This window comes from Podarcis cretensis, assembly GCF_951804945.1.
Source record: "Podarcis cretensis genome assembly, chromosome: 8".
NCBI lineage: Eukaryota > Metazoa > Chordata > Lepidosauria > Squamata > Lacertidae > Podarcis > Podarcis cretensis.
The window spans coordinates 25,816,039-25,887,872 of record NC_137177.1 but is presented as its reverse complement, the minus strand read 5'-3'; the positions used below and the strand labels follow the sequence as shown (position 1 = coordinate 25,887,872).

At 47.1% G+C, this 71,834-nt stretch overlaps 1 protein-coding gene across 11 annotated transcripts; it reads right to left on the bottom strand.

Annotated features, from left to right (window-relative positions):
• Positions 1-15,407: 15,407 nt before the first annotated feature.
• LOC307221609 (mitochondrial peptide methionine sulfoxide reductase-like) lies at positions 15,408-70,092 on the bottom strand. Of its 11 annotated transcripts, none has more exons than XM_079986279.1 (7): positions 70,049-70,092; positions 51,620-51,897; positions 41,435-41,503; positions 40,674-40,793; positions 33,522-33,626; positions 26,439-26,545; positions 15,408-16,152 (listed from the first exon to the last, which is right to left on the bottom strand). In XM_079986279.1, the coding sequence occupies exons 1-7, from the start codon at positions 70,075-70,077 to the stop codon at positions 15,994-15,996; spliced, it is 867 nt and encodes a 288-aa protein (XP_079842405.1). In that variant the 5' UTR covers positions 70,078-70,092; the 3' UTR covers positions 15,408-15,993. The 11 variants fall into 11 exon arrangements, with proteins under 11 accessions (XP_079842405.1, XP_079842408.1, XP_079842409.1 ...); XM_079986282.1 differs by lacking the exon at positions 70,049-70,092 and adding an exon at positions 64,461-64,498; XM_079986283.1 differs by lacking the exon at positions 70,049-70,092 and adding an exon at positions 58,928-59,040.
• Between the last annotated feature and the right edge of the window lie 1,742 nt (positions 70,093-71,834).

The window sequence follows — 71,834 nt, the reverse complement described above, 5'->3', positions numbered from 1 at the left end:
AACCCGAGGTACCACTGTACAGATAATTTATTGAAAGGGGGGGGTGGACTAGATGACATCTAAGATACCTTTTAAAAAATTGCATTGGTAGCCCATTTTGCGTCTGGGATGCTCAATTTGTCTCTGTCATGCAAGACAATACATTTGCAAACATGGATATACTCGCCAATAGATCCCACCACTTGTTGAATGGGCACTGATGCTGTTCGTTTCCCCACAAACACACACACACAAGATGCTCCAAAATGTACAGGAAGACAGTGTTGATCATGTATGTTCAGTGTAGCCGACTTGACAAGAGAAAGATGAATGGCTTGTGCTTGCTTTTCCTCCAGTGTTGAAAGGATAGCTGAAGCCCTGGCTACACATGATGCAAAATGCATCGCTTAAATCTGCATAGATCTCCCTGTAAAAGAAGCGACAACCTCTAAACGCAATGGTATGTAGGGAGGAGGATCAGGATCAGGACCACAGCATGTGGGTAATAGAGGTTTGCCCACTTCCTCTTCCACCACAGGCCTGCCAAGGCTACTGCTTGCCCTGAGAAAGCAAGCCACACATTGGCACCAGCAGGACCTTCTCTAATAGCAGCTTCAATGTGAAGATTAGTGCTGGCCCTGTCATTAGGCAGAGTGAGGAAGCAGGTGCTGAGTTATTTTTATTATTGTTTATATCCCACTTTTCTGCCAAGGAGCTCAAGGTGGTGAACACGAGTCTCTTCTCTTGCCCGTTCATGGGGATTTGAATCCTGACCTCCCAGGTCCAACCCTCTAATTATTACACCACACTAACTTTCATCTTAAGCGCAATTGGGAATTCCCCTCTGTGGAAGGGCAGAGCTGGCTGGGCTGGATGACATGTCTTGCCCATCCTGAAACCACAGTGGAGGAGGCTACCTTGTCAACAATACTAAAGTAAGTTTAAAATGTCAAACCAGTTGACCTCTGAACCTAGAATGGGGGAGGGCGTCATCTCTTTCTTTGCCTCAGGCAGCAAAATGTATTGCACACTGCCCCAGAGAGGGAATTTTGGTTGTGAGACCATTATGTGGGAGGAAAAGTTTTTTTGGGTTTTGTTTTCTTTTATGCAAACCTGAGGGATGGAGGAGAAAGTTTTGTTTACATTTTAATGAGAAAGTGCTTAATTCGCCCTTCTCAAATCAACTCACAAAGTGAAACACAGCTATCCTAAAAAATCTGTACTTCTCAGAATTTTGTGGTGTAGCTCTCCGGCCAATGATGTAGTACAAATATTAGTATAAAATACTTGTGAAATTACATACAAAAAGCTGGGGGAAATGAATAATTTACCCTCAAATGCTAATGAATAATTTACCCTCAAATGCTAATGAATTTCCATCAGGATTTTTTTTTAATGCACACCATTTTTTTCAGAAAAGTAGAGAACTGAATTTAAGATAGGGAAAATGAGAAATGTAGAGAATGAAAAACAGCAGTCTCCTCTGTCTCGTATTTAGAGGTTGTTAAAAGATTCAGGGCAGATCTACCCCATATATTTATAGCACATCCATTGCACATTAAGATCACATGACTTCCTTCAAAGAATCCTGGGAGGTGTAGTGCAGTGTTTGATTGGGTATATCGGGGCGACACAATCTTTCAGGTATCCTGGTCCCAAGCTGCATAGGGGTTTGTAAGGGCTGTAGCTCAGTGGTAGAGAAGCTGGCATCTCCAGGTAGGGCTGGGAAATATGGCTGCTTGAAACCTTGGAGAGCTGCTGCCAGTGAGTGTAAACGATAATGAGCTATATGGACCAATGGTCTGACTCAATACAAGGCAGCTTCCTATGTTTCCTAAAAACAGCACCTTGAACTTAGCCTAGTGGCTAATAGGCAGCCAAAAGAGGGTGGGTATAATCTAACCTAGGGACGCGGGTGGCGCTGTGGGTAAAACCTCAGTGCCTAGGGCTTGCCGATCGCATGGTCGGCGGTTCGAATCCCCGCGGCGGGGTGAGCTCCCGTCTTTTGGTCCCAGCTCCTGCCCACCTAGCAGTTCGAAAGCACCCTTAAATGCAAGTAGATAAATAGGTACCGCTTTATAGCGGGAATGTAAACAGCGTTTCAGTGTGCTGCGCTAGTGCTGGCTCACCAGAGCAGCTTCGTCACGCTGGCCACGTGACCTGGAAGTGTCCTCGGACAGCGCTGCCCCACGGCCTCTTAAGTGAGATGGGTGTACAACCCTAGAGTCGGACACGACTGGCGCGTACGGGCAGGGGTACCTTTACCTTTTTATAATCTAACCTAGGGACGTGGGTGGCGCTGTGGGTTAAACCACAGAGCCTGGGACTTGCCAATCTGAAGGTCGGCAGTTCGAATCCCCGCAATGGGGTGAGCTCCCGTTGCTCGGTCCCTGCTCCTGCCAACCTAGCAGTTCAAAAGCATGTCAAAGTGCAAGTAGATAAATAGGTACCACTGCGGCAGGAAGGTAAACAGCGTTTCTATGCACTGCTCTGGTTCGCCAAAAGCGGCTTAGTCATGCTGGCCACATGACCCAGAAGCTGTCTGCGGACAAACGCCGGCTCCCTGGGCCAATAAAGTGATATGAGCGCCGCAACCCCAGAGTCGGCCATGACTGGACCTAATGGTCAGGGGTCCCTTTACCTTTACCTATATATTTTTTTTATATATAAATTTTTATTGAAGATTTTTTTTAAAACAAAAACAAAACAGAAAGAAAAACAAAAAAGACAATTAACATCTTGTAATAACCATATTTTCTTCACTTTTTGGACTTCCTCACATCTCTCGCTCCTGCGTTCCAAAGTTATACAATTTTAATCAGCAATTTATCACCTTGTTTCCATTCTTATTCTATAGATTACCAATGTTATGTCCCTAACTTTAAATACCTTTAGCTAAATCTTAATTACCCAATTTAAACATAGTAATTGTTCAAAATTTATTTTTCTCTTTAAGTTCACTTATTCTCATATTCTTTTCAACTAACTTAATGGAGCCATGTTATTTTCAATCTCGCATCCTTCTTAGCACTCATGTAATTTACAATGTTTTTGTAGATAGTCCTTAAATTTCTTCCAATCCTCTTCCACTGCTTCCTCTCCCAGGTCTCGGAATCTGCCAGTCATTTCTGCTAACTCCATATAGTCCATCAGTTGCATCTGCCATTCTTCCAGCGTGGGCAAATCTTGAGTTTTCCAATATTTGGCAACAAGTATCCTTGCTGCTGTTGTAGCATACATGAAAAATATTCGGTCCTTCTTTAACACCCTCTGGCCAACAATGCCCAAAAGGAAGGCCTCTGGTTTCTTAGGAAAGGTATACTTAAATACCTTTTTCAGCTCATTATATATCATTTCCCAGAATGCCTTAACCCTAGGGCAAGTCCACCAGAGGTGAAAGAATGTTCCTTCAGTTTCCTTACATTTCCAACACTTATTATCAGACAGATGGTATATTTTTGCAAGCTTGACTGGGGTCATGTACCACCTATATATCATTTTCATAATATTTTCTTTCAAGGCATTACATGCCGTAAATTGCATACCGGTGGTCCATAACTTTTCCCAGTCAGCAAACATAATATTATACCCAGTGTCCTGTGCCCATTTTATCATAGCTGATTTAACCGTTTCGTCCTGTGTATTCCATTTTAACAGCAAGTTATACATTCTAGAAAGTACCTTAGTCTTAGGTTCTAACAATTCTGTTTCCAACTTCGATTTTTCCACCTGGAAACCTAGCTTTTTGTCCAATTTAAAAACCTCTTTAATCTGGGCATAATGTAGCCAGTCTCGCACTTTTTCTTTTAGTTTCTCAAAACTCTGTACCCTCCAATTGTCTCCATCTTTTTCTAGTATCTCCCAATATCTCGGCCATTTGACCTCCATATTGGGTCTTTTCAGAGCCTTGGCTTCCATAGGTGACAGCCACGTTGGGGTCTAATTTTCCAATAAGTCTTTGTATTTTATCCAGACATTAAACACTGCTTTCCTAACAATATGGTTCCCTTTACCTTTACCTATAATCTAACCTCTGCGCAACTTTTGCACCAGCAAATTGGGATGCATTCTCAATAAATGGGTCGCTTTGAAGAAGCAGGATGCAAAAATAGGTGCACCGATTACTTGGAAAGCTCTGAAAGCAGAAACTGTTCCCCTGGAATGCATGGTCACAGAGGCATGGTGGTGTTTCAGCAAAACAAGCCTCACTTGAACCCAGCCCAGAAGCACGATCCTCACTTTTAAGATGTGCAGCTGGGGACTTGTGCTTCAGACAGGACGTGAGTAGGTGGCAGAGACGACAACATACCTAGCCGCTCTCGGTCCCGGAGCTGGGTCGGCGGCTTGTTAACAGCGAGCAACAAAGCTTCTGGAGGAACGTGGGTGGAGAGGAGAGGAAGGGCGGCCCGGGTGTGGGTGTCGAGATCAGGGTGAGCTGCAGGCTGGTCCGGCACCAGGTGAACCGGGATGGGGTAACGTGGCTTGCAGCAGGAGTGGCAAACAGGACACCGCAGAGATCAGATTACTCACCTCCAGCTGCGAGGCACAGCACAGCAGCTAATAAAAGACCCGAAATGCTTCCTGTTGTTTCCTCATTAACACCCGCCCACCTGACCAAGCATGTCCCAGTTGCAGCAGGGAGGGCAGAAAGCACACAAGCCAATGATGATAAGACGACAAGAGAGATGAGGCAGTGGGGGAAGGAAACAGCTTTGCTACCAGATGCTTCTCCTTCTCTCGACTCAGGTGGTCCAGGCAGGGCTCAAAGAACCCTGTGTGAACATTCGAAGAGCCTGGCTGTTGGGTCGTGTCAATGGCCCATCTAGTCCAGCCTCCTCCTCTCACAGTGGCCAACCAGATGCCCAGAGGAAGCCCACAGGCAGAGGGCAACTCTCCTCACTTGTGGCTCCCAGCAACTGGGTTTCTGAGGCCTGTGGCCTCCAACAGTGGTGGCAGAACATGGCCACTGTGACAGGCCCCTCCTGTCCTGTTGGAAGATTCAGGACACATAAAAGGATGTCCCTCTCCACATAGAACAAAGTTAAACTATTGAACTCGCTCCCACAGGAGACCGGGAGAGCCACCAACTTGGGTGGGTTCAAAGAGGATCAGACAAATTCATGGAGGAGAATGGTTGCTAGCCATGTGGAAGTTATGCTCTACTTCCATTGTCAGAGACATTATGCCTCTGAAAACCAGATGCTGGGATGTACAGCTGGGCAAAGTGGTCCTGTGCTCATAACCTGCCTGTGGGCTCCTTGCGATTCAGGAGTTCTATTCTTACATTTTTTTCTAAACTTGTGTGTGCCTGAGAAGGCCTGGCACTGTTACCTTTTGGGAGGGCTCTCTTAGCTACTGTTTTTAGGCGGCTAATTGGAGGGCAGGATTTCAGCTAAAACGATTAGAGGAAGTCAAGGGCCTTGTGGATTTTATCACATGTTAGACATATGCTCACATTAAGGCTGGGGGAGAAATGTAATTCGGTTAGCATTTGAAGGTGAACTACCTTATCTGCACTTTCTGAAGCAATATGTGAGCTGAAACACAGCCATCCTTCAAAGTCCGCACCTCTCCAAAATTTGCAAGGGAGGTTCTTTGGTCAAGTAATGTGCGCAAAAAATGCACGTGCTTCAGCAAAATGCACATAGAAGTGCATATCGTATGAAAATAACATAGGAAGCACATCATATTAGGTGAAACTGCTCTGCAAAAAAATGTGTATAGTAGCCAAAATTCCATACAAAAATTTGTGTTAGGAAAAACCCACACAAAAATGCTGGCAAATTTCCATTTCTTGTTTAAAGGAAAACCCCTTTCCTACCAGATGCTTCTCTTCTCCCCCTCCTCATAAAAAACAGGATCCTTGCTTCTGAGTAGTGGTGTAAAGCAGGGATGGGAAACCTTTGGTCCTCCAGATGATGCAGGACTACAACTCCCACCACCCCTGACCATTGGGTGATACTGGCTGGGGCTGATGGGAAATGGAGTCTTCTGGAGAGCCACAGCTTCCCTGTTCCTGATTTACAGGACTGCAGGGCTGTAATCCCAAATTTGTTTTTGTTTGTTAATAATGCTTCTAGGCGACCCTTTCTCTTTATAGAGATAGATGCAACAAATAACCTCAATGTAACACAATGTAAAGGTGAAGTATACAAGGGAGTAACACACACAGAGCACGGTTCATTTGACTGTCCATCTGTCCATTTCAGTTTCACTCCGTTTCTCATTTTCCAGTTTTCGGTCCTCCACATTTTCTCATCAGTTTGTGATTTTTAAAAACAAAGCCTCATATAAACCTTTTTAATTTCTCCTCACATATACCTTTTTGTATGCAATTTTGCCTTAATAAATGCATCTTTGCAAAGCATTTCCTCCCAGTACATAGCTGTCAACTTTCAAATTTGAAAATAAGGGATCAGCAGCCTCGAAAATAAGGGATCAGCAGCCTCTCCTGTCCTGGGGACAGTCTACGGGATATCTAACAATCTGGGATAGCAGCGGGAAGCAGCAGGAAACGGTGCTGGAATAAGGGAATTTCCCACAAAAAAAGGAAAGGTTGACAGCTATGTCCCAGTATAATGCATTTTTGTATGTTACTTTCACTAACGTGCATTTCTATGCACACCATACCTGTTTTTGCATTTTTGTATCCATTCCTTGGCTGGAGAAAAGTATCACAACATTCGGAGAAGTGAGACTTTTGATGAATGGCTGCATTTCAGTTCACATATTGTGTCAGAAAGTGCAGATTAAATAGGTTTGCCTTTAAGCGAGAACCAAATGGAATTTCTCCCCCATTCCGTCTTCTGTGGGCTTGCAAAGAGCTCCGCTTTGACTCAGCATTTCAGCTCTTGCGAAGCTTATCTTTCCCCTCTTAAAACGCGGGTAAGTCGTTTGTCCAGGAAATCCCAATCATGAAAAGCACGTGAGATAAAGTCGAACAGAAGGGAAGGAAACTATGCAAGAGCAGATTCAACAGCAAAACACGGGGAGGGTAATAGCAGCTGCTGGCTCCCCAGTGAGGTAAGAACATAAGAAGAGCCTGCTGGATCAGGCCAATGGCCCATCTGGTCCAGCATCCGGCCCTCATTGTGGCCAACCAGATGCCTGAGAGAAAGCCACAAGCTGGATTCAAGCACAAGAAAACTCTCCTCTCCTGTGGATTCCAGTAACTGGTATTCAGAAGCATTTCTGCCTCCAACCATGGAGGCAGAGCATAGCCATCATGGCTAGAAGCTATCAGTTGCCTTCCCCTTCACAAATTCATCTAATCCTCTTTTAAAGCCATCTAAATTAGTGGGCATCACTGCCTCCTGTAGGAGCGAGTTCCATAGTTTGACTTAAGGACTTAAGACTTCCCAATGTGGTAAGCCAGCCCTGCTGTGTTTTTAAGGCCCATATATATATATTATTTTTTACCAACCACCAAAACACAAACAGTGAAACCCCCAGGCAGCTGATACATTGGGTATACAATATTCAATAATATAAAGGTAAAGGGACCCCTGACCATTAGGTCCATTTGCAGACGACTGTGGGGTTGTGGCGCTCATCTCGCATTATGGGCCGAGGGAGCCAGCGTTCAGCTTCTGGGACATGTGGCCAGCATGACCAAGCCGCTTCTGGCGAACCAGAGCAGCGCACAGAAATGCCATTGACCTTCCCACTGGAGCGGTTCCTATTTATCTACTTGCACTTTGACGTGCTTTCAAACTGCTAGGTTGGCAGGAGCAGGGACCAAAGCAACAGGAGCTCACCCCGTCGCAGGCATTCGAACCGCCAACCTTCTGATCGGCAAGCCCTAGGCTCTGTGGTTTAACCCACAGCGCCACCCACGTTCCATTCAATAATATACATATTCAATAATATACATATTCAATAATATTCGCTAATAACATATTTAAATCAACCATATGTACACTTCTATATACCTTAACACTCCTCTCTTCATAAGGTTTATTTAACTTTTAACACTTGAATTGCCCCAAATTGTTCAAACCTACCCAAATAATTCAATATCTTCTCAAACCAATCCTCCTCTTTCTCACTGACCTTAAGCCCTTTCATTCTATGTATCTTCACAGTTAGGTATTCTAAAATTATAATATTATTCGGTTTATTTAAGGCCCTTTATTATTCTGCAAAGCAGGGCCCTCGACCTCTGCCCCAGGCCTTGCTTTGATGGTACCACTGGACCAAGAAGGGACCTTAAGAGACAGCTGGAAGCAGGCATTTCCCTCCCTCCCTGCCTGACTCACACAGTTCCTGTGTGTCCTGAGCCACCCTCTTGCACCTGTTTCTAAAATAACTTCCCGCAGTGAATCACCTGCAGGTTCAAGGCAGGCAGATTGCTCACTCCACTGAACTTTGAAATAAAGGAGTTCACCAGAGATCTTATCAAACGGTGGCTGGAGCCCATGGCGCTCTGGGAATGCGGACTGTGGATCTGGAGACTCCTGATGTGTCCTTCCACACACTGCAGCAGACGTGGGGATGATGATTCATCACAGCAAATGGTTCAACAGCATCAGCAACCAAGAAGTATGTCCACTGACTTCTAAAACTGGCACTGAGTTGAAGTAACTTAGGGTCACAACCAATGCGATTTTTACTCAGATAAATTCGCTCAGATTTGAAAAGAGGTAAACTCTACCGTGGGAGCAGGGCCAGGGCGGGAGAGTGCTAGAGTCCTGTCTGGTCAAGTTGCATGGGATCAATTCCAATCTGTTATCTCCGAGGATGTGGACAGGCTGCTTGGACACTGAGGTCCAGCTCCGAGGGCCTTCTGGCAGTTCCCTCACTGCGAGAAGTGAGGTTACAGGGAACCAGGCAGAGGGCCTTCTCGGTAGTGGCACCCGCCCTGTGGAACACCCTCCCATCAGATGTCAAGGAAATAAACAACTATCTGACTTTTAGAAGACATCTGAAGGCAACCCTGTTTAGGGAAGTTTTTAATGTTTGGTGTTTTATCGTGTTTTTAATATTCTGTTGGGAACTGTCCAGAGTGGCTGGGGAAACCCAGCCAGATGGGTGGGGTATAAATTATTATTATTATTATTATTATTATTATTATTATTATTATTATTATTATTTCCTGCTCTCTCCAGCTCACAACAGTCCCAGACAGCATGGACATGATGAACATTGGTCCAATAATTCAGTGGGTCTACTCATGAGAAGAACATGAAAGCTCATACCAATAACAAACTTAGTTGGTCTCTAAGGTGCTACTGGAAGGAATTTTTGTTTTGTTTTTGTTTTGACTATGGCAAACCAACACGGCTACCTACCTGTGAGGAGAACTTAGTTAGCTACCTCTTAGTTCTTCACAAATATTCTCAGGAGCGGGGGGGGGGGGAATCCTATTACAGTGGTACCTCGGGTTACATACGCTTCAGGTTACAGACTCCACTAACCCAGAAATATTACCCCGGGTTAAGAACTTTGCTTCAGGATGAGAACAGAAATTGTGCGGCGGCGGTGCGGCGGCAGCGGGAGGCCCCATTAGCTAAAGTGGTGCTTCAGGTTAAGAACAGTTTCAGGTTAAGAACGGACCTCCGGAACGAATAAAGTACTTAACCCGAGGTACCACTGTATTATTATTATCACTGGCTATCCAGTGATACACTACCAGGCCAGTATCAAAGTTAATTCTGTTAAATTACAAGGCCTTAACAAATTGGGTCCATGATACTTCATGCCAGTCACTTATATCCCTGTCCATTCATTGAGAGCTTTGGGTGAGTCACTGTTAGTGGTCCCCCATGACTTGGATAGATGGTTTGTACTCTCCAGGAGCTGTGCGTTCAGCCAATTTTATGGAACTCCTTTCCAATCAAGGTCAAGAAAAGGCCCCTCCCTGTTGAACCGCTGTTACCTACTGAATACTTTTTAAAATTCCAGAAGGCATCTTAACTAAATTCTGTTTTTTACAGTTTTAACTTACTTTGACTTTCATTATTTTGGTGTAACTTGCAGGGCTGGCCTTAGATGTATTACTATGAGAGGTTAAAAAAAAAAAAGGCACGTGCGCCCCCCCACCCGCCGCTCCTCCTCTGCTGTGCACCCAGGTTCACTCACTGTCAAAAGCCTGTGGGTGCACCTCAAGGCAACATACAATTAAAAAGCAATAAACCTTCCAATGCACTGTAAATAGCAATCAAAAACAGAAACACAACATCGCTAACCACTTAATACAAACAATAACAACCCAGAGACACACAAACCATGTAATCACCACCGCCGCTAAAATTAATCAGCCAGACTAAGCAATACCAACAGCACTAACAAATGAAAGATTTAAAAATTATTCAAAAGGCTGAGAGGAAAGAAAGGTGGTTAAGTTGCCCTATTTGGGGGGAAAACACAACATTAGCTTATTCATTTGCAGTGCCCTGCTCACCGTCACACAGGCAAATCCGATTGCTTATGGATAGTTGTTCTGTTCATTGTTGTGAGATCTCTGATTGGCTGGAACGGCCCCCTTTGCCTATACCGGTACAGCAGAGGTGGGGAAACATTTGTGACCCTTCAGATGTTATGTTGAACTCCATCTCCCATTGGCCCCAGTCAGCATGGCCAATGGTCAGGGATGATGGGACCTGGAGTCCAGCAACATTTCCACACCACTACCATAAAGTGAAAAAAGCAGCAGCTGGGGGGGGGCACACGCAAACACACCACATGGAAGAGAAAGAATGCTGCTGCATAGGATGGGGGGGGGGCAGGTGAATATCTGCAGAATTCCTACCCAAGCCAAAATGTTGGTCCGTACCCCAAAACACAAAAACAAAAATAGAATTTGTAACATGCAGCTCTAATAGCTATTCAGCTGCTTCCCAGTTCAGAGCCAAAAGTCATTGTTTCAGGGTAACCCTGGTAGGTAAAGATTGTTGTTTAGTCATTTAGTCATGTCCGACTCTTCGTGACCCCATGGACCAGAGCACGCCAGGCACTCCTGTCTTTCACTGCCTCCCGCAGTTTGGTCAAACTCATGCTGGTAGCTTCGAGAACACTGTCCAACCATCTCATCCTCTGCCGTCTCCTTCTCCTTGTGCCCTCCATCTTTCCCAACATCAGGGTCTTTTTCAGAGAGTCTTCTCTTCCCATGAGGTGGCCAAAGTACTGGAGCCTCCACTTCACGATCTGTCCTTCCAGTGAGCACTCGGGGCTGATTTCCTTAAGAATGGATCGGTTTGATCTTCTTGCAGTCCATGGGACTCTCAAGACTCTCCTCCAGCACCATAATTCAAAAGCATCAATTCTTCGGCGACCGGCCTTCTTTATGGCCCAGCTCTCACTTCCATACAGCTGCTTCCCAGTTCAGAGCCAAAAGTCATTGTTTCAGGGTAACCCTGGTAGGTAAAGATAATAGAAAGTTCATGCTAGGTCCTGACTTAAAATACAGGTGGTGACTCCATCTGGAATTGCCAGCAGCTGTCCAGGACTCCTGTTTGGATTACTCAAGGGTTTCAAGTCGTAAACAAACTATGCCTTTACAACACCTTATTTTATTTAAAGAATTATGGGCACTGTCGTTTGCCACTCAGTTAACAATTTCACAGCAGAGATGGATTTAGGGGAGCCTCGGGGGCACCGCAAGCACGATGCAGAATGGAAAGTGAGAGGTATTGGGGGTGCTGGGTTTTGGTGTTGCACAGGGCACCGCTGAAATTTGAGACCCCAAGGTCTGCCACTGTTCACAGCGATATTTAAACAAGAGCCATCAAATTGTAGAATTGGAAGGATCATCAAGTCCAACCCCCTACAATGCAGGAATATACAGCTGCTCCAAATGGGGATCAAACCTGCAACCTATCACACTTTAACCAACCTAGCTATCCAGGCCATTAGGGTAAATGGGGTGCTGCCCCACTAACCTCACTGTGCCCAGGAGGCCAACTTCCTCCTCCTCCATCTCAGTGTTGCCCTTGTAGAACTCAGCAGGGAGGATGGAGACAAAACTAGGGTTTAGTTGGCTCTGACGCCACCTACTGTTGGGCTCCGAGCCTTCTGCCCCTTGTGTCCCAATGGGCACCAGTCACAGATCAGGGGTTTGTGGTTTATGGCCCCAACCCGTTTCGTATCACTTTTGCATCAGGTCCCGCCTGAAAAACCCCTTTCCCCTTTGCATGGATTACTTCTTTCTCTTTCATTCTCAATCAATGCTGACCAGGAAAGGCTGATTTGGTTATTTTTATTTTGGTGCATGCAGCACACTCTGATTAATGTCGCAGCTCCCCCTGCTGGCAGCCTCATGGAACACAGCTACAAAGGCAGGAAAAAAAGAGGGCAGCCCCAAAACATTTGAAGGCAGAAACAGTATCGGAAGAACAGGATATAACCAGCTCCCCTTTACACCACCATGAGCACACTGTCATGAATGCACAATAAAAACAAAGTCTGGAGGGGCCCTTGGTATGTTTGTGGGGGTCAGCATTCTTTTCTAACTTTGGCAATGGGGGGGAACACTCCTATGCTGCTGTTCTTTCATGCTGAGTTATTATTCTTGGCACTCTGGGCTCCTTTTCCAACAGATAGGCAGGACAAAAATAAGTTTGCCAAATAAATACAGGGACATACACTGAAATACTGATGTGCCAGAGTGTTCTGTATTGATTCTATTTGTTTAATTAATTATTTTTAAAGGACAGCCTTCTAAGGCAGCTTTTCATTAAGGTGTGTGTGTGGGGGGGGGGAGTTAAATTGAATTCAGTGAGATGTGCAACACAACCCCTTGCAGGTTCCCCCAGGAGCAAGTCCCACTACGTTCAGTGGAGCTTGGGTTAACTGCATATAAGATGGCTGCCTTACTTAACTCAGTGGCAGATTAGTTTCGTTTTGCATGCAGAAGGATTTAGGTTCAATCCCCAGCATCTCCAGGTACGGCTAGGAAAGAATCATGTCTGAAAACGCAGAGCCACTGCCAGCCAGTGCAGATAGACCTGTGTTAGATAGGCCAATCATCTGATTCGGTTATAAGGCAGGATCCTGTGCACCTCTATTCTTTCCATGTTCTAAAACGGGTGTGGGTGCGTGCTTCCACGTAACCCAATCCTTCGCATGTAGGACACATGGGAATTAAATGTGGCTCCCATGTAAATTTATGTAGGGTTGCAGCCTTAGATATATCCCCTCCCCACACCCCACAACACATACTTTCCCCCACTAAATGCATTTATCACTGTACTGTATATGTTGACACATGGATTGCTTTACAGCTGCCTGGCTGGTGTGTTTTTTTTAAAGCACCACTAGTCACTGGAACAGTACAATTAGCATATGCAGATGAGCTGCTGCTCCACTTCTCCCCTTCCCCCTCAATTCTTCTGGAAGCTGTAGCAACTTGAAAAAAGGGCCTGTGTTGCTAGCAGCATTACACTATTATGTTTTGGAGGGTGCCGAAGCAGGAATGTTTTTCCCCAGTTGTGATCTACTTTGAATTCAGTGACTTGATGCAACACAGAGAAGAGCCTACATTGGTACCAGTACCACCATGAACATCAGAGGGGAGAGGGCACTTCCAAAAGATGGAAATACTATGAGTCCTGCCCCCCCAACACACACAAACAATGCTAATAGCTAATCTTTGAGAGAGACTCTTCTCTCAATCCCACTACAGGCACTGAAGACATTTAAGCAGTTGATTTGTGATCTAGTGCCATTTCTTCAACCTTGGGTCCCTAGATGTGGGTGGACTACAACTCCCATCGCCATTAACCATTGGGCTGTGAAATGCACATTGAAAACAGAGCGGCGTTATAAATGGTCCCGTGGCCAATCAGGGGGCAGGAGCAGAGAGGAGCCAATCAGAGCCCTGTGGGTGTGGCATAGCCTGCCACAGCCAATGGGTAGAACGAATGGGAAGGAGAGACACAGGCCAGCTGTCTCTTGCTGCAGATTGGTGAAATGAGGAAGGAGCTGCATAGCTGCGTTCAATAGCAGCTGGCCTGTTGTGTGCCCATAAGACACAGCGGAGGGAGAAAACAAGGTCTTGGCTTTAGTCACAGGTCACAGATGTGGAAAATCCTGAATAATATTTCATAGTTCCAGGCAGCCTCTCTAAGTCACGGTGACCTAAAGAGAACGCTACAAAGGAAAGCACAGGAGAGATAGTATTTTATGCAAAAACCATTGCCAAAACACTCCGGGCTTGACCACAGTACCAATGAACATGTGTTTGAAGCTCCTGGAACCTAAATTTTTGGCCCATCATCCCCATGACAGCCTCCTTTTGAGCATTCAGTTAAGAGTCCCCCTATCCCTGGGACAATCTGAAAAGGCTACCTCACTGTCATCAGTGAGCTGGACACACTGCAGTGGGGCTTTTTTGTGGGGTGGCATGTCAGAATTTTTTTTTGGGGGGGAAATACCTTTCCCGCTTCCACATCCTCTGCTTCCTCTATGGCTCTTGTCTGTCTTCCAGTAGTTCTCCTGACAACTTTTGGTACGAGTCAAGAGTTTCTTTAAATGCAACTGCACTGGAATTGGTTTTTTCTGCTGCCTACAACCACCTACTTACATTGCAGGTTGTCTCGGTTGTCTCCAGAAGAGCTGAAAATGGCTTCTTACTGGTGAGGGCCAATGGGATTGTGAGCATAGTGCCAAGGACACCCACCCTTTTCCACCACAGAGCCAGTGTGGTGTAGTGGTTAAGAGCGGTGGACTCGTAATCTGGGGAACCGGGTTTGCGTCTCCGCTCCTCCACATGCAGCTGCGGGGTGACCTTGGGCCAGTCACACTTCTCTGAAGTCTCTCAGCCCCACTCACCTCACAGAGTGTTTGTTGTGGGGGAGGAAGGGAAAGGAGAATGTTAGCCGCTTTGAGACTCCTTAAAGGGAGTGAAAGGCGGGATATCAAATCCAAACTCTTCTTCTTCTTCTTCTTCTTCTCTCTGCCCCTCTGGAGGGCTACTCCTTAGCAGGCTGTTGGTGGAATCATGCACAATACACACACATACATCTATGTTGCAAGTCTGGGTGCAACTCAGCTTGCAGAAGAGGGGTTTTGCGTGGGTTAAAACAGACAATGTTATGGACTTCCAGATTCCCAGACTATCCCTGTACCTTTAACCTCCTGAGCTGACCTCTCTCTCTCTCTTTGATGTTAGACTGATGTTCTCAGGTTGCATGCTGCTTACAACTTCCTCTTCCTTCTCCTACTTGAACCTCAAGATAAGCAGTCACCTTTAATTATCCTCTATGAAAACAAAGAACCAGGCATGGCTGCCTCGTTCATCTCTAGAGTGGAAAATTTTCTATCCAAGTTACAGATTTCCTACAATAAACAACTTTGTTGCTTTCTTAGCTGCAAGCACCTCTATGTGGGAAATGGCAACTGGTACAAAGTCTGCTCTCTAGCCCAATTTTCACTAGCCAAATGCTGCTGACTCTGCATACGGAAGGGTTTCAATAGGTTAACTGGCCCAGTTGGTCCCAATAATGTATTTATTTTTTAAAAAAACACAAAAACCACAGGAGTCCAGAAGTGATGGCAGTGCTAATGGAAGGGCATAGAGAACAACACACAGCCCCAATACAACCCAGCCAGCAGTGCCCAACTGTTGTGGATGGGAAACATCTGCACAGAAAATTGAAGGCATTTGTGTGCGGACAACCAAGGTGTGATGCATGTGTTAATGCCTCAGTGTGAACACAGCCTCAGAGCAATGGCAGTCTCGTATTTCTGCATTGGCCCTCTCTGAGGCAGGACTGGACATCTGAAGAGGCCGCAACCAGGAAGAAGGCACCACTTTCCTATGTGAGGCCTGTATAGGTGGGTAGCTGTATCTTATCCAAGGCACAGGACGGTCTCCTGGCAGGCTGGCCGTTGTCTGCCTGCTTCCCCAAATCTTGCAGCATCCCACAAACACAAAGGAAGGAAAGGACAGCCCCAATTGCTAAATTACAGCTGAATTAAGGAGGATGCTAGGCTGCTTCGGTTTCCATGGCAACTGCTGAAGGGTTCCGATCACCATGGTTCCCAAGAACACTCCCCTTTGGAGGAGGTGGGCTCTCATTTGCCAATGGGGCAGGCAACCCCAGTGCCTTTCAGGCCGCAAAACCCCTCTGGGTTTTTGTGCAGGTATTGCTGGTGGTAATCTTCAGCGTAGTAGAACTTGCCGGCCTCCTGGATCTCGGTCATTATCCGTCCCCTTTGCTTCTTAGACAGTTCCTGCCAAAGGATGACATTAACAGAAGAGACATTCAGATAGTTAGCACTCCCAGCAGGATGGTTAGAGCAAAACGCAAACCACAGATAGGTAACATGTGCCCTTCTAGATGTTGTCAAGACTACAGCTCCCATCATCCCTGACCAATGACTGTACTGGCTGAGGCTGATGGGATTTGGAGTTCAACCATTATCCGCAGGGCCATTGCTCACTATCGCCTAGTACACTGACAGCAACCTCTAGGATTTCAGAAGGGGATCTTTCCCAGCTAGGCCTGGAGATGCCTGGATAGCTCAGTTGGTTAGAGTATGGGGCTGAGGACACTAAGGTTGCAGGTTCAATCTCTGTATGGGGCAGTTGCATATTCCTGCTTCAAAGAGGGTTGGACTAGATGATCCTCATGGTCTCTTCCAGTTCTATGCATCTATGCCGGGTACCGGAACCTGAGACCTTCTGCTTGCAAAGCATGTCTTCGACTAATGAGCTATGTATGGCCTTCCCCCACCTGCCTGCAAGATCTTTAGTTACAAGTCTACGCCACCACCGCCTTCGTAGCATCCGTCAAATTTTGGAAGCTTGGTGCTGGAGATATAAAATATCAAGATGCTTATGCTAATTTCACCACGCGTGAAAAGAACACAAGTTTATGGCCCACGTGACTGTGAAGGTGGCTGCACTTGGAATACTGTGCACAGTTCTGGCTGCCTCAGCTCAAAAAGGATACAGGACAGCTGGAAAAGAAAAGAGGAAAAAGCAGCCAAAATGATCGAGGGGATGGGAGTGACTCCCTTATGAAGAAAGGTTGCCATGTTTGGGACTTTAGGGAAAAGGTGACATGACAGAAGTCTATAAAATTTAGAATTTATGGGCACCAAATGAAGCGGAATGTTGGGTAGACCAAAGAAAATACTCCACACAGTGTGTAATTAAACTATGGAGCCTGTTCCTCCTGCAGGTAAAAGGTAAAGGTAAAGGTAAAGGACCCCTGGAGTGTTAAGTCCAGTCAAAGGCAACTATGTGGTGCGGCACTCATCTCGCTTTCAGACCAATAGAGCCAGCATCTGTCCACAGACTGCTTTCCGGGTCATGTGGCCAGCATGTCTAAACCATTTCTGGCGCAACAAAACACCATGACGGAAACCAGAGCGCACGGAAACACCGTTTACCTTCCCGCCACAGTGGTACCTATTTATCTACTTGCACTGGCATGCTTTCGAACCGCTATGTTGGCAGGACAGAGCAACGGGAGCTCACCCTGTCACAGGGATTCGAACTGCCAACCTTCTGATCAGCAAGCCCAAGAGGCTCAGTGGGTTAGACCACAGTACCACCCGTGTCCCTGATTCTCCTGCAGGAGGCAGTGATGGCCACCGACTTGGATGGCTTCAAGAGGACTGAGCAAATTCATGGAGGATGAGACTGTCCAATGGCTGTGTTCTGCCTCCATGGTTAGAGGCTATATGTTTCTGAACACCAGCTGTGGGAAACCATGGGAGGGGAGAGGGTTTTCATGCTCAGGTCCTGCTTGAGGGTTCCCCACAGGCATCTGGGTTGCCACCTTGAGAAGAGGATGCTGGACTAGATGGGCCATTGCCCTGATCCAGCAGGCTCTGCTCAGTGTTGGCCTCTGGGCGCCCACTGGCATGTGGCCCTGGAAGGTTATCCAGAAAGGAATGAGTCTGGAGAGGGTTTCCCGCCCCTGCAGTAGATAGAGGGCAGACAAGACACAAGTTGTTCACAGAACACATTTTCAGTCAGTGAAACTCACTGCCACAAGGTTGGGGTCTGGTGAGAACAGAGGAAAGATGAGGCTATCGTGGCACATTTAATCAGCTGGGGTTTGTGCATGGAATCTTAAGTTAATATCATTTTTAATCTCGGTGGCTCCTGTGCATTTTGGGCTTGTGGATTTGTTACATGATTGATTCTCCTGCAATCTGCATTAATTGAGTTACTTCTCGGCCTGTCACTTAAGTTTTCACATTGCCTGGAAATGTTATGATCTAGTAATTATAAATTGCACGTTTTGATGAATTGCTTAATGGATTAATGCCTAATATTTTTTTTTATATGTCTGTCTCATCTTATTACAAACTCGTGCTTTAACTACCAAGGTCCTGTAGACTAACATTATTTTTGCATTGTATACAGTGGTACCTCGGGTTAAGAACTTAATTCGTTCTGGAGGTCCATTCTTAACCTGAAACTGTTCTTAACCTGAGGTACCACTTTAGCGAATGGGGCCTCCCGCTGCCACCGCCGCACGATTTCTGTTCTCATCCTGAAGCAAAGTTCTTAACCCGAGGTACTATTTCTGGGTTAGCGAAGTTTGTAACCTGAAGCGTCTGTAACCTGAAGCACCTGTAACCCGAGGTACTACTGGATTTTTGTCAGTTTAATGCAAACCACCTTTAACGCATAGGGAAGGACGGACTTTGGCAAAGTGAGGTGATGATCAGTAACTCCAATCGCTTTAGAATGGGGTGAGAAACCTGTGGCCCTCCAGATGTTGCCAGAGAACAACATCCCACCATCCCAGTCAGGCTGAGGCTGATGGGAGCTGGACTCCATCAATATCTGTGGGGGTCACAGGTCAACTACTTTTCCTTTAGAAGGTGATTGGACAAATTCAGGGTGGAGGGGTCCACTGACAGCCTGGGGAGCACCATCACCATTCCGGTAGCCCTTACGATACGATACAATATCTTTATTGTCATTGTCCCTTGCGGAACAATGAAATTGAAAAACTACATAAAACTACATAAAAACTACATAAAACTACCACAAAACTACATAAAACTACATAAGAAAACTACATAAAACATTCAAAAACCCCTAAAAAAACTCTAAAACCCCATTTTAAAATACACTATACTACAGAGACCCCATATGCTGCGTTTAGAACCAGAATTGCATTGGCGTAGAAACTGTTTTTCAGGCGGCGAGTCCTGGCCTTTATAACCCTATACCTTCTTCCAGAAGGCAGAAGCTGAAATAGATCATTTCCGGGGTGCGTACTATCATGTGCTATCTCTGCCGCTTTCTTATGGCACCTGGCAGCATAGATTTGATCTAAGGTGGGAAGAGTGCACCCAATAATTCTCTCTGCAGTCTTTACAACCCTGGATAGCATTGTTTTTTCCCTGGCCGTGCAGCTCCCAAACCACACGCACAGACCATAAGTTAGTACGCTCTCCACAGTGCAATGGTAGAATGCCATCAACAGGTCCTTTGAGAGATTGTTTTTCCGGAGGATTTTCAGAAAATATAACCTCTGCTGTGCTCTCTTCACCAGGTCTTTGCTGTTCTCTCCCCAGGTTAGGTCGTCTCTCAACTCCATTCCCAGAAATCGAAACACTGAGACCTGTTCCACGCACTTCCCCTCAATAATAAGTGGCTGAATATTCAATTTACATTTCCTAAAGTCCACAATGATCTCTTTTGTTTTCTTTAAGTTAAGCAGTAAGTTGTTTTTCCTGCACCACTCCCCCAACTGCTCAACTTCCTTCCTATAGGCCGTCTCCCCCTCTCCAGCCGTAATTAAACCAACCACCGTTGTATCATCTGCGAACTTAATGATCTTATTACTGGGGTATTTGGGGGCACAGTCAGCTGTATAGAGTGTGTATAAAAGCGGGCTCAACACGCACCCCTGCGGCGTCCCCGTATTCATGATGAGATCCACAGAGACGTGGGAACCCAACCTGACCCTTTGGGAACGGTTTGATAGAAAGTCTAATATCCACCTGCACAAACATGGTGGAAGTCCCAGGTCTAATAATTTGGGCACCAATCTAAGCGGAAGAATAGTATTAAATGCAGAACTAAAGTCTACAAATAATCTCGTGTAGTTCCCTTGCTTCTCCAAATGAGTCAGGACAGCATGTAAAGCCATTGCCACAGCATCCTCCTTGCAACCTCACTCACTCTTCAGCGCCAAATTTAGGGTGGTGCTCTGTGCCCTGCTTTCACCTGGGCAGAGCAATAGCTGAAGGTTTCAGTCAGCCTTCAAACCCATGGCTGGCACTACCACTCTGCATCCTTGGGCAGCTTCTGATGCCCCAGCAGAGCCTACTGGCATTGACGCCTGCTCCCTTCTCTCCCTGGATTTGGGGCTTACTGCAGCTGGCCGCCATTTTAAATTTCCCAGAAATGCCATTGTGGATAATTAAAATGGCAGGCAGCTCACAGCCGCCGCCTGCCGCAAGACCACAGAACGGCGGCGGCGGCAAGCCGTTGCCCACCACTTCCATCTTGGGCCTCCCTGTCAAGCTTGGAGACGCTCAGCGGCACTGAAATTTCTAGGCGAATTCTCAAGCGAGGAGGTAGGAGGAGACAGACACTGTCAAAAGGAATTACTTCCGTCCGATGGGCTTAGGAGGGATTGGCCTGCTTCCTCCGGCATCTCCTCTACCCTTTCCCCTTTAGCGATAGAGGTAGCGAGCCTCTTAAGCCTTGGTGCCAAGTACGGCTTCTCCCTCTCCTCCTAGTTGGCGGCCTTCATGTGGGGAGGTGATGGTAAGGAGGGAGAGGAGAAGCCAATGGATGTCTTCAGCAGTGGTGGGAGGGATCTGCATCACGAGAAACATGGAGGGGGGGGGAGAGGGCGGACGCAGCCCAGCTTCCCAGCCATCTCTTTAAATGCAATTAAGGACGCTGCCCACTTCAAAGGCTCTGCCAACTCTGGAGGGCTTCCAGCCAGCAACACTGGGCTGCACATGTTTTTCGCGGGGGGCGGGAGTGCATAACAGCTGAGAGGGAGGCAGGCGAGGAGGGAGGCGCATGGCTCTCCAGGGCTCAGAACAATGAGGCTTATCGCAGGCAGAGTTAATTCACAGGCATCACGGATGGTGCGTGCAAGAGAGCCGATAAGACAACACAGTTAATTAACTGGAACCCAGCTGGGCCTGGTGCTGGCAGAGAAGCTGCAGCGGGAAAAGAGCAGCGGAAAGCAGGCTTGCAGAGACAGAATGGGCAGGGTGATGTGGGTGCTTGTGGATGCTACAGGGGTCATAGATCCTAAGGAATTTATTTTCTTCCTCCCCCCCCCCCCGCTCCCCAGTTCTCTCTATTAGCAGGATGGGCATGGGTGGAACTAATTGAAAAGCTCACCTCTTTGATCTCCAGCCCCCAGGAACTTTCCCTCATCCAGCACTGCTTTCTCTGCAGCGCTTTGGGAGGTACATCCGTTCCCATACAAGCATCACTAGGGCATAGACAAGGGATGGGGAACCTTTAACTATTGAGGGCCACATTTCAGGATGCTGACAGCGGGTGGAGATGAATAGACGTGGATACATCCACCCTGCTTGCTGGCTGGCTCTCTGCCGCCACCGCTGCCTCTCCCTACTGCCTCTCTGTGTGTGTCACCCTCCCTTTTCTCTTTCGCTCTGCCACCCACTTTCTCTGTGTGTCACTGACTTTCTCTCTCTGCCACCTTCTCTCTCTCCCCCCCCCCAACCTGCTTTCTCTCCCCCATGCCTGTTCTTCCTCCCCACCCCATGGGCTACCAGGGAAAGGGCAAATTGCTCTTGTCTGAAGCCCGAACTAGATGCTTGCAGAGGCATTTCAGCCCCCACCCCAATAACTCCACCCATGTTTGCCTTTTTCCTATCCCTCCCCGCCCCTCTTGCAACGTTTCTTCCCTCCCTCCAGACTCCTCCTCTGAAAAGAATTAGGCCAAGGGTCCCTACCCTTCTTATAAAGGGTCAGATTCAAAAGAAGAGCCCCCCACTGGACCACATCAAAGAATTGGCTAGTCAGCATTCCATTCCCCCACATTAGCCAATCAGATGCTTCAAGGATGCCCACCAGCAACTGGTACCCAATGGCATGAATGCAGGGCCTGCATTTATGTATCACAATCAGTTTAGAAGCCTTGAAATCCACCAATCAAACAATCCATATTTTAGCCTACACAGAACACACCCTAAATGGGGGCGGGGGGGGGGGAGAGTGCATCACTATTGCTATCCTGGAACATCCCAGAGCAACTCTTTGAACCTATGCAAAGTTCCCATTCCCACCTGAGTGCTCCTGGTGGCAGCTAAAAATGTTGCTGGTTTGCCCATCACTCTCTTATCTCTTACCAGCCACCAGGAAAGATTGCTGAAGAGAGGCCCTTTATAGCATGGGTAGGCAAACTAAGGCCTGGGGGCCGGATCCGGCCCAATAGCCTTCTAAATCCAGCCCGTGGACCATCTGGGAATCAGCATGTTTTTACATGAGTAGAATGTGTCCTTTTATTTAAAATGCATCTTTGGGTTATTTGTGGGGCATAGGAATTCATTCATTTTTCCCCCTTCAAAATATAGTCCGGCCCCCCCACAAGGTCTGAGGGACAGTGGACCAACCCCCTGCTGAAAAAGTTTGCTGACCCCTGCTTTATAGGGAGTAAAGAAGCAGCATATAAATGACTGCCATAAGCCCTTGTACAATTAGGCACTCTCAACAGCATAATGCACCACTGGTTCAGACACCAAAGCAACCATGTGGGTGTGGGGGCGCATAGATGCGCGCGGGGGGGGGGGTGAACACGTGTATCTTGCATCTTTACCCCAAAGCCAAACAAGATTGGCTGGTGGAAGCAAGAGGTTTCCGTGCCCCATTTATGCCCAACCACTTAAAGATCCGTGTCTTTTTCCATCTGTGATCACCCAAGCAGCTGCCAATGGGAAACACAGATCCTGCCTCCATGCTGCTGCCTCTGTCATCAGCATCAGTTACCTGCTTTGGTCATCTTTTGAAGACACACCTCCTGCTCCAACCTCAAAAAGCATTTTCTCTGAAAGCTGGAAAGCTTTATTGCTTTTCTGGACTTTACTGCTATTCCTAGTGGCTTGTAACGATGCTTTTATTGTAAATTTTGGAAAGATATGTGCGTATGTGTGTTTTAATTCGCAGTACAACGCTTTAGAATTTTATTTTATTTTATTGATATATTAATCGGCATAAAGATGGTCTTAAATAAGTAAGCAAATGAGAGCAGGGTCAGAAAGGCGCCCCCGTAGGAAAAGGCAATGCTATTGAGACAGGATCCCAGGTGGCTCTGGACAGCAAGAAGGCTCCCTGCCCTTGGAGCTATTAATAAATGCTAAGATGTCTTTTCTGCCACATGCAGGCCTCAGATGAGCAAAGCTCTAGGGGCCCCTCCAGGGAGCAGGGAGCAAAGTGCCTAGTATTTAGGCTCCGCGGAGAACAGAATATATAAATAACAGATTGTTCCTAGAGGCAGCATGCTGTCCCACTACCCTCTGGGACGGGGGCTATTGAATATTTTCTCCCCGGTGGGGTATATCTTAGCATGACTAATGGGCTGTTGGAAGCAAACCTGCCATCAGTGCAGAGCTGAGCGACATGTCATATTTGGGATCACCAAGACGGAGACAGTTTCTGGTCTCAAAGTTATGCTGCTGAGTAGCCAGAGACACATACATACAAACACAAGCGTGAAAAAAGAAGATATTCTGGATGCATCAAAGAGTAACCAGCCTGTTATAGCTAGGGTTAACTCGATGCAGCCCATTGGCACTTAGGACATAGCTGTCAACTATGTCCTTTTTTAAAAATTTTTTAAAGGAAATTCCCTTATTCCGAATAGGATTCCTCACAAGAAAAGGGAAAAGTTGACAGCTATGACTTAGGAGCATAGGCTTGCCAGGATTTCAGGCGGGGGTCTCTCCCTTCTACCTGGAGATGGGGGGTATCAAAGATGCATCGTATTAGGGAAAACCTGTTTGAAAAGATGCACATGTTTGGCAAAACCGCACACAAAAATGTGAATATTTAGGGCAGGGGTCAGCAAACTTTTTCAGCAGGGGGCTGCTCCACTGTCCCTCAGACTAAACATGGGGGGGGGGATGAACAAATTCCTATGCCCCACAAATAACCCAGAGTTGCATTTTAAATAAAAGCACACATCCTACTCAGGTAAAAACACGCTGATTCCCAGACCGTCCACAGGCCAGATTTAGAAGGTGATTTGGCCGGATCTGGCCCCTGGGCCTTAGTTTGCCTACCCAAGAGGACGTTAAACTGGAATTTGCAAGCTGATGTGGAAATGTGGAGAACAGACCTTAAGATTGAAAATATTAAGAAACTGAAATTGACCAATTTGTCCATCCGTAGTCAGAAGCATCTCACTGTGGCTCCACCTAGGAAGACGGAAGCTTCCCAAAGTCATCCAGGTTGCCCTTGATCTCACCTCTTCCCAACAACCTGCAAATGTGGAGTTTCTTTGCTCACCAGAGGCTGCTGTTCAACCAGCTCTGCCTACAACAACCCCCTCACCAACACCCTGCGCCCCATCTATCCTCGCACACCTCCCCCCCTCCAGTTCAGGCACACGCCGACGTCTGCCCAGCATGTGCCGATTCCAAGCAGGGTTGCCCTTAATTGCCTCTGCAATGGCGGCCGGGGGGGGGGTGGCAAATGGCTTACTGCAATGAATCACATTGAAAGGGGTGGTGGGTGGAGAGGCTACACCTGCCTGTGCCGCTGACCTTTGCACCCTAGCTGCCAATTGCCGTGGTGGCAAGTTGCCAAGGAAACCAACATATTCTCTCTCCCCGCCCCTGGCGCAACCCCTCTTTTCCAGCCCATAGTACACATATGGCCTTGGAGGAGCAATTATCTGCATGCACTCCCGCCTGCCTTTGTTGTGGGCATGGCTCAGAGGGCAAGTCCTATTCACCGGAGGGCAAAGAAACAAGGCGTGTGTGTGTGTGTGTGTGTGTGTGTGTGTGTGTGTGTGTGTGTCCAAAAGCCCCATTGGTATCTCAGGTCCTATGAAAATGTCAGCAATGAAACAGCGGGCGAATATCTCCCCTGGGACCCTTTTATTTAAGGGATTTTATAAACCGCCTTTCAACACTCGTTTCCAAAACAAGTGGCAACATCAACCTACATAAGGAGGATTAAAATATTAAGCAATATTAACAAGCAAGCAAGCCATGGGGGGGGGGCGGATCCCAGCACCAGGATCCTGCTAACAGGAGCTTTGCTCCCCACCCCTCAAAGGCACAGCAAAAGAGAAACCTCTTCCCCTGCCTTCTGAAAAGACAACAGATGAACATTCACAAGCTTCCAGAGCAGGGTTTCCCAAACTTAGGTCTGAAGCTGTTTTTGGACTACAACTCCCATCATCCCTTGCCAGCAGGACCAGTGGTCAGGGACGATGGGAATTGTGGTCCAGGACGCCTGCAGAGAAGATGCTGCTTCTTACAGCAGCCAGCCTAGCTTCTGCACCCAATGGTTCTCTCAGCAGGTTTTTATTTGCTGATCTTAAGTCTCCTGGCAGTTTGGATAGGAAGTGTATTTTCCTGGGATGGTCAGGACACAGACCGTTCAAGGCAGCGTAGAGTTTTTGAACTCCAGGTCCCAGCAGCCCCAGCCAGCATAACCTAACCAGGGCCAATCGGGGTGTGGGTCGGCACATTTGGCCCAGGGCCTCAAAGCTCAAAGGAAGTCAGTGAATGCATGCATTGGCAGTTCAGTGTGGGGCAATGGCAGTCCTTTGCAGGATGATATTATAAATTATTATTATTATTATTATTATTATTATTATTATTATTATTATTATTATTATTACCACCTCGCCAATCTGCCACAGAGGCAGCTGTGTTGATGTGTATCAGGAAGTGGTCAAAGACGGAGAACTTTTAACAGGGATGAATGTCTTGAAGGCTCCACTAACTTCCCTTCCCACACACTTTTAAGGCCACCTTCACAATTATAATTGCAAGCAAGCAAGATGGGTGTTGAAACCAAGATCTTACTTTGCACTTGAATGGGCTTCTGCACTGGCATATACAAAGTCCTTGATCATAAATGAGATACATTCTCAGGTTTGCTTTATGGCTGCAGAATAGCTGCTGAGCTCTTTTTTTTAGGGTTATGGGGCACAACCGCTGTTAAGCAGGTTTCTTCATTAGCACCAAACTCAAGGAGTAACAGCACAGCGGGACAATAGCGGGACACGTTTTGCATACCGCAAGTCCTGGGTTCAGGCCCAGGCATCTCTAGCTGAAAGATGTCAGATAGCTGGGCTGCAAAAGAACCTAACCCAGGAGTAGCCCCTCCAGATGTAGCTGGACTACAGCTTCCATGATCCCTGATCAGTGGCCATGCTGGCGGAGGCTGATGGGAGCTGCAGATGACCACCACATGGGCTACCCAGGTCCTAGTCTCAGACCTTAGGGTGCTAACACGGGGGCGAAACGGACCGATCACACAAGGCAACTTAAGGTGTCTTTACCCTCCAACCTTCCCCCTATCCAAATGCCCATACCTGCTCATACATCTCCTTCGATCTCAGGGCAGATTCCAGCTGCTCAGCTCCGATGGGATAGATGGCTGAACGATACTGGGTGCCGACGTCTTCGTACTGCTTCATGCCTGGAAAGAAAGCGGTTGTTAAAGGGAGCAGGCTTGCAAGGCGGCCCCCCTTGTTCGGCAGCAACTGGTAAAAACTGGAGTTCTGCACGTTCCGCCATCTATTGAGTCTGCGGGTATAAGCCAGGGCAGCCATTGTGGTACCCTCCCATCAGCCACAGTCAGAATGGTCACTTGTCAGGGATGGTGGAATGAGATTATTGGTTCATCTAGCCCAGGATTCTCTACAGGAGCTTTCTCTACCCAGATGCTCTCCAGATGTTGTGGAACTCCAGGTCTCATCAGCCCTAGCCAGCATCACCACTGGTAAGGAATGATGGGAGTTGGAGTCCAACCACATCTGGAGGATGCCAGGTTAGAGAAGGCTGGCCTACTGTTCCTCTTCAACCTGAGACCTTCAGCCAACCAAAGGCATACTCTCCCATTGAGTGGTGCTCCTCCCCCGGCTGACCGCCCTCACCAAACACTGGCCTGCCCCCATGTATCCATGCAGACACACTTTCCCCCTGCCCCCTCTACCTCCCAGCCACGAGCAAACGATTGTTATTCCTCTCATGGGAAAGGCTGTTAATCACCTAGGCACAACAAATCCACTGTGCCCGCTATGTGACTTGTCAGCCCAGCCGACCCTGTGTCTGCGTAATGTGAATATATTACGAAGCCCTCATCTGGAACACAGACAACGGAGCCCAGGGAGAAAGCAGTGCCTGAAGGGAGCACCAAACAGGAGACGTCAGTGTTACCAGAGATGGGGCAGGGAAGGACTCTTGTGGTGTGCTGGAACGAGGATGCTCTGTCCATCTCAGTACTGTCTACATGGAGAGGCAGCAGCTCTCCAGGGTTTCAGGCCTACCTGGAGATGCTGGGAATTGAACCTGCGACGCTCTCCATGTAAAGCAGATGCTCTCTAACACTCAGTTACAGCCCTTGCCTATCTGAGACATAGGCAAACTCAGCCCTCCAGATGTTTTGGGGCTACAACTCCCATCATCCCTGGCTAACAGGACCAGTGGTCAGGGATGATGGGAGCTGATGGAAGTTGAGAGTCCCAACAACTCTAGAGGTCCCCACCTCTACTTTTGAGTCCTATGCCTGTTCTTAGCAGATTGGTATTCTTGCCTGGTTGACCTCTGGAATGCAGAAGTGTCCCAGGCGACTGGTTTTCCAATCGGCAGGAGATGGGGCCCCAGTCTTCTGGGTACCAAACTGTCACAGAATTGTAGGGTTGGAAGGGACCCTGAGGGTCACCAAGTTCAATGGAGGAATATCAAATAGATCAGGCATCCCCAACCTGCGGCCCTCCAGATGTTTTGGCCTACAACTCCCATGATCCCTAACTAACAGGACCAGTGGTCAGGGATGATGGGAGCTGTAGTCCCAAAACAACTGGAGGGCAGAGTTTGCCTATGCCTGGCCTATCTGGACCAGGGACACAGCAGGCCAATAAAGGAGGACATTTCATTTCACTTCCATTTCACTTGTAATTTGTACATCACCTTTCTGTATGACTGTGTGCGAGGCGGATTTACAAGCTGAAGAAGCAACAAAGATTGCACACCTCCGATGCAATGCAGAAACGTCATAATAAAAACATAGGTTTAAAATAAACAACTCATATTGCTTTATTTGATATGAGTAATATTCAATAATCCATTAGGATATAAGAGTACACAGGAAAATTAAATATCAGCCCCCCCCCAAAAAAATAGCTAAACAGAAATTCACTCTTCACAATTACAATAAATAACTTCTAGACTATAAGCAATAAAAATAGCAGCAAGTCACAGTGCATAAAGTAACACAATCCAAATTGAGCAGCAAAGACACACAACTTGTAAAATTATTATTGTTTTCTTAATCCCCTGAACTCCTCTTCATGGTACTCCTCCTTAAGGGCATGGCAATGGTCTGTAAAATTACTCATGGTAGGGAAAAAGTGGATTTAAAAAAATATTATCGTATGACAAAAATGACTACTTGGCAACTATTTACACAGTATCATTCTTCTTTTCCATAGATTTTAACTCCAAATTTAACACCCCAACCTTTCCCGTTATCACAATATCATATAATTCTTCTTTTAAAGCCAAATTTAGCCTTATAAACTGATTTACTGAGTCCCTGCTGAGCCAATTTAATCTATAATTTCACACACACACATACATATAGGCAATTTAACGATTTCAAGTTTGATCCCAATGCTGTTGGGGCTCAAATTCCTTTTCCAAGTTTTGCAAACCCTATTCTTGCTCTAGTAAGAATATATACAATTAGGATTTGTTTTTCTACCCATACATAGTTCTAAACAAAAGTTGTTGGGTTTTTTTTTTTTAAAAAAGGGGATATTGTAGAGCTAGAAAAGGTTCAGGAAAGAGCAACCAAAATGATCGAAGAACTGAAGTGACTTGAGAGGTTGCAACTGGGGTCTTTTTAGTTGAGAGAGAAAAGGCAAGTAGGAGGGGACATGCAAAAGATGACTAAATTGATGCACGATGGGGAGAATTCTTATAACACCAAAATTCAGGGGCAACCAACGAAGCTGAATGTGTTTTGAGGATCCAGGATAGATAAAAAAAAATACTTTGTCACAAGGCACAGAGTTAAATTATGGATTTCGCTCTCACAAGACACAGTGATGACCTCAATCTTGAGTGGCTTTAAAGGATGATTAGACAAATCCATGGAAGGCAAGGCTATTGATGTCTATTAGCCTCCATGGCTCTGTTTTACTTCCACTGGCAGAGGAGATCTGAATCCCGGTCACCAGATACCAGAAGTGGCGGGGGGGGGGGAGTTGCTTCCTGCAGGCATCTGGTTGGACACTGTGAGAAGACGATGCTGAGCAAGACTGGCCTTTGGCTTGATCCAGCACAGTTCTTATTATGTAACAATGGTATTCCTGGCGTGTGCTTATAGCTCTGGACTAAGGAGCTGGGCTCGCTCCTACAAAACAGCTTCCATGAGGAAGAAGCCATCATCTGGCAGTTTGCATGGACCAGCATTGCCATTTCCAGGATGCTACTGCACAAATCTGCCTAGGCAAGCGAGGTAAACCCACAGGGATTAGCCTGCCTTTGATTTCACTGGTTGCCATTACATTCCCAGGCCAAATTCAAGGTGCTGTCTTAACACAGCATAAGGGCCCAATATCCTACAGAGAGTTTCTCTCCATATAAGCTATCCAGGCCCTAAGGTCATCCATGAACACCAGGCATCCTGGGTACCACCCAAGGCTGCTGGTGTTGGGGACACAGCATGTGTGTGAGACACACGGTGGGACGAGGACTGAAGGGGGCCTGTCTCACCCTCCAAAAGGCCCACCAGAGCCTGCTGCTGCTATAAGAGGGCCCGCCAGGGCCCGCCTGGCTGTGGAATATCGAGAGAGCCTGGACTCCTCATTGAAACTATCCTCCAGGTACCGTTCATGCTGAGATCTGGGGGGTGGCAAAAGCAGAGGGGTCTTTTCAGTAGTAGCCCCATTCTTGTGGAATGCTCTCCTTAAAGAGGATCGCTGGGTACCCACTTTGCAATTCTTTTTGGCACCAAACAAAGCCATTTCTTTCCTTCCAGACTTTTAAGCAGGTTTTTTTTTCTGTTTTAACTGCCAACATTTTTTTAAAAATCAGCTGGTACTTTAATTGGGTCAGCTAATCTGATGCAGTTTTTCAAGGAGAAGATTTTATTTGCTGAATTATGATGATGGGTTGCAGATGTATTTGAATGTTTTTACTTGTTTTAGTTTTAAATGAGCATCAGCAGCGTCCTAGGCCTCATGGCCAAGGATTTATTAAGGCATGTCTTAAGGGACACATCAGTCATTCTTATGCCGACGGCTGCTTGAAGAATTCATTTTTTGCAAATCCTGATACTGCACAAAAAAAGTGACCTCATTTGCACTTCCTAAACTAATGCGTGGATCAGAATGTAGCTTTTTCGGGCAAGTGGGAATTTCATACTGCTCTGAATTTTGCAAGACAATTCTTAACTCAAAAAAACAGCAAAATGACTTCAAAATGTGACATAAAATACATTCAAAAATATGTGTTTAAATGCAGGCTTTGTGAGAATCACAGATAAACATGGAAGCCCGAAACCCTGGAGAGCTGCTGCCTCTCAGTGTAGAGCAGTGTTCTGCAACCTTAGTTGAGATTCCTATGTTTGCAGGGGGTTGAATTAAATGACCCTCAGGGTCCCTTCCAACTCTACAATGCTACAATTCTAACCTTGGGTCCTAGATGTGGGCAGACTACAATTCCCATCATCCACAGTCTGCTTAGCGCAATGGTAAATAAAGGATGATGGGAACTGTAGTCCACCCACACTGGGTACCCCGAGATTGAAAAACACCGGTGTAGTCAATACTGAGCTAGACGGACCAATGGTCTAATTCCGTATAAGGCAGCTTCCTAAGTTCCCTGATGAATCAGCAAAGCTGGAGGCAGTGTTGCCTAGTGGTTAGGTGGTTAGGTGGTGGACAGGTGTCACAAGGGACCATTATGAGATGCCGGGGTGGGGAGTAACCTTCTCCAAACTTGCAAAGTCCAACAGTGGCTCTGTCTGAGTTCAAACCTGTCTTCCCCCGTAATATGCTGTGAGCTTTGTCATGTCATATGCTCATATCATCATATCGTTGGGGGTACTCAAAGATACTCAAAGGGGGTACTACTCAAAGGTAGTACCAGCACCCCCCAAAAAATGTTAAAAGTCTGGCACTTACTGTAACAACAACAAAAAGCACCGTATATGTGTGTGTATACATATTAATGCATATATGTGTCTGTGTGCACACACACGCACACACCGCACTGATCTCCTTGGGGAGGAAGAGCGGGATATAAATGGTTTTTAAAAAATAAATAAAGCCATCGACGCAGACGCAACTCATTAAAGCACCCACACGCAATTACAAACCCAGAGGAGTGCCCTGCCGGTGACACAGAGAGAATGCTAATCTCCTCATTAAAATTACACTTCATTACAAAAAAAAAAAAAAAGGCTCAGCCTTCCCCAAGCCTCTAACCCTTCCCCCTATCCCTTGCTGTCACTCAGTGTTGACGTGAGGCGGGTTTCAAACAGGCCTCCCCCCCACACACCTCCTGGTTATTAAACACACACGGAGGGAGGGAGGGAGAGAGAGAACATTAAAAGTCCCCACTGCCCTCTTCTTTGCAACTGATCTCCCTTCTCCTTCCGTGGCCCCCCTCCCTTCAACATCCTCACCATTCCCCACCCCACCCCTGTGTTTGGGGGGGGGGACTGGAAGGCACTTAAAGAGACAACTACCTTAAAAGCAGAGGGTTGAAAATGGAGGCAGCCTGACAAGCGTAGCTATAGGATTGCGAACAAAACCAAAACCAAACACAGCCGCCCCTTAGAAGAGGCATTAGCAAAACCTCTCTGGGTGAAGAGCTTTGCATGTCCTCTGCATGAAGTTACCCGGGCAAACTGCTGTGTGCTCTTCTGTGGCTCTGCCCAGCATTTCCCGAGGATTTAGCATCGATAGCCTGACTCAAGGGGATGGAGGTGGAGTTCCCAGGCAGTGCCCAACCAGACTCTGCCCAGATCCAGACCCCCACAGTATCTGCAAGCTTTGCCGCATCACGTGTCCTCCTGCTAGCAAGAGCCAAGAAAGCTGAGGAACGCAGGGAGTTGCCATAGACCAGGTCAAATCGTTTGTACTTCTAACCCAACTAGTGTCTGGTTTGACAGACAGCTTCTCTCCAGGGTCTCAGGTAAGGATGCTTGAGGAATCGACGAGTGCTATAGAACCCTCATGCACACCAACCTGTTCTGCTCCTCCCCAGACAAATGAGAAAACCACGATGCAACTATCCGTCGCATCTCCCGAATTCTGGAATGAGAGTTCTCCCTTCAAAAGGGAAAAAAAGCCCACACATAGCAAAATGCATTTTAAAATGTGTGATCTTAGGGTGAAACAAAGCTGCGCATTTAAATATGCATTTTGATAATAAAATACGTAAATACTACTTAAAATGAAAAATTAAGTGGGAATATCCATGCAGGTCTTCTTTTAGAGGGGGAGGAAATCACAGATGAGTGGAGCAGAACAGACTTAATGACTTAACACATGCAGGATTGACATATGTCAGAAATAGATTACTCCATCCCTCCTTTGTCTCGGGTAGAGGTCTTTCACATCACCCGATTCTTCTAAGTGGAGATGTCGAGGGTCAAACCAGGGACAATGGGTGTGCTCTACTACAGTGTTTCCCAACCTTGTGCCTCCAGCTGTTTTTGAACTACAACTCCCATCATCCCTGACTAGCAAGACCAGTGGCAAGGGATGATGGGAATTGTAGTCCAAAAACAGCTGGAGGCACAAGGTTGGGAAACACTGCTCTACTACTAAACCATGGTCTCTCCCCCTTAAGCCAGGGTTAGGACATCTTCATCAGCTCCATGGCATTCTAGGCACAATGCTCTATTTGGCTTGGGAGCAAGGTATAGCTGAAAGATCTGCCCTCTCCCACATGAAGCCAACTATTCCTTAAGTCCCTGCTTTGGCTGCCCCCACCCTGAGGTTAGGCGAGTGGCAACCAGTGACGGGGCCTGCTCTGTGGTGGCACCCTACTTAGAAAAATGGCTTACTTAGCACAGCCATTGGTCACGGTTGATGGGAATTGTAGCCTAGCAACTTCTGGAGGGCCACAGGTTCCCTCCAACATTACTAGATTACTGTCCCAGCTTCCCCCTTCATGGTGCTGGGACAGCAAATAACTACAGACCACTGAGATTCTTGCAGATCTAGAAATGGAAAGTCTGTACCTCTGTGACAAGAGCACAGGCTTTGCCCATAAAAGGCTCCAGGTTCAATCCCAGGGATCTCCAGGATGGGCTGAGAAATGTTCCTGCTGGAAATTGTTGCATGCTGATGTTGGTGATGGTACACAATTCTGGCACTGAGTTGGGGAAAGTTAGAGCTCTCATTCATTCCCTTTCCTCCGACATGAGACGTTACCTTGGGTTGGATCGTGGTTCTCCCAGAAAAACCTGAGAAGGTCCTCATAGCTGATGATCTGTGGGTCAAACACAACTCTGACCACTTCCGAATGTCCTGTCATCCCTGGGAACGAAGAAGGTGAAGGAATAGATTGTTATTCCGTAAGCCTGAAAATTCTATTGCTCCTTTGGATTAGCAGAGTGGCTTGTTGTAAACACCGTTCCCAGGAGCCATTGCTGTAGTGCCCATCAGCTGATTGGTGCTTACAACTAGCCTGTTTTGGGCAGGGATCAGCTGCGCTACAGAATTCCAAGTTGGGAAGTCTGGCCTGTGGGCCCAAACACCTGATATCTGCCCCTAGTGGCTGACCAGAGCTTACAGCAAGGCCGCTGGGATCAGCACCAAGAAGCATGAACGTGCAAGCATGCACATTTAGAAAATAGCTGCTTTGCTCTTCCCTTTGTCCAGCTGCCACCGTGATACCGACAGCTATACCATGGTTTGGCTTAGCTTCATATCTGAACTTAGGCTCACGGCTGGTCTCCCAAAAACAAACCATGAGAAGCAAGCCAAGGACAAGTCTCGGTTACAGCTTGTGATGCGTTTGGAGCAAGACAAACCACGAACCTGCGTTCGGGCATGACACTAAGCCAAACCATAGCTTAGCTCTCAACAGCATGGCAGCAGCATAGTTTGGCTTAGCACTACGCAAGATCCAGACCAGCAAAGGCAATATGGCCATTGTGCTCAGGTCCAGCTTGCCCGCTTCCCACAGGCACCCAACTGGCCACTGTGTGAACAGGATGCTGGACTAGATGGGCCACTGGCCTGATCCAGCAGGGCCTCCTTCTTCTCCTGCTATGCCTGCATATAGGACCGCATCTGCATTATGCGGAGTAAGCCTCACTGAACTGTTTTATGATCTGCATTGTGTTTTGCATCACATTTCTGCATGCCACCCAGGTATTCTCCAAACTCCAAAACAAACAGTTGGCCAACCGATGGCTGAAAAAGCCCCCAAAGCAAAACAAATCCTGCATCCGCCTTAACAGTACTGAGCAGAATTTTATGCATGCGGGTGGATTAGGAAGATAGAACCACGGCAAGCGACACTGCAAGGGTTAACCCAGAGCCTCCTTCCCTATTGGTAGTAGATGCAAAGTCGGGATGGGGATGGGGGAGAGCGGTGCTCACTACCGCAACACCTCCCCCACCCCAACAGGGCTGGAGATGCTTCTGGGGAGGCCATTTCCCTTGAGCAGTTTCCAGTTAATTTTGCTCAAGCAAACCTGCTGCCCCTCACACGGTAATTAAGAGGAAAAGGAGGGGCTGCCATGCAATGTGATGAGCGAGGCAGCCGAGCGAGCCACTAGCGCCTGCTGAGAGCTGCCCTATATACTGGCGGATGGGGAGGAGCAGATGGGGAACAGCCACAGGCTCTTTCGCCCAGGATGCATTAAGGTGGGGATCACAAGCAGAAGGGAAGGCCAAAGCCTTTCCACCCCCATCCCTGCTCCCCGTCTTCTCCTGCTTGGCAGGCCAAGGTCTGCAGGCAGAGCAAGGAGTTGTGTGGCTCAGGGAGCAGCCATGCTAGCAAAGCACCACTCCTCCCTCCAGCACACACACACAAAAAGTGTGTGTGTGTGTTGAGAATCACACTCCCCTGCGGCAGAGAGAGATTTGCAGCTGCAGCCTCAAAATAGGCCTGCATCTCGAAGCTGCTGCAGCGTGCCGATGCGCACGGCCGTGCATCTCTTGCCCTCTGCTGCACCCAAGGAGGCACTGCAGAGCTGCACGCCAGAATCCCTACACGGTTGGGCAAAACTTTTCCTCCAACAGCCTTGAAAGGCAAAAGCAGAAGGAGCATGAGTAGGCACAAGCCCCGGGCAGGGTGGGGCGGGGGGAGCTGATGTCACCACTATGATCTGAAGCAAAGCCACAGTTAAGCCACTTTTGCCTGCCTGGGTGTGCTGATTGAGCTTTGCTGCAAAACTACCTGTAGGTAAAGGATGAAGGAGAAGGTCCTACGGTACATTGCACTGGGGGCGCAGGGGGTAAAATAAACCACCGGGTTATGCCCTGACCATTTTGCAGTGGTAATAAAGAACTAGGCCAAACCCAGATTCTGGGACAGCCCTCCCTACTTTAGTAATCCAGTACTATTGCTCCTGTCATCACCTGCCCATTCATTTGTTATCACTGCCAATTCACCCTCTGAGGCCCAGTCTATCCAGATGGAGAGGTCAAAGCAAGCAGAGGCCGCTTGCTGCTCTTGTCGTTGCTTGTACACCAGGAGAGGGCAGTCAAACAGGAATGTGGAGCAGAGGCAATGAAGACAGGACATAGGGGGCTAAGCTGAGACAGCCCTGCTACCAGAGAGAGTGCCAACTCATGATGCCAACCCTGCTTGGGGCGACGAGATCATCTGGTTTGTGCATAGGCTGCATTCTGTAATAAGCCAGGTAGCAAAAGCAAGGAGGAAGAGCAGGTCTGTGAGGCCCTGGGTGGAAACAGGAGGACCCCTGTGGGGGTGGGGGTGGGCTTCAGCAGTTGCCCAACAAAGCCACCTCTGAACACTGACACTGACACTGAACACCTCTGAACACTGACACTGACTGTAAATATGGGCAAGGGAAATGATGCCAACTGACCCCTTTATATAAGAAAGCTCTATAGGGTGCTAACACCAAGTGGTTTCCTGCAAGGCAACTGTGCCTCCTTCCCTACTCACTTAACACAATACAGTATGGAATTTAACCATTTTCAGTTGCCATATGTCCTCTTTTCCCAGGACATGTCCTCTTTTTCAGGGGTGGAGTTGTTGCAGCGAGCCATAGTTAACAGGAGAAGTCAGCCAATGTGTCCTCTTTTTTGCTCTTCAAAATATGGCAGCTTCTAGCCCAGGGATAGGAAACTGGTGCCCCTCTGTCATGTTACTCAACTCCTATCCGCCTCAGCTAGTGTAGTGTCAGGAATGGTGGGAGTTGTTTTCCAGCAACATCCAGGAGGCGGCCACAGGTTCCCCGTATCTGAGTCCTAACCAAAAATAAGACATTTAATCCTGAGCTGGGGATTTTAACATCTGCACCAGTATTACTTAAGATCAGGCCTCGCTTCTCCTCCCCAGAGATGCCAAAGGATCTCCTAGTCTCCTTTCCTCCCAGAAGGCACCCAGGGAGCACATACAGACTTAAATTTGAAAGAGCTGGACACTCTTCTCTCTCTCTCTCTCTCTCTCTCTCTTTCTCTTCCCCCCCTCCCTCCCTCCCTCCCTCCCTCTATGGAGATGTATCATCTCAGCCCAGTTAGGGAAGGGTTAAGCTCAGAGACAGGTTATAATTAGATGCATCTCTGCTACATTTACAGCCCAACACAGTATGTATGTATGGGGAGGATGAAGAGATAAGAGTCTGTTGCCTTCTTTTATCTGCAGCCAGCCAACCAGCAAGAGTCGACTGGGAAGGGTGTGTTCAGCAAGGCCGGGCAAAAGAGCTGCTACCCCAAATAGCCAAGCACAGCAATTGCAAACAAGACTACCGTTTCATTAGGAGGGCAAGAGATAAGGACAGCCCTGCTGGATCAGCCCAGCTCTAGACCATCCTGTTCTCACTGTGACCAACTAGATGCCGATGGGGATGCAGCAAGCAGGACCGGAGGGCAGCAGCTCCCTCCCCACTTCTGACACCAAGTGACTGAGATTCCTATTTGTCCCTCTGCCAGGGGAGATAGAACACAGCCATTGTGTGTAGGAGCCACAGAGAGCCTCATCCTCCATTTGTCTAATGCTCTCGTTCTTTAAGTTAAATAAAAATAAAACAAAAATGGTAAAAAAAATGACAGAACAACACAAAAAGGACTTACAACAAAAAACAGAACTTTTAATAGAAAAAAGGTGAAATACTTAGGGGTATGGTTGACAGCAAAGAATATAAATATCTTTGAACACAACTATATAACCACTTGGAAAGAAATAAAAAGAAATTTGGAGGTATGGGGGAGGATGAACATATCATTGTGGGGAAGGATATCAGTAATAAAAATGAATGTATTGCCAAGAATGTTATTTCTATTCCAGTCGATTCCAGTAATCAGTGGAGCAGGATTACTGAGCCCGGCTTTGGCTGGGGAGGGTGGGATATAAATAAAATTTTATTATTATTATTATTCAAACAATGGCAGAAAGATATTTCAAAATTTATCTGGCAGGGGAAGAAACCAAGGATAAAATTTAAATTGTTAACGGATACTAAGGAAAAGGAGGTGGCTTTTCCCTGCCAGGCTTTTGATTATACTATGAGGTGTCCTGTATTTGCTGGCTTCAGGAGTGGATTGTTCTAAAAATGGTTCTAAGCTGCCCAAATTTGGTGGTCGTCGCCACAACCTCTCATGGGAGCGAATTCCATAAATCTATGGAGAAGTACTTTCAACATTCTTCTGCTATTCAGCTTCCCTGGATGCCCTGAGAAGCCCACAAGGACCTGTGCACCACAGCACTCAATCATCCTGCAGTTCCCAGCAGCTGCTATTCAGTCGCACATGACCACCAAACATATCCATGAGGACTTGTAGCCACCGCAGTAGCATAGGAAGGGCTGTGTGGCACCCCAGGGCAGCACTTGAGGCTGCAGGGTGCCTGAGCCACTGCCTCCCTCCTGGGCACCCTCTGGGCTCAGCTCTGCCCAAAAAAGCAGCGCAGAGCATGGGTTTACATGCTGGTGAACCATCGAAAGACATGTTCTCTAGAGATTTGCCCATGTTGTTGGTGGGCATCCCTGCCTCTTGGGGGAACAAACTCCATAGTTTATCTATGATAGGCAGGTTTGGTCAAGTCTATGGTCGGAACCGGAAAGAAAGAATCAAATTACATTTGTACAAAAATGGCTGCCAACCAGACAGCAGTAGCTGTGGGCAGAACTCTATCCAAAATCCAACGAATATTTATCGTTGGTTTACATGAAAATTTTGTCAGTCAGGCATTCACTCTCACTCTGAGAGAGAGAGAGAGAGAGAGAGAGATCCTTAAGGAAAACCTGAGCATTATATCCCATCTTGATCACTGAGGAGCGCTGTAAGCTGATGCCCATGTTACAGAAACCCAAATGGCCTCAACTGAAAGTTTGGGCATTTAGTGTGGTCCACCCTTTGCTGTGGGAGACAACTTTAGCAGAGATTCAGGACCTATATTCCCTCTGGACTTTCAGGCATTTTTAAAAAGCATTTTTTAAAAAAGGAGATAGAAGAATTACACAACTTTTAGAAAACATCTGAAGGCAGCCCCATTCAGGGAAGTTTTTAATGTCTGACATAGTATTCTTTTTTATATTTTGCTGGAAACCGCCCGCAGTGGCTGGGTAAACCGAGCCAGATGGGCAGGGTACAAATTAATAAAATTATTATTATTATTATTATTATTATTATTATTATTATTATTATGTCAATGGGCCTTTGCATCTGTTTAATTAGCCAGTCCCTTTAGTGGTTATTGTATTGTTTTAAACCGTGTTTTTAACACTGCGTCCCGAAAGTTTATAATATGGCAGCCTAGAAATACTTTCCCATAAATAAAATAATTAAAGCCCCTCCTTTTCCCAGCTGCATTGTGTTAATACCCAGAATGTAGACAACAGACGTGGATAATATTTCTTGCAGACAGATAATCCCCTGTACCAGCACTCAAAATGTTTTCACAGATAAGCTGCAAAACCGTCTGTTCTGATTGATGCAGGTTGGGGATGTTGCGGGCGGGGGGGGGGGATTAACTTCACCAATAAATGCATTGGCGTGCCGAGGGGAAAATGGGGCAGCCACATCCTGCACTGATATTACTAAAAGGGTAGTACTATCTCTCATTAACAACGGGGGGCCCTCACACCCTTCCACAGCTGCTCCAGATTCTGATGGGGAGGCCCAGGCGACTTCCCTTTACAAAGCCAAAAACGTGAGTTGATGCTAATGTTTCGGAAGAAGGGCACCTCAACAGCTTCTTCTCTCCAGCAGGGCTAGCCAGTGAGGTGCACTCCTGACGTTCCTAGTTTCCCATCAGGACAAACAGTCAGGCATGGTAGAAGTTATCATCCAAGAATGTCCAGAGGACTACCTCTTTGTTGGAGCAGCAGTGGGGCAAAACATGGCCTTCCAGATGCTATTGAACCACAGCTCCCATCAACCCTGGCCATTGGCTGTGCTACCTTGGAGCTGATGGAAGTTGAGAGTCCCAACAACTCTAGAGGGCCCCACCTCTACTTTTGAGTCCTATGTCTGTTCTTAGCAGATTGGTATTCTTGCCTGGTTGACCTCTGGAATGTAGAAGTGTCCCAGGCGACTGGTTTTCCAATAGGCAGGAGATGGGGCTCCAGTCTTCTGGGTACCAAACTGTCATGGAATTGTAGGGTTGGAAAGGACCCAGAGGGTCACCAAGTTCAATGCAGGAATATCAAATAGATCAGGCACCCCCAACCTGTGGCCCTCCAGATGTTTTGGCCTACAACTCCCATGATCCCTAGCTAACAGGACCAGTGGTCAGGGATGATGGGAATTGTAGTCCAATACATCTGGAAGGCTGAAGGTTGGGGATGCCTGAACTAGATTATACATGAGTGATGGCCATCCAACCACTGCTTAAAAACCTCAGAGGAAGTACAGCCTGCCACTTCTTGTGGGCTCCGGAAACAGAATTAAGTACGTCAGACATGCAAACATATGCTAGTTTTATCTTCCTTAGATACCTTGCCCAATGGAATGAGAGGTGGGTGGCTGCTAGGAAAGCAGCCTTTTTGTCGGGGTCTTGCTTACACAATGCCTTCCCCAGAAAGGCTTGCCTGGCAGTGGGGAACCTGTGGCCCTGCAGCTATTTCTGGACAACAACTCCCATCTTCCATTGGCCATGCTGGCTGGCGATGATGGGAGCTGCAGTCCAACAATGTTTGGTGGGCCACAAGATCTAGAGTCCCCTGCTTTAGAGTCTCAGACCTCAATTGCTTTTGTTTGATTTGCTCATTGCAAACAGCTGGAAGCCTGTAAATTTTGATAATAACCCGATTTGCAACGGGGGTTGAATAATTTCGATTGCAGCTGCATGTTGGGATGTTACCTCACAGGTTAACTAGGCAAGGAGATCATAACCAAAACCCTCCACAAGGACTAAGAGAGGTGGGGAGAAAAACCACTCACCACTGCGGACTTCCTTGTAGGTAGGATTGAGGGTAAACCCTCCTGAGAAGCCCACCTGGGTGGAGAAGACACCCGGCAGCTTCCAGAACATTCTCTCCGCTCCCCAGAAACACCCCATGCCTGGGTAGAAAAAGAGGTAGGAGAAAACCCAAACGTTATGAAAAGGCTGCAGAAAGAATTCTTGGATTTTTGAATTGTTTCAGCATTTTATCACTGCTAAGAAGGGTGTGTGCTGATGTTTCCTCGCCCCAGGCAATGTGTCCACTGAATATGCAGAAGGGGGTGGGACTATGTCTCTTGGCTCCACCCCAACCACGGCAGATTCAATGTCAGGGATGGGGGGGGTCAATACACATAAGGCTCCTTTCAAACTAGCGCCAACACCTAGGGGCAGAGGAAATGGGCAGGGCCAGTGAGCATGCTTCATGCATTCAGCAAACACACCATGGCTGTCTCAGGTCACACCTACACAATAAATTTAAAGGACTCTTATGCCCCTTTGAAAAGTCATGGCTTTCCCCCAAAGAAACTGGGGCAAGTATCACAGATTATGGGTGTGACGAACTGTGACTGCGAGGGTAAGCTACAGTTCTCTTTGCAGGGAAATCGTAGCTGTCCATCGCTGGGCCAAATGATTTCTGGATTCATTTCATTACTTTCTGTTCTAGGGCAAGATTTGAGGACAGCCAGTACTGAAACCCAACGGGGGCGGAGAGAAATTGTACTCAAACCTGGCCACGAAACAAGAACCAGTCACGTACCAAATATTGCCATCTGCATTCCTTCCGGGAATGGCGGGTACATTGGATTTTTGTTGACGGCATGGCTGGCTGGCAGGGGGAAAGAGAAAGAGATGTGAAAATCTCCTCACTAAGTCTCCAGGAGCTGGGTCATAACAAGGATCACAAAACAGTGCAGTGGGGCTTACACCGCTGAGACGGCACACTGCAATCCTATACACAGGGGTAGCAAATGGTGCTGACCTTTAAAGCTCTAAATGGCCTCGGCCCAGTATACCTGAAGGAGCATCTCCACCCCCATCCTTCAGCCCGGACACTGAGGTCCAGCTCCGAGGGCCTTCTGGTTGTTCTCTCACTGTGAGGTTACAGGGAACCAGACAGAGGGCCTTCTCAGTAGTGGCTCCCACCCTGTGGAATGCCTTCCCATCAGATGTCAAGGAAATAAACAGCTATCTAACTTTTTGAAGACATCTGAAGGCAGTCCTATTTAGGGAAGTTTTATTTTTTGATGTTTATTGTGTTTTTAATATTCTGTTGGGAGCAGCCCAGAGTGGCTGGGGAGGCCCAGAAAGATGGGCGGGGTATAAGTTGTTGTTGTTGTTGTTTGTTTCCTGCTCTCTCCAGCTCACAACAGTCCCAGACAGCATGGACCATGATCAGTGTTGATTGGAACTTTATTCTGACAACATCTGGAAGGTATCACCTTGGCTCTCCTTGTGGTATACGCCTACTGTCATAGAATCATATGTTTGGAAGGGATCTTGAGGGTCATCTATTCCAACCCGCTTTGCCAGTTCAAGATCTGCCATGCAGGAACATAAAAAGAGACTGCTGGGCCAGGCCAAAGGCTCACCAACAGCGGAGCCTTATCCTCCATGGATGTATCTCTTACTATTGTTATTATTCCTTTTCTTGTGGACCAGCGAGATTTCTTTTACATTGAGTGCTTGGCATCTCCCCAGTTCCCTTTCCAATTTTTGAAATTTCTATTTATTAAATTTCTATACCACCCTTCATCCAAGGATCACTGTCTGTCAGAACACTGGAAAGTGGGGGAACCTCTTTAAATAGTCACAAGCTCTTCCCAAAGAATTCTGGAAGCTGTACTTCATTACGGGGCTGAGACGAGCTAGGAGACCCCTGTTCTCCCTCCCAGAGCTACAGTCCCCAGAATGGTTTAGCCATCGATCCTTTTTTTCACAGGGAACTCTGAGAAGTGTAGCTCTGGGAAGGAAATAGGTATCTCCTAACAACTCTCAGCACCTTTAACAAACTGGAGAGAATTCTTTGGTGGAAGTCATCTCCAGACCATAATGTTTAAAGCAATCTAATAACACTTTAACAGTCACGGCTCCCCATTCCTCCCCCCCCCCCCCCCGCCCCAGAAAAAGAATAATCCTGGGAACCGTTAAGGATGCTGGGAATTGTAGCTCTGCGAGAGACTATCTAAGCACCCTTAACAAACTGCAACTTTTTGCCTGCCTATTTCCCACCCCCCTATTCCAACCAGAAAAGAGACCCACCCCCATTATTACAACAATTTGGTATTTGGTTGATAGGATGAGAAGAATATTGCTAAGTACTATAACACTGGCACGGTTAGGTGCTTTCTGAGGTTGAGAGGCCATCAGAGGGCTCACTGCTGACCCAAGATGCTGAGTCCATCTCTCATTAGCAGCAGGAGAAAGAAGGGTGCAAGAGTCAATCTCCTCTTCCTCCACCAGGCATCTCTCCCCTACGGCAATGGGCACTCACACCCACCCACCCACTGCCCAAGAAATCACTGCAGAGGTTTCTGGGATGAGCAAATAGATCAATTTGAGTTCCTCGTTTTTCCAGACCTAAGTTCAGTTTTCCAACATTTTTCCATTTCAGTTTGCAAAAGACTAAAATATGAATACGGTAATGGCCTCATTGCAATTCATTTGCATTTCTTGCAATTTCTCCAAATATACACATTGCCCCCCATCCACCCAAAAGAGCTTTCTCCAATATTTTGTATGTTACTTTCACTTGTACATGAATTTATATGCACACTTAGTCTATGCTGGAGAACTGCATTGCAAAACTAGGAGAAGCACAGATTTTGAAGGATTTTGGAAAAATGCAAAGCAGGTAGGTCCAACTTTTAATGCAACCTGAATCAAATTTCTCCTCCCACCCATCACTAAACAGTGGTACCTTGGTTTACAACCATAATCCGTTCTGGTGGTCCGGTTGTAAAGCATAATAGGTTGTCACCCAAGGTGCACTTTCGCCAATGGGGCCTCCCCCCCAAAAATGGGTTATGATCCAAAAAAAGGGACACGCACTTCTGGGTTTGACGTGGTTGTAATCCAAAACAGTTGTAATCCAAAGCAACCCTCTGCAATGCAAGTATCTAAACAAAAACTCTCCCGAAGCAATTCAGAGGTACACTGCCTCTGATGCAGGTCATGAAAAACAGCCATCATGGCTAGTAGCCATTGAAGGCCTTATCCTTCATGAATTTGTCTAATCACCTTTCAAAAGTTGGTGGTTGGCACCTCTTGGCGAACGAATTCCATAGTTCTAACTACACGCACAAAAATTTCCAATACGTAGTAAGTTTTTCTTTCATTTTGTCAACTTCTCACCCCGTTTTCCATTGGGTTCTTTATTTCTCCCCCTTGCTGCACCCTATCTTCTCTCTCTTATACCGTAACAACAATACGACAATCTCTGATTCCTTCTGTTGCTCGTAGTTCAAATCCTGTTCGCGAATTCATCATGCTATAGTACAGTGGTACCTCGGGTTAGGTACTTAATTCGTTCCGGAGGTCTGTTCTTAGCCTGAAACTGTTCTTAACCTGAAGCACCACTTTAGCTAATGGGGCCTCCCGCTGCTGCTGCACTGATGCCACACAATTTCTGTTCTCATCCTGAAGCAAAGTTCTTAACCCGAGGTACTATTTCTGGGTTATCGGAGTCTGTAACCTGAAGCGTATATAACCTGAAGCGTATGTAACCCGAGGTACCACTGTATTTCTTTAAATAATCCAAATTTTTCCAACGGTTGGTTTCATTGAATGTTACCGAGTTCTAGTCCAGGCAACTCCCAGTTTAGGCGCATCGGAATGATGAGCAATCATGCACACAGCGCCGAACCCTGAAGTAGCCCCCAAACATCACAAAAACGCCATACAAAGGGGCAAAGCGGGCTTATGTGCACTCTGCCAATGCGTGCAGGGCTCCAGGATGGAACTTCCACGCAAAACGAGGATTACATGTGTACCTGAAGGAGCATCTCCACCTCCATTGTTCTGCCCAGACACTGAGGTCCAGCGCCTCACTGCGAGAAGCCAAGTTACTGGGAACCAGGCAGAGGGCCTTCTTGGTAGTGGCACCCGCCCTGTGGAACACCCTCCCACCAGATCTCAAAGAGAAGAACAACTACCAGACTTTTAGAAGACATATGAAGGCAGCCCTGTTTAGGGAAGCCTTTAATGTTTAACAGACCACTGTATTTTAATATTTTGTTGGAAACTGCCCAGAGTGGCTGGGGAAGCCCAGCCAGATGGGTGGGGTATAAATAATAAATTATTATTATTGTTGTTGTTATTGGGACGCAGGTGGCGCTGTGGGTTAAAGCCTCAGCGCCTAGGGCTTGCCGATCGAAAGGTCGGCGGTTCGAATCCCTGCGGCGGGGTGCGCTCCCGCTGCTCGGTCCCAGCGCCTGCCAACCTAGCAGTTCGAAAGCACCTCCGGGTGCAAGTAGATAAATAGGGACCGCTTACCAGCGGGAAGGTAAACGGCGTTTCCGTGTGCGGCTCTGGCTCTGGCCAGAGCAGCGATGTCACGCTGGCCACGTGACCCGGAAGTGTCTCCGGACAGCGCTGGCCCCTGGCCTCTTGAGTGAGATGGGCGCACAACCCCAGAGTCTGTCAAGACTGGCCCGTACGGGCAGGGGTACCTTTACCTTTTACCTATTGTTGTTGTTGTTGTTATTGTTATTGTTGTTGTTATTGTTGTTGTTGTTGTTGTTGTTATTATTATTATTATTATTATTGTTATTATTATTATAATGAAAAAGGGAGAACAACCTCTCCAGATGAACTTTCTCCACACTGCATCATTTAATAAACCTGTATCATTTCCTCTCTCACTTGCTTTTTCTCTAATCCACTGGTTCTTAAACTCTTTCCGCCCCCTTGGTTCCATCATCTCATCCCTGGTACCCCTTACCCTACCCTATAAAAACCATGATTCAGAATAAAAACTTCCACAGCCCACTAAGTATGATAATAACACAACAGGTGTCAAAACAGCAGCAATTAATTGCAGGTTTATTCAAAATCAAATCAAGACTATTCAACAAAATGGGTGAACCTGATCCCGTGATGCCAACCTTTCGAAGTCTGAAAGACTTTTACATCTCTACCTCCTCCCTGCCACCCGCTTGCCTCTTGCCACTCCCCCTATGTAACCCCACCGCAACCCCCCAGAGGGTAGCAGCACCTACTTTGGGAACCACTGCTCTAAAGCAAAAAGCCCCAAACATTCCTTAAAAGGGGGTTGTCAGCAGGAAGGGGACTGGCAGCAAGTTGAACAAGGGTGCAGGTCCCAGTGCTAAGCGCCTGGGTCAGACCACTCATGGAATAGAACCACAGAAAGACTAGGACTAGCTGCCTGAGAAACAGTTTCTATCCAAATGCGATTTTGGTTTTAAACGCAGTGTAAGGTATTCTCTATGGGAGTACATTGTATTTAATTATGGGGTATCAGAGTTTTTAGGGGGTTAACCAGGCTGGGATAGCTGGGATAGCAGGCTTGTTGGTTTTTGAATGTCTGATTTAGATTTTTTTTCAATTTTGTCATTCTGTATGGGACTATGACAATAAACATTATCGTTTTATCGTATCGTATTATCGAATTGTAGACGTTGGAAGGAACCAAAATAGTCCAACCCCCCGCAATGCAGGAATCTTGCCCACAGCTCTCCCTAGGTGGGCTTGAACCACCAACCTTCTGGTTAATAGCCAGATGCACCGACCCACTGCGCCACTGGGGAGCAATGCTGTCAGAACAGTGCTGCGCAGCCCAAAAACTAGGCCTCCTGCTAATCTGAATCCACAGGCAAACATCAACATCTCTAGGGAATACACGCTTAAGTTATACACTCCCTCTATCACAGATTAAGGCTACAAAAGCCCAGGACTGGTTTCTCTCCTCACCTGCACTCCGCCCCAGTCCTGCTTCCGCTGCAGATCTCTATTTTAAGACTCTACCCAACAGCACGTGATCAATCAGCAGGAAGGCTTGCCTCATGAGCAGCTTCCAACCCCAACAGATGGAAGCAGGCTATGTTTATAGACGGCCTGGGACAGATCAGCCGAGTCCTGCCTCGGCTTTAGTGCTGCTTGCTGGGGCCTCCCGAGGTGAAGCGGGAGGGAGGGGGAGTCCGCAAACCTTCCTGGAAGATTAGCCTGGACGTTCTCAATGTGCGCAGCCGCACATAACTCAACCCTGTGAGTTAGGGCATCCCCGTTGCTTCCTCTGACCTTAAGCGCCATTGGTTATTATACGGATCAGCGGAGAAGGGGCAGTGCCAAGGGGCACAATGGCTGCTTGCGTAGAGAGAAGCAGGAAGTCTTTCTCTAGGATACCCAAGCAGCAGGAGCAGAATGCAATGGTGGAGGGGGTGGAGGGGAAGGAACGGGCTTTGGCCGAAGGAGGATACGCAAGAAGAAAGTGAAGATCAACAATATTTAGCAGCAGGCATGTAAGAGGGAAACAGCTGATTAGTCAACCCAAACCAGAACACAGCTCTGCAGTCTCATAACCTGCATGGTGTAGATGAGTCATAATTGTTCAGTAAATAAACATGCATTTCAGTGTTTTCCAATTATATTTTATATAGGGAGATTGGGGAATCCCAACAAAAATGGGAAATGGGAAGGGAACTCACCAGCATTTCTTCATCTGCCCCATGAACAGAACAGCAATCAATCCAGTGAATGTGATTGGCATTCACTGTTGTTGTTGTTGCTTTCAGTCTACAAACGACACATAACTATCACGTCCCCACAACCCTTTGCACTGAAACTGAGTTGGAAGAACGTAATGGCAGTGTGATTTCTGTAATTAAATGTAATGTTGCCACAGCAGACCGTGAGACAAACAACACAGGTTTTGGTGGAAGATGAAATGGAAAAGGAACAGGACTGCATGTAATGAATATAGGACAGAACGGAAAACTCTTTCTTCTTACATCACTACTTTTAAACAACTACTGGATGAAATTAGCAGAGTCCATGGAATTCATACACCCATGTTATCAGGTAAAAAAAAAAAGAATTTTACACTTAATAATGGCCATGACTCTAGGAGCCAAAAAGACAGGAGAAGGCTGAGTGCCCATGCAATGTTCGCCTCTCGCACATGCAGAGAACACCACCAAACATTGTAGTCAGGGAAGAGATGTGGGTTGAGAAACATCAGTGCAAAATATGCATGATTTCTCTTGTTTTTGCACTATTTATTTTGATTTTGAGTCACGGGGGTCTTGAGACCTGCTGGAGGAGACTGAAGCCCACCCACCAAGCTTTGCAAATCTTCACAGTTGTAGAACACTAGAAACACACACAACACACGATTCTCAAGAAGTTAAGAACCTTTGCCCAACAGCACATTCTGAGCTTTTTTCACTCAGCCATGAAGTTCACTGGGAGAAATTGAGGCCAATCATTAACCTATCTCACAGGGTTGCTTAGAGGACAAAATGGGGAGAGGGACACAGAGGCTGCTTTAATGTCCCTGGAGGAAAGCTAATATTTAAATGTTACTACATAACTAAAAACCTGCATGCTTCCTTTCCTAATAAAAATTCATCCAAGCCTGCTTCTATAGTAAAATATTAAGAGATACAGTGTGGTATAACAGTTAAGAGTGGCAGACTAAGACCTGGGAGGCCAGGGTTCAAATCTGCCCTCAGCTAGGAAGCTCACTGGGTCAACTTGGGCCAGTCACTATCTCCTAATCTAACCTACCTCAGAGGGCTGTTGTGGGGCTTAATGAAGGGAGGAGAACTATGCATGCCACACTGAGCTCCTTGGAAGAATAATAAAAATAATAAAATAAGAGTACACCAACTGTAAAAAATAAAATAGTGTTTCCCTCCCAAATTCCCAAAGAACAATTCAAATAACAAATACTATGTATTATTGAAAAGATCACACAATGTTAAGACTGACCTGCAGTGGCTTTTGAAGCAGTGTGTCAGCAAACTGTTCTTAAAAGCTTTATTAATTTTAAAAATATATTTAATATCAGAATGGAACTGAATGTACTGGGATATGAAAAGAAAACTGGGGGGGGGGGGAGGAAGCATATGTGAAATCAATGAATAGGGATAATCAGCTTCTGTCTTTTATTTGTTCCAAAGCAAATGCATTGGGGAATGAATGGATATTCTTTTCACTGCTTTCATTCATGTCGGTTGGAGGCAGGAGAGCTCACCTGCTCTGGCAGCAAAGGGGGAGGCTTCTCATCATCTGTGCCATTCCAGGCACTGTAGGTAAATAAAGTGGTCTCCCCCCGTCCATCAAAAGTGGTCTCCCCCTACCCATGCCACCTGCCATAATTCCCCCCTCCCTGTGCCAATGTCATAGCACAGGGGATTCTGGGTAAATACAGCAGTGGTTGCAAGAATCAGGCACCCTCCTGCCTCCCTGATCAGCCTAGCTGCTGCCACTGCAGGCAGGGGTTAAAAAAAAAAGAGGCACAAGAAAGAAATGGCAAAAAGAAATGCAAGTAAGGAAATATGTGGTTTCTATGTGTGAATCATAAAACAAATGGCTGAAACGAACAAACAAAATGAACCGAGTACCAAAACGAGAGGCAATACAAGAATTCACTGTGTGCCTCTGTAGGAAACTGCTGCCTTGCCACTGTGTGTTTGGACAGCTAAGAAAGTTTCAATTGAGCCACATCCTGGTCTAGTCATACCATTTTTAAAACAACAACAACAACAAAGGAACTGTCTGCACTCCCTTTTGGCTATGTGTACATTGCAAAGTGACAGCACACCCCCACCTCAAAAGGAAACTCGCCAGCTGCAGTGTGAAATGGCCCGCTGTACAAGGTGGGATGACGATGCCTTCAGGCAGAGATATGGGATCTGTGGCCCTCCAGATGTTGCTGGACTCCAGAGCCCATTATCCCTGACCCCACAGCCACAGGGGCTGGAGCTGATCAGAGCTGGAGTCCATCGACATATAGATAGCTGGTTCGCCACCCATGCCTTGAGTTAATGCATGTGCAGTTACATATGTGAATATTAAAGAGTTCACATAAATTTGCTCCCTTACCTGCCCATTTAATTTCCCAGAAACCTAAACAAGCAGGCTGAAACCTCAAAAAACGAGGCCTCCAGAGTGCGTGAATTCATTGTAAAGGAGAAATTTTAAAGAGACAACTAGGAAGCATGATTTTCCAGAGGCAAGAAAGGCACCAGGAAATCAGCCTTGTCACAGAAAGGTAAGGCACATCCAAAAAGATAGCTTGCCCAGCTTCCTTAAATCCTTACTTCGTAAAAGCGAAATTAACATTTCAAAGCATCCCTGCCTCTTTGTACCTCAGGATATAGCATACAAGCCAGGTGGTGGCTATATATAATAAATCAACACTGTGTTAACATGTAAAGAAGAGCTGAGGGAAGGACTGTGGTTCTCTTCTCTTTCTAACGTTCTCCTTAACACATGTCTGCATTGGGAGAATTCCAGCCAACCCAAGCTGCCCTCTAGCAGAGAGCTATTTCCCCGTTTTATCTCTGGCTTTCTGGACCACACCCACCTGATACGCTTTGCAGTGCATTGCACTGGCAATCCAAAACCCGAAAAGATGCAGCCATGTCTGCGGCGCTGCCTCAACTGTCCCTAAACCTCAGAGTACACAAAGCAAATGGGAAAGGTTGGAAAAATCAGGGTCTGCAAGGTGGAATTTGCCCAGGAAAAGGGCCATGGAGAGAATGATGCATTGCCAAATACAGAAATCAGGAGAATAATGGATGCCAGCCGAGAAATAACAAAGCAGGCTTGGGAAGGGTTGTGGAAAACCTGCTTTGCAAGCTGAAGGTCCCCGGTTCAATCCCTGGCATCTCCAAGTAGGGATGGGAAGAACGCCATCTGAAACACTGGAGAGTGGTGCTGCCAGTCCGTGTAAGCAATATAGAGCTAGAAGGGACCAAGATTCTGACTCTGTACAAGGCAGCATCATATGTTCCTAGGACTCAGCCAGCCCAGCCCACAACCATACACCCAACCATCTGGCATGCAGAACAAAAAGAAATGGTAGAGACCCAGCGTGTGTGAATTGGTCCTCGATTTTCCTACCTGTCCCGAGCTACCTGCCACAGACTCCGGACGCTGCCCATTCAGGAGCCCAACAAGCTGGGGCCATGCAGGGGAGCCACAAAAGGGGAGATAGCAGATAACCCAAGGAGGACTCCAAAGGCACGGAGGCCTGCTTGGATCGGCTTGATGTTTTGGCTGCCAAAGTGGCCAGGCAGCTCGGCAGCTCCCAGCCAACTCCTCCCTGTCTCTCTGCTTTTCTCTCTCACTCTCACTCCCTTTTCCGAGCGGGAACAAGCAGGCTACATAATTTCCTTGGCCCAGATTCAATTCAATCAGCATAGGAACTGCCACATTCCCTAAACGCAACCCCCCCTCTCCGCCTGAAAATATATTGCAAAACAGAACGAGCCAACCAACAGCCTCCACGAGAAAAATATCAAATATGAAATGGATCCCCCCTCCAAAATAAATTAAAAATTAAAAATGTAGACGTAAGAAAATGTCCAATTCAGTAGCCTGTAATTCCTATTCTCTTCCTTTCTGCGATTCACCATTTTTTCCTTACCTCCCATCCATACAACATCGCCGCGTCCAGGCTGCCCCAGTCTTCCATGGCATCTCTGGCAAGCATCCTTGGCAGACCTCCAGCCCGTGCCAGCTTTATTCTCTCTCTCCCTCTGTCTCACAGCTTCCCTGCCAACCTTCATCCCAACTGTAGTGGTTCTATGCCACCCTCCCCCCCCCTTTTCGCTCTACGCCTGCCTGGCGGAACCCAGAAAGCTAGCCAAAAAAAAAAAAAAGTAGGCAGATCCAAACATTCACAGCAACTAGTTTATTTATTTAAAAACACCCACAGAGATAAAGGAAAGAACACAGAAGAAGCAAAGAAGCTTACCTCCTCTGCTGCGCGGTCCCCCAATTCCTTCAGGCCAGTACCCGCCCTGGACTCCTGTGGGTGCCCGCCTCGTGCCCTCTATCCACAAGAGGTTCTGGGTGTCAGGGAAAGGGGTGGGAGGGAGGGAGATAAAGCAAGCCAGAGAAAACAAGACAAGGAGGACCTTGTCGGAAGCCTGGCAACTTTCGCCTCCAAACGGTGCCAGGGTTGCTTCCCCCCTTCTGCCATCAGAAGAACGGGCAGGAAAACAGCCACTCTTTTTATATGGCATCAGCTTGCTGAGGTGCAAAGCATCATGGGACCAAGAGAAAGCGAGAGAAAGAGAAAGGGAGGAGAGAGAAAGAACAACTCGGTAAAGGCAGGAGGAGAAGGGGAGACAATGAGCAAATTTACATTAAACATGCCAGTTCTGCGGCAGGATGCGCACACGTGTTTTGTGTGTCCAGACAACACACACCGAAGAAGAGATCAGGATTAGCCAAGGAGCCAAAACACCAAGCTGCTAAGAGTTCTTCCTAAGGCAGAGGTCGGGAACTCCCATCATTCCTGATCCCTGGCGGCTATGCTGACCGGGGCTACTTCATTAACAAATTCATACCTTGCTTGCTCTAAGTACCTGATATGAATCTCTCCCAGACTAGTAACACTGTTTTGCTTGGCACTGCTGCAAAGTTTTGTACCCAGTAGAACAGAAGGAAATATAAAGTATTTGTTTTTTTATACCCCGCCTTTTTCCCATACAGGACCTACCTGAAGCGGCTTACAGGTAAAAATAAGAACAACTCAAAACACAGGGGGGGGGATCATTTTTTTAAAAACACACAATTAAAGCTTGCTTTATTTATTTTTTTATATACTGCTGTATCAGGGAAAAAATGTATCAAAGCGGCTTGCAACAATGCAAAAACTTAAAGCCAAACAATATCATAAAAAGCTGTGTTTTTTTAAAGTTAAAAGCAAAAAGAAATAAAAAACAAACCAACTATTGTGGGAGCTGTATTATTAACTGCCTGCATAGGCCTGGCAGAATAGAGAAGACAGGCATTTAAAAGTTGGCACAGAGGGAACCTGCTGAATATCTAGGATCTAAAACCATATGGATGGTTACAATTAACACTACAGCACCAGCCCTGTCATTAAAAGCAGTCAGTTCCTCAAAGCCTGTGGAAACAAAAAAGTCTTCACCTGCCGTCAGAAGGAAAGCAAGGAGGGATCCAGCCCAGCTTCTCTAGGGAGGGAATTCCGAAGTCTAGAAGTACAGATAAGCATATGAAACAAAACGCTCCGTGACTTGCTTGAGAGTAAAGTAGCAGTTTGGCTTGGTTTTTTAAGAAACAGGGGAGTAACCAGAATAGGGAGAAGTTGTTATTGTTTAAAAAAACCTGGACAGTTTGTAAGGCAAAAACCTGACTGAGGAGCAGTCAATCTGCAACCAGTTCATCTGAGACGCGATCCAAGATCTTCTTGCACTGTCGAGGTGGCAAACTGGCCATCTGAGTAGAAAGAGGACCGGTGCTGTTTCAAGCTTATGAGTTCCAGAGAGTCGACTGTGTTAGTCAGCTGCAACAAAAAACTGGCGGCTGCAGTCATAGGCACATTTACCTGGAACAAGCCTCGGTGACCATCCTGGGTCCTAATTCTGTGTGACCATGCCTAGGCTTCCACTAAGTGTTGAGCAAGGAAGCTTCAGAATGCAAGGTACATGCTTTGCCACTGAGCTACAACCCTTCCCAGGCCTGCTTTGTTGTGCCTTCACCAGCTTCCCCTTCCATCAGTCTTCATCATTTTTAATCTAGCAATACATACATCCTCTGCAAGGCTCTTGAATTCACCACCATGCCCCTTGTGCTCGGCAAACATCCACTCGGCAGACCCTCATCTTCCACCTTCCCCTTCTGACCTGGGCAGTCCAAGGTGAGGCAGAGCCACACTGTGAGTGATCAGCGGCCCAGACTGAAGGTCTTTTCCAGCCCTATCTATAGATGCCAGGAACTGAAGCTGGGAATCTCCTCCGTTGCAAAGCACAGAATAATCTAAATTGCCACGGTGGGCTGGATGGACCTTCATTCAGATTTGGATCTGATTTCTTTCCGCAGGGCCTGTAAGACAGAGTTGTTCCACCTGGCCTTTGGCTTGGAGCCAATTTGATTCCCTCCCTCCCTCTCTCTCTTTTTTTTTTTTTCTTTTCCTTCTCCTCCTGCGATGAGGCTACATTTTCATATTTTAATGTTCCATTATTTTAATGTTGTATTTTATTTTTGTTTTTAAGTTTGTAATCATTCATCTTGTTTTTATTATTGCTTGTAAGCCGCTCTGAGCCCGGCCTTGGCTGGGGAGGGCGGGGTATAAATAAAAAATTATTATTATTATTATTATTATTATTATTATTATTATTCCAATTCAGTAGGGTACATCTTATGGTCAACGGAACTATAGCAACACCCAGCATCTTCTTCTGCATAGCATTCATAATCTAAAACAAAGGGGCTGTGGCTCAGTGGCAGAGCATCTGATTTTGCATGCAGAAGGTCCCAGGTTCAAACCCTGCCTGCTCCATGTAGGACTGGGTGAGATTCCATGCCTGAAACCCTTGAGAGCTACTACCAGTCAATTTAGACATTACTAAGCTAGAGGAATAGGGATGCGGGTGGCACTGTGGGTTAAAGCCTAGGACTTGCCGATCAGAAGGTCGGCGGTTCAAATCCCTGAGACAGGGTGAGCTCCCATTGCTTGGTCCCTGCTCCTGCCAACCTAGCAGTTCAAAAGCACAAAGTGCAAGTAGATAAGTAGGTACCGCTCCAGCAGGAAGGTAAACGGTGTTTCCGTGTGCTGCTCTGGTTCGCCAGAAGCGGCTTAGTCATGCTGGCTACATGACCCGGAAGCTGTACACCGGCTCCCTCGGCCAATAAAGCGCCGCAACCCCGGAGTCAGTCATGACTGGACCTAATGGTCAGGGGTCCCTTTACCTTCAAGCTAGAGGAACCAATGGTCTGACTCAGGGTTAGGCAGCTTCCGAAGTTCCCATGCAAATACTTAGGTTGCATACACATCATACATTTAAAAAATCATAGGAAGTGTAGTCTTCAAGAGTGCTGGGAATTGTAGCTCTGGAAGGGATAAACTACAATTTCCAACAAAACATATTACGGGCTGCTTTAAATGTGCATCTGCTCAGCTTATTGAAGGTGCCCAGTTCAGTCCCCAACATAGTAGTGATGGAAGAGACTCCAGGCCTGAAATCTTGGAAAGTCACTGCCAGCCTGTGTAGACAATGGGACTCAGCAGAAGGCAGCTTCCTGCGTTCCTAAGCAAGATGCCCCACCACTGATGAGCACCTTTTCATTTCTTACAAACATGGCAGAAGGTCATACAAGTGCCTTTGTACCAAGCAAGACTACAGGGGTTAATGGCGACTGACATTATTGCATGGTAGATGTGCAAAAAAAAAAGAAAAAAGAAAGAAACCCGGTCTTCAGATGCTCCCAACTCCTCCACCGCCTTGCGCTACCATGTGATGGTTGCAATGACAGTCGCCACGTTTCAGGAATAATCTTGTTCCAAAAGACACTTTGGGGAGAGAGAGTGGAAGACGAGGAGGAGGAGGGGTACGAAGGCTGCTGGGCATCCCTCCCAGCCTTTTATTCCTCCGCTGTCTCCTAGCAACACTTATCTGTTGCCATGGAGAGTGCAGTATACCCCATCCCCAATCAGTATCATTCCATAGCACAGGCCCTTGGCACATGTTCAGAATGTAAACAGGGATGACACTCTCTTGGGAAGAGCAGCTGGGAAATCAGCAAGCAGTTCCCCCCACCCTAATGCATATAACCATCCACCCATTCATTCCAGCACAAAGTATAATAATAATAATAATAATAATAATAATAATAATAATAATATAGATAACACAAGTTATGGAGCGAGCATAAAACATGCTCACGCCATCTCCAGGTTATCAGCAGAGCTTATCTGAAATGCAAAGTGCATCAAATGATGGTCAAGTCATTATTTTCTTTTATTGCTTGTAAGAAGAACTCAGTTGGACCTTCAGGATCTGAAGCAACGTAGCTCAGAGCTTTTCCTCTACTGAGAGCACATGTCCAACTCACCCTGTCCAGCTCATAATGGCATTACTTTCACACACAGTTCTTGAGCATGTTGCTCAGTCACGGTGCTAATGAACACTATGAAAATATTAAGAGTGCTGGAAGCTGCCTCATACAGAATCAGATCACCGGTCCATCTAGCTGCATACTGTCCGCTCTGACTGGCAGCAGCACTCCAGAGTTTCATGCAGTGGGCAGTCCCAGTCCTGCTGGGGATTGAACCTGGGGCCTTCTGCATGTGAAGAAGACACTCTGTCACTGAGCTGTGGCCGTTCCCCTACTTAATTAATAGAATTATAATCTATAATACAAATTTAATATACAAATAAAAATTACCATGAATTGGGGGGGGGGTTCATTGTTGTGCTTCAATCTCCCTGCTGCTCACCATACAGGAACAGTGACAAGGTTTGGGATTTTTAGCTTAGAAAAAGGGTGAGGAAGAGGGGCATGGCCGAGGCATATACAGTGGCACCTCGGGTTAAGAACTTAATTCGTTCTGGAGGTCCGTTCTTAACCTGAAACTGTTCTTAACCTGAGGTACCACTTTAGCTAATGGGGCCTTCTGCTGCCGCTGCACGATTTCTGTTCTCATCCTGAAGCAAAGTTCTTAACCCGAGGTACTACTTCCAGGTTTGCAGAGTCTGTAACCTGAAGCGTCTGTAACCCAAGGTACCACTGTAAAACTAATGTGCCTGGTGTGGTGAAAGTGGAAAGAGAGTGGTTTCTCCCCTTCCCTCTCCTAATACTAGAATTCAGGATCATCCCATGAAGCTGAAAATTCAGGACAGAGAAAAGAAAGCACCTTTTCGTACAGTGCAGTAGTTGAATGATGGAATTTGCCCTCTCAAAATGTAGTGATGTCCACCAACTTGGAAGGCTTCCAAAGAGGATTAGACAAATTCATGGACCGCAAGGCTGTATCAGTGGGCGCTCATCACAATGGCTCATCATACCAAATCCTGGATCGGAGGCAGTATATCCCTCTTGAGTCCCAGTTGCTGGAGAACAACAGTGGGAGAGGGCTTTCACATTCATGTCTTGCTTGGCCTCGGTCCAGTATACCTGAAGGAGCGTCTCCACCCCCATCATTCTGCCTGGACACTGAGGTCCAGCGCCGAGGGCCTTCTGGCGGTTCCCTCGCTGCGAGAAGCCAAGTTGCAGGGAACCCGGCAGAGGGCCTTCTCAGTAGTGGCACCTGCCCTGTGGAACGCCCTCCCACCAGATGTCAAAGAGAAGAACTACCAGACTTTTAGAAGACATCTGAAGGCAGCCCTGTTTAGGGAAGCTTTTAATGTTTAATAGACTATTGTATTTTAATATTTTGTTGGAAGCTGCCCAGAGTGGCTGGGGAAGCCTAGCCAGATGGGCGGGGTATAAATAATAAAATATTATTATTATTATTATTATTATTATTATTATTATTATTATAGGCTGTTATGCAGAAATCACAATGCGGGGGAAACTGTGAAGCCAGCCAATGCCTCTACATAGCTCCATCCTTATTTCTGACATCATGATCTATTGGTATATTGTGATGCTTAGCTGGTGAAATATATAACGATGTTGAAAACCAGGTATTGCCCAGTCCTATACACCATCTACATTTCCTTGGGGGAAAGGTGGGATTTTTTTAAAAAAATGTAATAAACATTTGATGCAATGGTCAACTCTTGGAATCTACTACTTCAGATGGAGGCAGGGGGTGGGAGAGAGATGAATTACTTTTCTCTGGGTGAGGGATCCAAACTAGAAATCAGGGTGAAGAGTTGTAGCTTAGCCTTCTCCCTGATACTGTTTTGAATGTGTACGATCCCTTCTTTGCCAAATGGGGAAACATTTAACCAGGCAGCTCCTTAGTGCTAATTAGAAATGGAACAGACAAGGAGGCATTACAATCTTATCTACTGCATGCACAAACTAGAACTTTAGACCGTGTGAGCTTCAGGGAGCAATGAGGTCAAGCATGCAGTCTCCCTTGGACTTCACCCTTTGCACTTTTCCTGTCAAAAATCACTTTATTACACTGCTTTACATTACTGTCCCACTTCTACCAGGTAGCTCAACACAGCAATGCACGGTTCTCAATGTTAATATCACAACAACCCTGTAAGGTAGGTTCTCCCAAAGTCATCCAGTCAGCTTTTTGTGGCTGGGCACAGAAATCTGGACCTGGGTTCCCCGCAGCCATAGTCTGAGGTCACATCCACTGTATAGCATTGGACTTCCCCTAAAGAACCCTGGGAACCTTTGGTTGTTCAAAGTTCTGGGAACTGTTCTCTGAGGAGTAAACGAAAGCTCCCAGGATTCATTGGGGGGAGTCATGTGCTCTAAATGTATGATGGCACTAATGTGACCTGTGAGAAATTCCCTACACCACACTGACTCATCAGTCTTTTATAGGATGAAGTCTTCTACATCTCATATTATTCATCTCCATCCAAAAGTTCAGCTTTGCAGGTAACATGCAAAGGACAAGGAGGAGGGTCCCCTAGACCCACCATTTGGGAAGAACCATAGACTCTCAACACCAAGCCACGGACATAGCCAGGATTTTTGTTAGGGGGCACGGGCCTTTTGTTGGGGGGGGGGCAATATATTTTTGCTATATATTTTTTATTGATGGGGGGGCAGCTGCCTGTCCTTTGGCTAAGCCCATGCAACCAGCCCCTTATTCCACACAGACACGTGAGCAGCTTGGATAACGAACGGAAGCTTGCACACCCATAACTTATTTTGGGATAAAAATCCCAGCTCCCGATTTCCCTGCCCCGGGAGCGTCATGCGTCAGAGCCAGTTTGCAAACCACAAAACAACGCACATTCCAAGAGCTCCGGGAGGCTCAAAACTTCCCCCGGAGCGCCACGGGAGTGCGCGCGTGTGTGCGCGCAGGATCCCTCCTGCAATCTCCACACTCAGGACCTGGGATCTAACGATGCCTTCATTCTTGCTCTTCTCTGCCGGTCCCGTGCAGGTCTACGCGGGAGCATACCCCACGGGGAGCTTCCCTGCCTTAACTGACTGGCATTCCCTTTTTTCCTAGCAGGAAGGCGCTTGTGCCTTGTGAGATAGATTTGGGCGGGTAAAGGACAGAAAGCATAGCTGATCACGGTGGGTGGGGATTTCTTAAGCCCCTTCCCACCTCGGCTGCACCCACCCCACGAAAGTACAGGGACACGCGTGGGTCTCCCTCTTCCCGTACCTGACACTACGATTGCCTCAGATCTGCCTAGCAGAGCCTCTTCCCGAGAGGGCATCCGTACAGGACCAGGCATGGCGTCGCAGTTCAACAACGGGGCGCCCCACCGCTACCCACATGCAAGTACAGTAAGTAGCCAGTTTCCACTTTATTCTCTGGCACGGGACAAGGGGTGGGCGGGGCCAAGGGGCGGGAAGTGTGACGTAAACTGGTGGGTGGGGCTGATGAAGCTTCAAGCGGCGCAAGGGGCGGGGTGGGCTGCTGGGAGATCCACCCGCCTCCATCCCATAATCGGTGCTTTCGTCGTCAGGAGCCCACTCGCTACCTACTTTTCTGCCTTTCGTTGACCCCCTCGCCTCACCGTTTGAAATTTTTACACACACCCCCATATATTTACTAATTCTGGACACGTCCGCACTGTACATTTAATACAGTGTCATACCACTTTAAAAGTCAGGGCTCCCCAGCTCCCCAAGGAATCCTGGGAAGTGTAGTTTGCTAAGGCTGCTGCCCGCCCCCGAGATTCCATTCTCCGAATTGGTTTAATTCTGGGAGCTGTAGGGCAACAAGGGCTCTCCTCGCAACACTCAACACCATTAGCAAACCGGATTCTGTCGGGGAAGCCACATCTATTTAAAGTGGTGTGGCACTGCTTTAAATGTATGTATAGTGCTAAGATGGGGTCTTATATTTAAAAAAGCTTCTAAGATGCTTAATATTTAAAAATCTGTAAGCAGTGGCCAAAAAAAGCACAACATAACAATAAAGGCTGCAAGGTTTAGTTGGTTCATTGATCAATTAAAATCATGGGGCAGCAGATAATTCTTTTTTAAGGTTAGCTATTTCAAGTGCCCAGGTCCCAAACAGATGATGATGATGATGATGATGATGATTTTGTTTATTAGCTAATACAAAAATAGTCTATAGGCAGCTTACAAACAGAATAACATTACAGAAAATAGCAATAATCAATATACTAACGAACAAAAGCATCAGAATCACAGCAATAGCACCAGTAAAATGATCAGCTGTATCTGAGCCGTGATAAACTGTCACAATCTACCAGACAGTGGCGTAGCGTGGGGGGTGCAGGGGGGGGCCGGCCGCACCGGGCGCAACATCTGGGGGTTAGGGTGAGGGGGCGCAAATCCACGGGTTAGGGGGCGCAAATCCACGGGTTAGGGGGCGCAAATTACTTGTCTTGCCCCGGGTGCTGACAACCCACGCTACGCCACTGCTACCAGATGCCTTGGAAAAGAGAAAGGTCTTAACCTGGAGCTGCAAAGATGTTAGGCAGGCCTCACTGGAGAGAACATTCCATTGCTGGAGTTGGGTGGCAGGTGGAGGTAGACTTTCTCTTGCATTGTCTCTCCCTGATCATCTTTTTTAAATGGAAAGGGGAAATGGTTGCCCCTCCCTTGTGGCTTTGGGTTTGTGAGATTATAACGAACACCTCAGATAGTTCCCAGACATGCACTGGAAGCCAGTGACGCTCCTTTGACACAGGCCAAATAGAACTGGACCAGCAAGTCTCTTGCTGCTCATACCCCATACCAGGGGTGCCAACTTGGCCCCACAACTGTGTGTGCCCAGGGTGAATGGCCCTGTTTCCAAAAATTGTGGGTGCCTGGTCCCTTCATGGGGACTTTTGTGGGTGCTCGGGCACCCCGGGCCCCAGGGAGTTGGCACCTATGCCCCATGCAGTTAAAGCACATGACTTCCCCCAAAGAATCTTGGACCCTGTTGTTTTGCGAAGAGTGCTGGGAATTGTAACTCTGCGTTGAGTGAACTGCAGTTCTCAGAATTGCATGAAATCATGTGCTTGGAATATATGGGGTATGTGTAGCCCCAGATAATAGGGCCGAACCAACCGATATTTCTGAACAGTCTTCAAGGGCAGCCCCATGCATAAGATAGCATCTTTTGTTGGAAAGTATTAAATAAATACAGAGATGCAGTGTTGTGCTTAAGCCGCCATCAGCTTTTCTCATTTCCATCTCTTGTTTCGGATCTAAGAGGTATTGTTGCTCGATGGGGAAAAAAAGCTTTGGAAACATGATTTATAAACCTGCTGTCTTTTGCTTTTCTTCCAGTATCTCCTTTATTATCCTCCCCCCACGCCCCCCCCCATCCCTGAGTGTGGCAGCCAAGGCTCAATTGTCACCTGAGTGAGTGAATGAATGCACACGTCCTATAATTTCCTACTTGATGTCAAAAGGCATTTAATAAGGAATCTTTGTGAGTGCCTAATAACACTCTTGCCAGCAGAGAGAGAAAGGGGGAGACACCCCCTACTTCACAGCTCTCTTGCTTTCTTCTCCCTCACTTCCATTTGCTCTGCTAATTGTGCTCGTAACTCCTTTGTTTTGATTTAAGTCTCCTTTTTTGTGTGGAAAGGAGATGAGAAAGAGTGAAATCTGGAGGAGGGAGAAGCCTGAGCAGTAATGAAGAGCCAAAAAGCCACAACCATTGAACAGAGCCAGGCTGAGCAAAAAGCCATCCAGAGGAGGATGCAATTCCTTATTGTAATTTCCACCCAGGCTGCAGGGGAAGAGCTCAGGGCAGTAGCTGAGGCTGATCCTTGAGGGTGAAATCACCAGCTTCAGTCTTTCCCACCTGCCTGCCTGCCTGCCTGCCTGCCTTCTTATTTACAACCAGCAGCTTCCTTCTTCTTAGGCGCCCATCTGCTCTATACATTTAAAGCAGTATTAAACTACCGTATTTGTCGCTCTATAAGACGCACCAGACCACAAGACGCACCTAGTTTTTGAAGGAGGAAAACAAGAAAAAAAATATTCTGAATCTCAGAAGCCAGAACAGCAAGAGGGATCGCTGCGCAGTAAAAGCAGCAATCTCTCTTGCTGCTCTGGCTTCTGGGATAGCTGCGCAGCCTGCATTCGCTCCATAAGGCGCACACACATTTCCCCTTACTTTTTAGGAGGGAAAAAGTGAGTCTTATAGAGCAAAAAATACGGTATTTTAAACAGTCATGGCTTCTTGCCCCAAAGGATCCCAGGAAGTGTGGTTTGTTAAAGGTGCAGAGACATGTTAGGAGACCCTTTCCCCCATCACAGAGCTGCACAATTCCCAGAATTCCCATGGGAAGTGGGAATGCCTGTTAAACCACTCTGGGAATTGTAGCTCTGACTTTGGCCCTTTGTCTTCCTCCTTGCTTGCTTTGTTTCCTTTTGGGCAATGGCATCATACCCCAACCCCCCAACATTTATCCATTTCTGCTATGAAAATAGGAATACCCAGCTACTCTGGGTGTCTTCTAAAGGATGTATACAGTGGTACCTCAGGGTTAGGGTTAAGTACTTAATTCGTTCCAGAGGTCTGTACTTAACTTGAAACTGTTCTTAACCTGAAGCACCACTTTAGCTAATGGGGCCTCCTGTTATTGCTGCGCCGCCGGAGCACGATTTCTGTTCTCATCCTGAAGCAAAGATCTTAACCTGAAGCACTATTTCTGGGTTAGCGGAGTCTGTAACCTGAAGCGTGTGTAACCTGAAGCATATGTAACCCGAGGTACCACTGTAGTTACTTATCTCCTTGGCTCGGGGATTGCATAACTCCATACCCTCCAACATTTCTCTGGTGAAAATAGGGACATCTTAAGGGAAAATGGGTTCAAATCAGAAACCCTGATGGCTTCTGTAAATTTGGGACTGTCTCTGGAAAATAGAGACACTTGGAGGGTCTGTGACATCCACCCCTTCATGGAAACAGTGAATATCCACACAGGGCTCCAGCTTTGAGCTTTACTCTGCAGTCCTCACAAGGCTCTCATTCAAGATCAGATGTGCTCGGGGCTTGGAGCTCCAGCTCCTGCTGGTCCATTGCCCATCCATCTGCATGGCAGATTAGGTGCAGAGAAGGCCCTCAAACCACTTAATGAAATCCTCCCTGATGCTAAGTAGAGTTCAGACCTGCCAATGTTTGCATGGAGGACTGCCTAAGAACTGCGTGCCCATCCTCCTGGGCTGGCTTTTGGGAAGAGAAGCATGCTGTGGAAAGCAATACAAATGACAGTAAGGATGGGAGGCTAATGTGAGCTTCATCGCCAGCACAATCCAAAATCCCCCAGCTATAGCTCAATGGGAGAGCGTCCGCTTTGCATGCAGAACTCCCCAGGTTCAATCCTCGCCATCTCCAAGTGGGGTTGAGAAAGATTCCCTGCCTGAAATCCCAGAAAGCCGTTGCCAGTTAGTGTAGACATTACTGAGCTTGATGGACCAACGGTCTGACTCAGTATAAGGCAGCTTCCAATGTTCCCCACAAACACTCGGGCTATGTACCTATCAAACATTTTAAATATATGTCCCCTCCCTACAAGGAATCCTGGGAACTGTTGTTTGTTATGGGTGCTGGGAATTGTGCCCGCAGACTGTCTTGCCAGAGTGGTGCATGCTCTAGTTATCTCCCGCTTGGACTACTGCAATGCTCTCTACGTGGGACTACCATTGAAGGTGACTTGGAAACTGCAGCTAATCCAGAATGCGGCAGCTAGATTGGTGACTGGGAGCGGCAGCCGAGACCATGTAACACCGGTCCTGAAAGACCTACATTGGCTCCCAGTATGTTTCCGAGCACAATTCAAAGTGTTGGTGTTGACCTTTAAAACCCTAAACGGCCTCGGCCCAGTATGCCTGAAGCAGCGTCTCCACCTCCATCGTTCAGTATAGCGTACAGTATAAGCACTGAGGGCCTTCTGGCAGTTCCCTCACTGCGAGAAGTGAGGTTGCAGGGAACCAGGCAGAGGGCCTTCTCAGTAGTGGCACCCGCCCTGTGGAACGCCCTCCCACCAGATGTCAAGGAAATAAACAACTACCTGACTTTTAGAAGACATCTGAAGGCAGCCCTGTTTAGGGAGGTTTTTAAATGTTTGATGTTTTATTGTACTTTTAATTCTGTTGGGAACCGCCCAGAGTGGCAGGGGAAACCCAGCCAGATGGGCAGAGTAGAAATAATAATAAGTTGTAGTTGTTGTTGTTTTGTGAAGAGCAGACTACGGTTCCCAAGCAGGGTGTGTGCCTTAAACATATAGTGGGTATGCAGTCATTTTTCCCGTGCTAAGTTTAAAAACTAGGCTTGCTCTTTTGTATTGCTTTATACAATGTTGTTTAGTCTACCAGCCTTTCTCAACCTGTGGGTCCCCAGATGTTGTTGAACTACAATTCCCATCACCCCTAGCTAGCAAGGCCAGAGCTCAGGGATGATGGGCGTTGTAGTCCAACAACACCTGGGGACCCACAGGTTGAGAACCGCTGGCTGTTGAATTAATTTAATTTCATTGTTTTTCAAAATGTTGCATGGATTGATTTTTGTGTGTGCACATTTATTTATATTATGATTTGTAATTGTTTCTCATGTTTTTTAGTTGTTACTGTTTATTTGAGTTGTTGTGGGCTACTTTGGGCACAATCTCATGGGGAAGCAACATACAAATAAACAGGCAAGATGAGATGAAAAAAGAAAATTATGGGGGAAGGCAATCCAAATTACGTGTCATCCAGAGGCAAAAGGAGCCTCCTACCTGTATAAATGAAACCAATTCATTCATTTGTTTCATCTTTATGCCGCCCATCCACCTAAGTGCTCTGGGCTGTTTCTGTAAGGAATAAAATACAGTTCTCAATAAAAACCTCTAAAATCAAGATAAATTATGAAACCAACAAAAGCCTGGCAAAGCAGAGCACAACTAAAATAAGCATAAAGCACAGCAACTGTAACAAATAAAAGCAGCATAAATCCCAGAAAGGGGGAACCTGGTGCAGAAACTGAAGAGCTGGGTGGGATTGTGCTGCAAAGAACCTGGGAAATCCAGAAGGTCCTCAAGCTGGCAACTTAAAGATCATAGTGTAAGCCAGTGGTGGGGAACCTGGCAAACCTCCAGATATTGTTGGACTCTAGCTCCCATCTGCCCCAGCCAGCATGGCCACTGGTCAGGGATGATGGGAGTTGCAGTCCAGGAATGGCTGCAGGGCCACAGGTTCCCCGTTGCCAGGTGAGCGTCTCTGGGGAGCAGTGGTGGAGGAAGAGGAGTGGGGGGGAGCGCACCGTCCCCAGCAGCGTGATCCTGGTGGAGTGCCATCGTGGCTGCCCCCTGCCCGTGCTGGGCGCCACACATTCGTAGGTTGTGTGCCACGCCCCTGCGGGTGACGTGCCACGCCACCCAGGACATTCACCACGCCCCTGTGGGTGGTGCACCACACCCCCAGGACATGTGCCAGCCCCACCCCGGTGCCTGAGCCTGAAGCTCCACCACTGCTGGGGAGGGCATTCCATAAGCAGGGTGCCATCACTGAAAAGGCCCTCTTCCTTGTAGCTGCTCACCTCTCACTTCATTCAGCAGAAGGGCCTGGGGGAAGAGAAAATTGGCCTCTGTTTGCTTGTTTTAAATGCTGAATTCTGGTTCTGTGGCTCATAGGGGAGGAGGCAGCATGGTACCAAGAGGACTGGAGCCCACTGAAAAACCAATCGCCCGAGACACCTCTGAAATCCAGAGGTGAACCAAGCTTTGGTTGACTTGCTCAAGTGCCTGGCTGTGTTTTTGCACCATGCCCACCAGATTACACTTACAGCTGGAAGAATGAGGTGGGGGACCCCTGAGAAGCTAGTGATGCTGTACCAATAACCAGGTGTGTGTGTGTGTGTGTGTGTGTGTGTGTGTGTGTGTGTGTGTAGCATACAAATGTGTCCCTATGTAAAAACAGAAATAATTCTCTAGAAACCTAGCACAGCAGGGGGAGGGCAGAACTAGAACCCTTCTCCTTGATGGACTTGCAGTAAATTTTTACTTGAAGGAGTGTTCAAAAACGGCACCTCCTCCATTTGCATTGGCCCAGCCCACTATGCCACCTCAGTCCCACATTCTGCTGCCTTTTGTACCTAGGAAGATAGGAATATGCCTTAAAATGAGTCAGACCATTAGTAATGTCTACACTGGCTATCAATGGCTTTCCAGGAGTTCAGGCAGAGGATATTCCCAGCCCTGCATGGAAATACCGGGAGTTGAACCGGGATCTTCTGAAGTACAAAAACCTCCTGGAAATGTAAAGAGAAAGAAGGTACCTTTAACCACATGTGGTGGTCGTGTAAGGTAATAAAAGCATTCTGGGAGTTGATATATAATGAATTTAAAAAAAAAATGTTTAAAATAACCTTTATTTTAAAAAACCAGAAGCTTTTTTATTAGGAATTATAGGTACTGATATCCCAAAGGAGCAGAAAAGACTTTTTATGTATGCAACTGCAGCCGCACTGATGCTACTAGCCCAGAGAAGGAAAGAAGACCAAGTCCCTACCGGAGAGGGATGGCAAACCAAGCTGTTGGAGTATGCCAAAATGGCAAAACTGACCTGAAAGCTCAGGAAGCAAGAAGACAAAAACTTCAATAAAGAATGGGAAAAAATTATAATTTGTTTAGGAGACCACTGTAAGCAGATGAAAGCATTAGCAGGATTTTAATAACACTTGTAATGTAGCAAATATCATGAATATGGAGAGATATAAAACATGGATTATGAAATAATATGCAGTTCAAAAGGTTGACAAAAGGACCTACGGAGGGTGGGAAGTCTGGAGATTCAGAGAAATCTCTAAGTATGGATATGTATTTTGTATTGTAATTCTACACTTGTAAAATCAAATACAAATTATTTCAAAAAAGGAAAAAGAACCAGAGACCTTCTGCATGCAAAGCAGATGCTCTACCACAGGCATAGGCAATCTCGGCCCTCCAGATGTTTTAGGACAACAACTCCCATCATCCCTAGCTAACAGGACCAGTGGTCAGGGATGATGGGAATTATAGTCTCAAAACATCTGGAGGGCCGAGTTTGCCTATGCCTGCTCTACCACATGAGCTGAAACCCTTCCCCAATGTTGATTGACCCAGCCTTGCATTGATCCATAACCTTTAGTGTGTCTTCCAGGCTTAACATCAGCATCACCCGAATTCAAGATCTTAAAAGATGAAAAAGACAGATGCTCAGCTGTTTTCTTCTCTTTCCTTATCCAAGTGACAGCTGCCAGTGGACTAGGTAAAGGTAAAGGGACCCCTGACCATTAGGTCCAGTCGTGGACGACTCTGGGGTTGCGGCGCTCATCTCACTTTATTGGCCGAGGGAGCCGGTATACAGCTTCTGAGTCATGTGGCTAGCATGACTAAGCCGCTTCTGGCGAACCAGAGCAGCACATGGAAACACCGTTTACCTTCCCACCGGAGCGGTACCTATTTATCTACTTGCACTTTGATGTGCTTTCAAACTGCTAGGTTGGCAGGAGCAGGGACCAAGCAACAGGAGTTCACCCCATCATGGGGATTCGAACCGCCGACCTTCTGATCAGCAAGCCCTAGGTTCTGTGGTTTAACCCACAGTGCCACCCACATCCCTGGCCAGTGGACTACATCAGAAGTAAAAGCACCTGGGGGGGGGGAGATGATGGACCCAGCGACCCGCGAACGAAAACACCTACAACTGAAATAAAACAAAGATGGAGACCACGTGAAGTGAAACCCTCCTCCGTGGCCCGCACAATGGCAGCTGAACCAGATAGCTCCGAGTTCATTAGATTCTCCAATAATGTTGAAATGACATGAAAGGCATAAAGGAAACTCCATGGGGGAGGGATGTGGTGCTTTGTGGCAGGAGCGGCTGTGTCATTAAAAGGATCCATCGGTGGGGGAAATTGCATTGTGGATTAAATTGCAGGGTAAAACTGCGTGTTTGGGAGGGGAAGAGAATCTTAAATTCAAGTGATTACTGCAGCTGAGAATGAATTAAAATCCCAGTGCAAGCAATTTAGGTCACAATCAACGTGCTCAGAAAGTAATATAGATGGGGGAAATGGGGTGGGGGGCAGGGAGAGAACACCAAGCTCCAAATAGGGACATTTGTCGCTCAGTGGGGTGGGAAATAGGTATAGCGTGTTGATTTAGGATCTTAATCAAAATGGCTGCTTCCGCCTTTGATTTTTGCTTTTCTCCTGATCTGCTGTTCTCTTTAGTACTGAACGTGCTGCTGACTTTACAGAATCATCTGCACCAAGGACATGGCCCCTCAGGCCTCTCCACCTGGCCCTCAGGACTCTCTTCCCAAGCCGCACCGCTTCCCTTACCAGGTCACATCCCTTACCAGCTCTGCTTTTGCCCCTTCCTTGAGGGAAATGCTACACTGCCCTGAGCCCCATGGAGGAAAGGCAGGGTATAAATGTTGTTGTTGTTTAGTCATTTAGTCATGTCCAACTCTTCATGACCCCATGGGCCAGAGCACGCCAGGCCCTCCTGTCTTCCTCCTGCAGTTTGGGCAAACTCATACTGGTAGCTTCGAGAACACTGTCCAGCCATCTCGTCCTCTGTGGTCCCCTTCTCCTTGTGCCCTCCATCTTTCCCAACATCAGGGTCTTTTCCAGGGAGTCTTCTCTAGTAATAATAACAAAAAGAATCCAGGGAACTGTAGTTTCCCTCTTACCAAGCTGCAATTCCCAACACCCTTAACAAACTACAGGATTCTTTGAGAGAAGCTGTGTACAGTGGTACCTTGGGTTACAGACACTTCAGGTTACAGACGCTTCAGGTTACAGACTCCGCTAACCCAGAAATACTACCTCGGGTTAAGAACTTTGCTTCAGGATGAAAACAGAAATTGCACAGCGGCAGCACAGCGGCAGCAGGAAGCCCCATTAGCTAAAGTGGTGCTTCAGGTTAAGAACAGTTTCAGCTTAAGAACAGACCTCCAAAACGAATTAAATTCTTAACCCAAGGTACCACCGTACTTTAAATGTATGGTGTGGGTGTGACCCACGTCTCCAGTGATCTCTCCTCTGAAGGAATTCAAATACAGTGGTACCTCAGTTTTCGAATATCTCAGAAGCTGAACGTTTCGGTTTTCAAACACCGAAAACCCAGAAGTAAATGCTTCCATTTTCGAACACGCCTCGGAAATCAAACGGCTTCCGCTGCATCCCCCCTCCCCCCAATTTTCTCCCTTGACGTTGCAGACCACCCTTTGCACCTTGGTTGTCAAACTTTTCAGAAGTCGAACGGTCTTCCAGAACAGATTACGTTCGACAGCCAAGGTACCCCTGGAAGTGCTAGCCTTCCTGCTGCTGTTGGACTCCAGATTCCATCAGCCTCAGCTGGCATGGCTGATGTTCAAGCATGATTCCTGAATGGGACAGCTGTATATTCCTGCACTGCAGGGGGTTGGACTAGATCAGGGTTTCCCAAACTTGGCCCTCCAGCTGTTTTTGAACTACAACTCCCATCATCCCTACCTAGCAGGATCAGTGGTCAGGGATGATGGGAATTGTAGTCCAAAAATAGCTGGAGATGCGAGTTTCGGAAACCATAGATGATCCTCTATGGTGGCAGTCATAACATCTAGAAGGCCCTATGTTGGCTATCCCTGCCATTTGCTATAGAATTTTGTTTTGCTATTTTAAGTTCATCATGAAGCCAGTCTAGGAGCCCTTTAGACTGAAGAAATGGGGTGCAGAAATGCCTGCAAACATGAAAAGTCCTGGAGAGCTGCTGCCAGGCAGTGTTGACAATACAGTGGTACCTTGGGTTAAGAACTTAATTCGTTCCAGAGGTCCGTTCTTAACCTGAAACTGTTCTTAACCTGAAGCACTACTTTAGCTAATGGGGCCTCCCGCTGCTGCTGCGCCGCGGCCGTGCAATTTCTGTTCTCATCCTGAAGCAAAGTTCTTAACCCAAGGTACTATTTCTGGGTTAGCAGAGTCTGTAACCTGAAGCGTCTGTAACCTGAAGCGTATGTAACCTGAGGTACCACTGTACTGAGCCCTGCAGTCTAACTCAGTAAAAAGCATCGTCCTGTGCTGCTCCCACCCCTTCAGATACGTGACAGGGAGGCTGAATCGTGCAGCCTGATAATGGTGGAAACAAAAGCATCATTCCTGCACATGTTTGCTGGCCCAGCATCTCAGAGGGCTACGTGGGACCTTGGCCCGGGAGTCTCAGCTACTGAGGGCAAAGCTGGGGTGACTAGATTAGCCAGATATATGTTGGCTTGTTGCCGGAACCTGTTTCAAAGTAGCTGCCTTTGGTATTCAAAATTGGTTTGACACCCACCCATTATGCCACATGCTTAAGCACACCTTTTCCTTTTGCCTTCCTCAGATGCCATTCCAGCCCCTGACCTTTCAGTTTGGCTCTTCTGAAACTGTTCCTTATCACGTCCCATTGCCTTCTGTCCCTTAGGAGATGCGATGAGCAGAACCGAGCACTTGGGCTGCACACACCGCCCGCTGTTGACTCTCCGCCTGGTGCATTGCCGTCACTGGTTTGGAGAGTAGTGTGCATGCGACGTCAGTCGCGGTCTAGATCTGTCCTCCCATTTCTTAGGAAATCCTGCATCTGGGTGCATTTCCCTGCTTCTCCCCAACCCACCTTCAATCCAAACTGAGGAAAAAACAACGACCTAGCTGCAGTTGTAGCCAGCACTGTGTGCACAGCCGTGATTCAAAGTCTTAAGGCAGGTCTGTGGCCCTCCAGATATTATTGGACGTCAACTCCCATCTGCCCCAACCTGCGTAGCCAATGGCCAGGGATCATGGGAGTTGTGATCTAACCACCTCCAAAGGGCCACTGCTCCCTTGTTCTAAGGCCTGGACCTTTTCTTTTCTTCTGCATCAACCAGCACAAAATGAACCCCCTGTGTCATTGGAGGGCTTTTGATGCTGCCTGCTGCAATGTACCAATAATTCTGCTGCCGTTGGCAGAGTGTGTGCAGAAGACCCAACCCCCTTTGTCAATCAACAGGTAACCTGGACTCCCCCCAAAATACTGATGCTTGGAGAAAGAACGCCGTTCCTGCTGGGTATCAGGAATGGACCCTTGCTTGTACGCCGACCAAAATTTCAGCTGCATTGTAGGCTTCCTTCTTCTCCCTCCCAGGACCTTAGGTGCAGAGTGACCTTCTTTCTTCTATCCTCTTTGGCAGGAGCTGTCGGAAGATGCTTCCACTGCCTTGGTATAAAATGGTTAAATCTACACATGTACACACACACACCAGGAAAGGGTGGGGTGGAGGCCAGTTAACAACGGTGGTGCCCTCATTCTGGTTGGAAAGGCGACATTGACACCCTGGGTGTCACCCATCAGCTCACTGCTAAGATCATTCCCTCACTTGGGTCTTATTTGTCTGCCAGCCAGCCGTCTCCTCCCTCCCTCCTTCTCTCCTTCTCTCTCTCTCTTTCTCTCTCTCTCTTTTGCTCCCTCTTCACCAAGAAGAAACAGCTTGGAGTGTTCTGCAGTTCAAACATTAAGGTAATTATGATGCAGCGGGTGTTGGGGGGGGATGGAAGAAGGGGGGAAGAGGGAGAACAGAGAGGGGGGGAGAATGGTGATACACTGTCCTGTAATGAATGCCCTATTGTTTCCACTACAAGCAAGGAATTTGGGAAGAGGGCTTGGAGAGGGTGGGTGAGAGATGTCTCTTGATTCCTGATAGGATATCGTGTGTGTGTGTGTGTGTGTGTGTGTGTGTGTGTGTGTGTGTGTGTGCCTGCCTGCCTGCTATAAGAGACAGGATAAGAGCTGGCATTGAGTGACTAATGTGGGCCATTTTTAAACATAGCCCGGTGATAGGTTTCTTTTTGTGCATGTATTTTAAGCAGCAGCTAGCTGCATACCTCCAGAGAGAGAGAGAGACCTATGGCTGCATTTCCAAATCTGCCAGCAGTGTCCCCATGCCTCAGATGCAGATTTCCTCCAACTGTCACACTTTCCCTGGCCAAGCTTTTCTCTGCACTCCCATTTCTGTCTGGATAGCTGCATCTCTCCAGGCAGGCAGATCCTTCCCTATAGTGCATGACAACACAGGTTCCTCTTCTCCCCACACAGCCACTCCTCTGAATCCCATTGTCCTGCCCGTCTCCCCTC

What these genes read in the sequence shown, in the direction of transcription:
- LOC307221609 (XM_079986279.1), bottom strand. Translation starts at nt 70,077, where the DNA reads ATGGCATCTGAGGAAGGCAAAAGGAAAAG. An exon ending in CTACAAGGAAGTCCGCAGTG is followed by an intron (nt 33,627 to 40,673) that starts GTGAGTGGTTTT and finishes CTTCGTTCCCAG; the next exon opens with GGATGACAGGACATTCGGAA. An exon ending in GAACCACGATCCAACCCAAG is followed by an intron (nt 26,546 to 33,521) that starts GTAACGTCTCAT and finishes CTTTCTTTCCAG; the next exon opens with GCATGAAGCAGTACGAAGAC.